The 71324-nt window shown below is 47.8% G+C and overlaps 1 protein-coding gene across 3 annotated transcripts; it reads right to left on the reverse strand.

Annotated features, from left to right (window-relative positions):
- Window positions 1-4550: 4550 nt before the first annotated feature.
- FXYD4 (FXYD domain containing ion transport regulator 4) lies at window positions 4551-14739 on the reverse strand. 3 transcript variants are annotated; one of them, XM_014841483.3, is made up of 8 exons: window positions 8672-14739; window positions 6972-7028; window positions 6334-6369; window positions 6203-6226; window positions 5404-5478; window positions 5276-5312; window positions 4936-4973; window positions 4551-4740 (listed from the first exon to the last, which is right to left on the reverse strand). In XM_014841483.3, exons 2-8 carry the CDS (start codon window positions 7006-7008, stop codon window positions 4721-4723), a joined length of 267 nt encoding a protein of 88 aa, XP_014696969.2. In that variant the 5' UTR covers window positions 7009-7028; window positions 8672-14739; the 3' UTR covers window positions 4551-4720. The 3 variants fall into 3 exon arrangements, with proteins under 3 accessions (XP_014696969.2, XP_070347972.1, XP_070347966.1); XM_070491871.1 differs by having other exon boundaries at window positions 6972-7089; XM_070491865.1 differs by having other exon boundaries at window positions 6972-7175.
- Between the last annotated feature and the right edge of the window lie 56585 nt (window positions 14740-71324).

The raw sequence follows: 71324 nt of genomic DNA on the forward strand, positions 1-71324 counted from the left end.
GGTTCAGTTTTCTTCTGAAAATCTCCATATATCATCTCATTCCTTGAACATATTAATCACAGTTATTTTAAAGTCTTGGTCTGATCATTCCAATATCTGCATCTTCTCTGTGTTTATGTTGTCTTTCTGGTCTAAGTTTGTCTTTTATGCCTGGATATTTTTGATAGAGTACCAGATATTGTGTACATACATCGTAGCATGGGGTAACTACAAGACCCATGTGCTGTTATCATCTGTGAGGGGATTGGTCGGAAGGAATGCAACCAGATTTCTAAAAACTACCCTGAGAACACGAGAGGCTTAAAATGGCCAATATATACTCAGTGGAAATCATAAAATGGCAATTTGAGAACAGCCAAATCTGTGAGCGAAACTCAGAAAATTCTGCAGGCGCCAGTTTGAATTTACATTCTGGTGGGGTGGGAGACCATAACAAATAAATCACTATAAATAGTATGTGAGTTAGGGCTGAGTACAAGGAGAAGCAGCAGCCAATAGTGATGAGAAGAACAAGTGTTGGTGGTGCAGTCGTAGAGTGGCCCCAGAGGCCACCTGAAAAGGCCTAGAGAAAGGGAACTGGGGAATTTGGACAATGTCGTGCAGAGGGAGGGATGTGAGTGCCCTGAGGTGAAGGCTGCAGCCTGCACTGTGTTCAGATAACAGCTAGGAGGCGGCAGGGTGAGTGCGGGAGAGCAAAGGGGTGAAGTTAGAGAGTTGACAGTTGTGGGACCTGGGGTCAGGCATAGGGCCTACAGGCTATGTTAAGGGGATCTTCTGTAAGATAAATAGGGCCTCTTTGGTGCATTTTGAGCAGAGTTGATCTGATCTTGCCTTAAGAATATTCCTCTGATGGGTAGGTTGAGACTTGAGTAATAAATCCGTTTAAAGAGCCAGGCACAGGACCTAACCAGTGATCAACCAGGAGAGCCCCAGTCATGCTCCCTGGTGTTAGCGGTTAGCCCTCACTTCTTACCCTGGGTTTTATAGTATTTTACACAAAAACTGAGGGTAAGATGCTGCTATCTTCTGGGAAACAAATATTACAGTATTTTCAAGCCACTAGTCTTAGAATAAACCTTATAACTGTTTCTTAAGTTAATAGGCCCTTATTTTAAAAGCACTCTGAATACTACTCAGCAATACAAAGTAATGAACTATTGATTCATGTAACAATCTGGCTGGATCTCCAGAGAACTAGAAAATACTATATATATGTCATATATATATAAATATGTATAATAGAATTATAGAATATTATGTGAAACTTTTAACCTTGATTATTTCTGGGTGCTGGATTAGAAATTGGTTTACCAATTTAAGTGAGATATTTCTGTAATGTTCAAGTTTTCTGTAATAAGATGAAAGATGTTTACAATGAGAAAAAAAATAAGATTGTTTAAATTAAAAAGGCAGGAGGGATATATAGTCCCCAAGCAAGCACAGTCACTGAGTTATCTCTCAGATAGTGATAAATACCAGAAAGGGAGTGTAGCCCAGTCCTTCAGAAACAGGCTCAGGAGTGAGACGGCCTGTAAGAACCCCTAGATCCTCGGTCTGCTCTTGGCACAAAGGGGACAATACAAGTCCCCATTTCAATAGATTGCTGAGAAAATGGAGTTCACGTGTGAAGTGTTTATAACAGTGCCTGGTCACACACTAAGTGTTCAGTGAAGTGGAAATTACCCTTTGCTTCCTCTGGTTCTTTCCTGGGCAGCCCCTCATCTGAGAGAAGATGACAAGAGGAAGGAATTGTGACTGAAGCCATCCCCACTCCAGGGTAGATAGGCCCAGTGAAGGGGTCTCTGAGGCACAGTGAGTAATTCCACACAAGGAAGCCTGGGCAGACTGCTCTCATCCTACCTCTACCATTCCCGCTCCCTGCGTTCTTTCCTGGGAGGGAAAGAGGAGAGCTTATTTCCCTTGGGAATCAGTACCCCGACCCCAGGACCCAGCTGCCAACCTCACAGGCTAACACAGACTCCATCCCTCATGGTCGTCCACACCCGCCACCCCCCTTCACAGTCCTTGACTTCTGCCGCCCATGATTAACCCAGGCCTTCCAGACGTCTCCATGGGCCCTCTGCCCCAGCCTTGGACAGGCAGAATCAGCCTAAACCACCAGGCACGAGCCAGTGATTGGACGGAGTCAGCCTCATTGACGCTGGGCAATGGGGCAGACGCACACGTTGTGGGTGTGTGGTGGTCGTGGGGCCCCTCACTCCAGAGTGGTTGTTTATAGGACTTGAGGGAACTGTGGAATTTGCTCAGGCTAAATTTGAATGAAGCTGTGTTTGACATGCTGAAAGCAGAGCAGGGCTCTATATACCTGGTCTCCACCGCGAAGTGGGGCCGGGGACTAAAACGTTAAGATGGATGTGGAATGTTGTGTCCAGAAACCTCCCTTCCCGAGCTGGGCGCCCAAGATGGAAGCGAGGCTGAATCTCGGGTCAAAGTGACTTAGGTCCCCAGGCAAGGATCGGGTTTCCTTCTTAGTGATAGGATTTCAAACAGCTTGTGACGGGAGAGACCCGTTTCTCACTAAGAAAGCAGTTGTCAGTCACTCAGAAGGGGGCGTTCCGACAAGATCGCTTCCGTGTCGCACACCCCAGCCCCACGAATGGCCAGAGGCTTTGCTTTCTTAGACGGAGCTTATTTTTACATTCTCAAATGCAATCTACTCACGCCGGCATCTTCCCTTGTCCAAGGAGGAGAGGGACTTGCACCCCACTCCTCGCGGCGGAAAAGCGAGCTCAGAAGGCGCCTCTGGGCGGCTCTGACGCGGGGGCGCGTCCCCTAGGCTCCCCCTGCGCCCGGCGCCCTGCGCGCTCCCGCCTTCCTCCCTCCCGCCTCCCGCGCGGCTCCCGGGTTACCCGACTGGTTCCCAACGCGGAAGTGGGCAGTGTTTCTCCCTGTAGTGGCCGCTCCTGCCTCCTCTTTGGTCTCATAGCCTACGTTCTAGGCACTCTGACTTTCCGTTGGCCCTCAAAAAGCATCAAGGCCAGTGTCCCCGCGAGTTGTTTGCCCGAGCTGTTCCCTATGCCAGGAAAGATGTTTGCGTGGCTGGCGCCTCTCATCGTTCACTTTAGAGGATTCAGCTCAAATGCCACGTCCTGAGCTGACCACATTACCCACTGCTGCCCAGGCACCCTAGCCGCTGCAGCACACGTTTTATTTTCTTCACAGCATGCATCCGGCTCGGAATGCTGGGCCGCAAAGGCCTTACAGGATTGGTCCTGGTGGGTGATGAGCTGGGCTCAGTGAGCCGCCCCCGTGGCTCCCTGCCACACTCGTCCCCCACCTTAGACAGTGGCTGCACTTTCAGCCAGGTGTCCTGGAGTCCCACTCTTGGAGTTCCTGCTGCAGCCTGTGGCCAGCCTTGGAGCCCTCCACTCCCCGGCTTATGTGTCCTGCTTCAAGGGCCCTAAGAAGATCAACGAACCTCATTTTTAGACCTCAGGGCCTAGGATGAGCTACGGAGGACCGAGAGGCAGGGTCCTCAGCTTCCTGACCCCAGCCCAGTCAGGGGACTGGAAGTCTGGGGGACCCGACATCTAGGACACATCATACTTCCTCAGGATCTGGCACCACCCTGAGAAGTGGTTTGTAGCAATGCACCATTAGAGAGCGGGCTTGAAGTAACGCCATGACAGGTGGCTGCCCCATCAACCCAGACCCAGACTCAGATTGTGAGCCACTGCCTGGCAGGAACAGGGCAGACCTCTGCTGTGCCAGCCTGCTCCCATCCAGGGTCTCTGCGCAGAGCAGTGGCTGGGCTGAGTGTGCCTCAGCTCCTTCCCTGGGCTGTGGAGGTTGGCAAGAGGGGTGTGGCTGCAGGATGGACAGGCTGCCACGGTGGGACAGGCACTTCCCTAGCCCCACCCCAGGCACGCTGGGACCTTTCAAGTGAGGTGTTCCAGGAGTGGACTTTGGACATACTGAGGGTCTAGATTTGCATGGATGGTTTTTGGTTATAAAATGCAATATGCAGGGCTTCTTGGGATGTAGCTCACAGGGGCTCTCATGGGGAAATTACCTAGGGTTGGGGCAGGGTCCATGGGTTAGTCTGGGGGTTATATAGGGTTTATGGGGGGGGGGGTGTCAGTGAAGGAATTGCTGCAGTTCCTGGGTTGGGTTGAGCGACAGAGAGCGCTCACTGAGTGAGGTAGGGTCTTAGTGGAGGGTGAGCCATTGGGGACCATTCTAGGTTACAAGATATCACGAGTACCTAGGTCATTGGGACTTCAGGGTCTCTAGGCAAGCTATAGAAATTGTAAGGTCCTTTGATAGAATATTTTCGTGTCTCACACAGTGCATGGATGAGGCAGGGGTCAGGAGACCAATTATCAGGAAGTTCTCAAAGTGGGGGGTATGCTAGGAGTGGACCTCAGGACAGACACCAGACACGTGGCTACAGGAAGCATTAGCAATCTAGGAAGATCATCCCTCCTCCCAGCTGAGGGCCTGGGCTTTCCTGAGCAAGATGTCAGTGTCCCAGCACAGCCTGGTCATCCTCAAGCAGATCCACAGAGGGTCACAGCACCACAGGCAGGAAGAGTGAGACCGGTTTAATTTACAAATAAGCGTTGGACAGCCTCCTGATCAGAAGGGAGCCTAAAGGCTCACCTTTGGAGAGAAAGGCCATCATGGAGGGTCAGGCCCCCAAGTGGGGAGCCAGCAGCGTGGGAACTGGCGCCAGAGTGCTACAAAGTTGCTCCTGTGCTCAGCAGGTACTGGCAGAGCCTGCAGAGACAGTGGGGTCAGGTCCTCACAGACACGGTCATTACATAGATACCCCCCCCTCAGCATCAGTTGACCCCATGGCTGGGCTGGCTCAGGACAGTCCCACCTTACAAACGGCATCACATTTCTTAAATCTCAGATTATATGGCCACCCTGCCCAAGTGTCTGAAAGCCTCCCAAAGAAGCCCATCTCACCTGGAGTGATGAGTGGAGTGGCTTTCTCAGGTAAGGGGCTGAGAAAGGAACACATGAGATTAATATCCTTCAACCTCTGCCCTCCTCCACCAAGACTCCTAGTGCCCCCTCCCCGGGGGGCGTAACTCCTTGCTATTCTTCCATTGTCACTTTAAACAATACCAAGGGTCAGAGCTTTCCCTGATTTGGAGCCTTTCAGGGTTGATTATCTGTGAATAACAAACCTCACTGTAGGCCCAGGGAGCAGCCAGGAGGCTGTCCTCTTTCCCTCTGTTGTAGTACTTTATCCCAAAATACTTCTGCTCAGCTGGAGGTGCACACAACAGGGGCCCTGACTCACCTTTGCTTCTGATTGTGCTTGCATTTACACTTGCCACCTGTGAGAGGAAGAGCTGGCCTGTGCAAAGAGCCCAAGGAGCCTGGACCATCCCTCTTCCCACCCCACGCCCTGCCAATCCCACCACTCACTCAGGGCGAAGGCAAATCCAGCGACGCACAGGATCCCAGCAAAGATCATCCCAACCAGCTGCAGGCCTGCCCAGTCTAGGGGAGCACAGAGAGGGAGCTGGCGCCAGCCTGGCTCCACCTCACTCGTTCAGAAGATATTTACAAGCACCGGCTTGTGCAGATGAACTTACATTCCAGGCAATGAGAAAGACAAGCCAGTAAATAAACACATCATATAATATCTGGTGGGAACAAGCCCCAGGAAGAAAAAACAAGCAGAAGAGCACAGAGAAAGAAGAGGGTGTGAAGGATCATCAAGGAAGCCCTTTCTGAAAAGTGGCATTTGAGCTGAGGCCTGGGGAAGATGAGGGGTATGTGGGGACATTGGAGGACAGTGCCAGGAGGAGGAAGAGGAAACCTTCGTAGGGGGCTGTGGGGCAGCAGGGAGCTGGTGTTGGGGAAGGGAAATAAGAGTCAGTGGAAGGAAGGAGATTAGGTGTGAGGTATCTGGGGGCCCAACAGCCCAGCACCTCTACCCGCTTCCCCAGAAGTCTTCCTAACTATCCTGTGGGCGCCTTCTCTCCCTGCTGGAATGAAGTTCTCCCAAAGACCATGTTGCATGCTGGCCTTTCGTTCTTTCCATCAACCAAGCTGACTCCTTAATCCCCAGTCCCAGCCCCATCCTGCCCCTTCTTCCCCACCCCTTCAAGCCCTACTTTGTTTACACGGGGGCTCCACATCACCCCTCACCAACCTCTAGTAAAGAGGTCCAAGATAGGCAAGGGTAGGGGTTGGGGGCGTGAGGGATATCAGCTCTTACCATAGTAGAAGGGATTGTTTTTATCTGCAGGAAAGAAAACAAAAAAGAATAAGGGCCAGAACCAAGAGGCAGGATGTGAGGTCTTGGAGGGAAAATGTGGGGCAGTAGGGGCAGGGTTTTTGAGGCCTCACCAGCAAACAGGTCACTGGCTTTCAAGACGGGCAGGCCTGGGTGGAAAAAGCAGAGGGATTGGGTGTTAATTCATGACACTGGTCTCAAAATGAGTCAGCAGGCAAGACCCCATCCCAGAGGGGCAAGGATGACTAGCCTTGTCATGAATGAGGGGGGCACCCTGGGGTCACTGGTTCCCTTCCTCATACCATCCCCAGGCCCAAAGAACCCTGAGATTTTGTCTCCCACCCCAAGGCCTGTGGTCCCCCACTCACAGCCCTTTCTGCTATTTCTCAGGCTTCCTGCTACTCTGTCTTGCACTGGAAATGGGATGGCATATTGGTATCTTTGTACCCTCTCCTGAGAAGCTTCCTACACAGACCCTGGCTAATGCTCTGCTTCCTGAAGAAATAGGGAATGCTTTTCTCTTCATGCCAACAGATGGTTACAGTTTTCCAAAGTTCAATTACTCAGGATAATTTTTGCAACATCCGCTTCCTACCTGTACTATTATTTCCTCAATCTTTCTTTTTAAATTCACAGTTTAAATGAAAACACATTTATTCAACATTAGGACTCCTTGGGGAGATGCTGCCCTGGTCTTCACTGCCTTGGTGGGCAGGTGAATGGCAGCAGGGTCACCTCTGGGATGACTCACCTGCCAGCGTCAAAAGGCCCCAGATCACTCTCTCCATGTCACAGCTTCAGGGCAGGGCTGCAGGGGAGGAGGTGCAGGCTGGGGTCAGGCAGCCCGACCTGCCCCAGGCTCACAGAGCCTAGTGGCGAGAGCAAGCCACCAATCCCAAGAGTGCACTTGCCTATGGGGCGGTCTTGGGAAAGTTACTAATTTTTGTTTCCGCATCTAGAGATGATAATAGAAATGCCTTGTGGAGTTATACCAGTTACGTGCGTAGAACAGTGGTTGCACATAGTTAAGTGAGGCTTGGTCAGACTCACCTGACCAGGTGAGCAGGGCTGCTGTTCTAACTCAGGCTTTGGTGCCTGCGTTCCTAACCCCTACACAAAGGGCCACGGTTGTCAGCCCCCAGGCTATCACTCCCAAAGGTCTGGGCCTGGGGCACTATCAGGCCGAATTCCAAGACAGGCTCCACAAAGTGTGCACCCAGGGCTGAGCAGCGCTGAGCATCAGAAGGCAGGGAGTGAGGGCGCTGCCTGCCACAGAAGGAGAGAGCCTCCCACCCCAGCCCCAGCCGAGGACCCTGCTCCAGGCAGCCCCAAATTCCACTCTCAGAGTACAGATTGCTATTGGCAGGAAACTGCCTGGTGGGACATTGTTCCCTTCTCCTTAAGATGGGAACTATCCATGTTCCAGTTTACTGGTCCCTGGGGTGGCTGTGTGGTTGAGCTTTCTGCATATTGTTAGCTGCAGGCAGGCATGGGGACTGTCAGTGTTTCATATTGATCCCATTGTTAATATCTACTAGACCCAACTGCCCCAAACTCTAATCCCTTCTCAAGCACTTAACAGCTGTGTGACTCAGTGGGTTATTTAACCTCTCTGTGCTTCAGCATCCTATAAAATGAGGATAATTATAATAATAGCAACCTCATAAAGTTATGATTGAATTAAATGATTTACTATATGTCAAACCTAAGAATAGTGCCTAACATATATTAAGCATTAAAATGTGTTATGGGGGCCGGCCGGTGGCACAGCGGTTAAGTGCGCACATTCACTTCTAGGCGGCCTGGGGTTTGCTGGTTCAGATCCCGGGTGCAGACATGGCACCACTTGGCAAAAGCCATGCTGTAGTAGGCGTCTCATGTATAAAGTAGAGGAAGATGGGCATGGATGTTAGCTCAGGGCCAGGCTTCCTCAGCAAAAAGAGGAGGATTGGCAGTAGTTAGCTCAGGGCTAATCTTCCTCAAAAAAAAAAAGTGTTACAATAAATAAATACATAAATACATGGGTCTCATTGCCATAGAAAGGAGGGACTATAAACGTGCTGCTTCTGAAGGTGGGGGTTTGTCGTCTTTGAGCAGCCTCTGAAGTTGGCCCTCCGCTGGACTGGTCTGTCTCTCTCTCCTCCTCCACCACCCTGGAACTCCTGGATCATGAGGGTCACAACTCCATTTTACATATTCTTTAGCCAAAGGCTGGCTTCTGTTTCCTCCAGCCCCCAACCCACCATCCATATGACAGTGGTTACAGGGCAGGCAGCCTCCAATCCTCAAAATCCCCAAACATGCACCCTGTTACTGAGAATACCCAGGCACCCACCTCCCCTTCTTCAGACTGGCACTCTGGGCCACCCCTCCGCCCCCATCCCCCCACCTAGGAGCCCCGAAGTCCTAGCAGACACTTGCTCACCTGAGAGCCAGTTCTCCTGAGCTTACCTGAGAGCCGGGTGCAGAGTGCAGGTCAGAGGAGGCTGCTGGGGCTGTGGTCAGCTTAGGTGGGTTCCGGCTTTTTAAACCCAGCAGCCCCGCCCAGAACAATACCATCAGGCTGGAGGGAACTGGTCAGACTCCTTGAGACTCCTGCAGCTCCCTCTCTCTCCCTGGTGTGCTCTTAAGGAGACAGCTCGCCCTGCCACACCCAGTGCAGAGTAGTGCTCCTGGTGACCTCAGGCCAGCTCAGAGGCTTAGGTGGTGGCAAGGAGAGGGATGGGCCAGGCCTCAGACCCTTCTCTCGAGGAGAAGGTGGACTTCCAGCTTCTTCAGCTCACCTAGATCCTAACAGAGGGGCCCTGAAGGGTGCTCAAGGGGGACGGGGTGTTTCTGGGTTCTTGTGCCAACAGTGGGGGTTCTAGCATTTCCGTGGCCGGGGTAGGGGGATCCTGGCGACAGGTGAGTCGAAGAGGAGTCAGGGACTGGCCTTGAGGCTCCATTTGCTCATTGGTCCCAGTGCTTTTCCTCGGACTGGGTGTTCATCGAAGGGGAGGGCTGGGGTCATTGGGCATCCCTCAGGATCACCCACTTAGCCGAGGGAGACTGACAGCAGGAATCACAAAGCACCCAGGCCCAGCCCTGGTCTTCCCCCTACTTCACACAGGTAGGGGGTGTGTCAGGAGGATGAGGAGCAGGTGGCCTCCCTCTGTGGCCCCCCCTGCCTATCTCATGCAGTGCTGGCCAAATTCTCTTCTTGCCCCTTCCCCTCCACATACCTTAGGCCTCTGCCCTTGGCCCCGGATGACCCCATCATCTCCATTCTGCTATCCCCTCTCCCCAGTCCCTCTCTTCACTGCTTCTCCCACTGGAAGGCAACCAGCTGAAGGCAGGGATGATGCCTCCCTTATTCCCAATGCTCAGCCGTGGACACTAATAAATAGATTTTGATTGAATTAGTGTTGGAGGAGGTAATCAAGAGGACACGACTGCTGATTGAACTTCAAGCTGTACCCAGGCAATTGGAGGCTGGCTCCTTGCCCCCTCCCCTGTCCTTAGAATGTACTTTCTGCCTACCATTCTCACAGTGGGAACTATTCCAAGGACATAGCCTTGAGAGAGTAAGGTGTTGTTGAGAACATCTGGACTGTGTACAGAGACCAAACCTAGTTAAGGCCTCTATATAAACTTTTAACATTCTGGCAGGCAAATGCGGAAAACTACTCGTCTTGTGGCTGCCCAAGATATGCCTCATAAATAAGTTCCTTTGCTTATTAAATCTGCCACCTACCAATCTGGAGTGCTCTGCCTCTCTCTTCAGTCTCTCCTTGCCCTCTGTGTACAAGGGTCAGTTTGCAAACTAACCATTGTTGAGTCAGTGAGGACAAGAAGCCATCAGAGTCTCCCAGACAGACCAAGGAGTCAGGCGGCAGACCAAGACCGTGAAAGGCAGGGTGGGGAGATTCAGGTGAGTAGGAAGGGGAAGGGCATTCCTAGTGCCAACATGTTGCATCTCTGCATGAAAACCTTCTCCGGTGCTCCCTGCTTTCAAGATGCAGTTTCTGCACAGAGTTTAAGACCAGGGGCTCTGGGGCCAGAAGGAGCTGGATTTCAAGTCCAGCTCTGCTACTGGCTGATCTTAAATAGCTTTTTCATCATCCTGAGCTTCAGTTCCCTGTCCTGTAAAAGGGAATAAGGACAGGATTTACCCTTGAGGTTTGGAATGGAGGTGCTACTGGGCCACAGGGCTGCTTCATGGTCAGCCCTCAATATGTATTTGTGGAATGAATGCCTCCCAGACCCAATTTGAGGAAAGTTTGTTAACCTCAAGATTCAGGAGAAACGTTACTAGCACATACTTTGGAGTCAAATCCAGGCTCTATTAGTTACTTGCTATGTGCACTTGAGCAATGGGACTTACCCTCTTCCTGCCTGTTTGCTCATCCATAAATGGGAACCATGACCGAGTCTAACTTTGAATGTTTGTGGTGATGATGACATCTGATTATGCTACTCAGTTCACTTGTGTTGTAGCTGGGAATGGCCCTGATATACACACAGTGAGATCTGCAGCATTCGAGAAAGGGGGTTACCATTAGAGAGACCCCCCCCATGGGGTAACTGCATTCCGGAGAGGAGAAAGGTCTTGCTCAAGGTCACACTGTGCCTGGATAGCAGAGTGGGGACTCAGCCCAAGTTTTCAGACTCCTCACCTGAGTTCTTCTGCCCTGTCAGGCTATAGTGGGGAATAAGCAGCAAGTAAGCAGGCACTTGTAGCAAGGGGACCCTTTAGGTCCCAAGTGCCATCTTTGCTTTGGAAAGTCTCCAGGAAGTATGAAAAGGACCTCAGATCCACCTCTCTAGAAGGCGCTAGTGCTTTTGCCCCGCCTTGCAGCTTCTGCCCTCTTCAGAGATCCACCAGTCCCATCCCTATCAGCCTTAGGTAATATCACCTTTAACAGGTATAAAGAACGTCATCTGAGCCAGGTGGTATTGATATTGGTCCAAGGTAGGGGATAGGTTGAGCCTGGGGCAGAACCAGGGACAGGGAGCCCAGCTTCCTGTGTGTAACTTCTGCAAGCACAACGGTAAGTCACCACCTCATCTCCTCTTTTTGCCGAAGTTGGCTGTATGTGTATGGGCACCATGCTTGAGTACTGTGTCTGTCCTCTCTGAGAGGCCCCAAAGGCTGGCCACACACTCAGTGGCTAGCAGCAATGCCTTCTACACTGGAAGTGATGCAGTGTCAGTTCCCAGGTTAATGAATTTATCTTCTTAGGTATTAAACTGAATACTTATAAATGGTCATGGGTGTAGAAAACTTTAGGACCTTTGTATATTAAGAAGTGTTTAATAAACTGTCCTTTTATTCCTTATGAGTTTTTAGGAGGAACAATTGCTCTCTCAAGGTGTGATTCCTGAGGAGCTGGACTGGCAGTGAAGGCCGTTTGCAGGAAGTCACTTTCAAGGAGGGCTGGCCACTTACCCTGCTTCTTGGACATAATTTCTCAACAGAACCCCTAAAGCCACCTATTTGGGTCTGATTTCTTACCTACCAAATGAGAGAGCTGGGTAAGAGGCACTGAGACCTACAGGGAAATCAAACCCCAGGTGATGAAAGCCTGGGAGGAGTGGGTGACAACAGAGCCAGGCTGTTGGGTGGGTGCAGATGAGAGCCTGGAGGTATCAAAAGAAGAGAGAGAGAAAACTGCAAGATCCAGCTCTGAACTCTTTCTTCCCTTTCTGGACTCAGTACTGCAAAGGGTACAAAGGACCTTGCGTGGAAGGAGGGAAGTCTGTTGCCAAGAGTGGCTGCCTGAAAACCAGCACCCACACCCAAGACTCCCTCTTCTGCTCACATCAGTCACTGCCACAGCTCCTTGCACTCTCAAACTGTGCTTTCCCCTTTCTCCAAGCATTACCTATCGCTCTGTGATGAACATGGATGCATCCTCAAAACCATTAATTTCCCTGAGGAAAGGTGATAATACAGGAGTTATCTAAGACTGACTGGGGGTAAACTAAGAGGGAGGTGGCTAGTATCTTGCCCGGCCTATAGCGGGAGCATACATGGTTTTTTCCTATCTTGTAAGATGGGCTGAATGTCACAGACATCAGTAGAAGGCTGAGATTGCCTATTTTGAGGGCTCTAGTAGAGGAAGGGAAATACTTCATTTGTGAGAGAACCAGAGGAAGAGCAGAGAGAACATGTCTTTTGAGGCCTCTCCCAGGTTTCTAGGGTGTCTTATCCGACGAGAAACACTGAACCCCCACCTGAACCCACTTCCTGCGCTGCCCCCTCAGGAGTCCCCTGCTGTCGTCCTCTCTCTTCATATTCCTCAAGTCCCCCTACGTGTGCTCAGGGTCTTGAGGCCATAGATCTGGGGCTCACTCCCCTTGAGGACCGGGGAAGGACGGCAGCCTGACCCTGCTCGCCTGCCTGTCTGTGAGAGCAGGAGGTGAGCTTGTGCACGACAGGAGCAAGGACGACCATCTGAAGGTTGGTAGCAGTCTGAGGACGAAGGGCTCACTTTCCCGGAACTCGGCCTCGGCTGACTTCCGCGCGTTGCGCGTTGGAGAGATGCAGGGAGAAGCCTTTCGCGCTGCGGGATCTAAGAGCCTTCTGGACCAGGGGATACGGAAACGAGGTGGGGGACTCAAGAAGGGGAAGTGAGACTCTGGAGCAGCCACTCCCCTCGGGAGTCTGGAGTGAAGGCCTGCTCCCTTTTCCCAATTCCATCTGCCTCTAGGAAGCCCCTTACAAGAGGCCATTCATGACCTATCCTCCACACCTGATGCAAGGGGCCAAGAAACAACCAATCGGAGCAGGACTGTGGTGGCTTCCAGCCAATCAGTGCCAAGAGACAGCCGTAGAGGCGGGACCGTGGGTGAACCGCCGTCGAAGCGAGGCCTAGGCAGTGTGGGCAGGGCTTTCCCGTCGCGAAGCAGTCCCGCCCCTCTTCGCGCGGATTGGCTGTGCCGGTTCACCCGAGTGCCGGTCAAGCAGCCGCTCCTCGCGCTCCTCTGCGGCTTCCTGTAACAATCGGGTCTCCGGTTAACTCGTTGCCGGAGTCTTTGTCCATCCGTTCGTCCGATCGCGCCGCCGTGATGATCACGGTCTTCTGGAGGTCGTGGTCCTCAGTAACTGGGACCTGAGAGGCTGTCAGGGATAGCTGAGGTGAAGGGACAGCACAGCGGTGAGCTCAGAGCAGGCCAAAGCGGAGGGGGCGAGCGAGCCGGCGGAGGGGCGGCCCCAGAACGGGCAGGTGGAGGCGGGCCGCGTAGGGTGAGGCCAGAAAGCCGGCAGGGGACCTCGGACCCTGGGAGGGCTTCCAGCAGGGGAGAGACATTGTTAGAGGTGCATCTGAGAACGCCCTTTGAAGGGTGAGACCCTGTGCAAGAGGAGAGAAGCCAAAAGGGTTTACAGAACTGAGATGCCGGGTGACGTCCCTTCTCACCCACCCTTCTTCAGTCCGCTCTATTACAGCCCAGTAATGCTTTCCGCCCACCCCACAGCTCCCTTAGCACCCTTGACCCGCTACTGCTCACCTCCCTCATCATCCAGACTTTTCAGCCCTCAACTTGACCCTATCCTTGAAGTCTCTCTTGGGCACATCTCCCTTAATTTCCTACAGGCACTTCACAGTAAACAACTTCTAAGATAAACCTTCCCGTTGTCTCACCCCATCCCCTCACCTGTCTCTGTTGCAGAGTTCCCCATCTTAGGCCACTCCTTTATCCACCTGGTCACACAGGCCCCCGCTAAGCACATCATATCGAGGTTATCTGTTGATGTGTGTCTCACCCTCAGGCTATGACCCCCTCAAGGGCACTAGCACTCCTCTCTCTGGGTGACAGCAGCTTCATCCACAGTGGCAGCAGCCTTAGTGCTGGACATCTGGAGGCCTGTCTTCCAGCATACTCCACGTGTTCACTCATGTCATCCTCATAACAACCTCTCGAGGGAGGACTCTGATCGCCTGATTTCAGGAAAATGAGGGGAAAAGAGATTAAGGGGCACCTGGCCACACAGCTGGAAGGGGCTGCCTGGCCCCAGAGCCGACTCTTCACCACCTGTGCATGTGATTTATTTTTAATGTGATTTTAAAACAGATTTATTGAGATATGATTCATGTACCATACAATTCTCCCATTTAAAGTGTACAATTCAATAGTTTTTAGTATGTTCACAGTTTGTACACATTATAAAAATATGTATTTCTCTTTGGTGTGCATGCTTGTGTGTGTAATTTTTGTGTAAATGATGATATTTATTTTGTGTCAATAGAAGTGTATATTTTATTTTCACTAGGGTGCCAATTGTTGAAATGTACTATGTGTACCATGCTTTTTTAATTTAATAAGTTAAATCTGATTTTACAACTTTCAAAGTATTTTCATTTTAATATAATTACTTGATATTTATTTACTAATTCAACACATATTTTGAATCTCACTACGATTCCAGCACTTTTCCAGGAACTAGGGGTTCTGAACCCGGCAATGCAAAGCTCCTGCCTTGAATGCTTAACATCATGACGGGGACAATGAGTAGGAACAAGAAATAAATGATGTAATATTTCAAGTATTGACTGACTGACACATGAAGTGGCCTAGATGTAGAGAGTCATGGGGTAGTGAGATAGCTTTCTTAGATTGGGGGGGTCAGAGTTGGTCCATGACAGAAACATAAGTTTAAAACATTTGTATGCCACAGTCATAAATTCCCCCCTGCCATTTCTTCCCCAGTTAAACTGAGCTGATGAAGTCAAATACATACCCAGATTTTAGATTAGAGCATAATTTATAAAAAGGATTTCTTATCTAGAACCAGTGGCTCTCATTCCACGAAATGTCTCTCCATCAAACTTGTTTATCTACATCTTTATACATGTTAGCTATAATAAGATAAAGTGTCTGATAAGGAGAATTACTTATTTGGCAGTAATAGAAAAAAAGAATGTTTTTCCTGGCACTGATGTTAAAGTTGAAAGACTGAAAATAGTGGCTCAGGAGACCAAAGGCACTATGATTGGAAAGGGTCTACTTTTAAACCACTCTTAGTTCTGCGTTGGTTAGCATAGAATGTGACTACGGATGTCAGTAGTTTCTAGAAACTTGTCTGTTAAAGACTGCATTGAACTTGTGGCCACCTGAAATCTGGATTCAAATGCATCAAAGCTGGACAAAGTCTTTGTTGTCTCCAGCAGTAGCTAATTGAAAAACTCTGCAACATTTTGCAGTCATTTGTTATGCAGTTTTACCAGGAAACAAAGGGAGCTAGTGTTATGTTCTATTCCATTCAGACTACAAAACAGAATAACAAGTACTTCCAAGCAGTGCTTACCAAACTAAAAAGAACTATTGAAGTTTAGTAAACAATGGGGGAAAATCATATTAAGAATATTGAGTAGCAGTTTTAACTTTTTTCCTGTAAAATTAAAATATCTTGTAGTTTGATGAAGTCTAGAAAGCTATACTTTGCCTTCAAGTTCTTAATACACTAGTAAAATATTAATCTATTAACTTATCGTGATCAACCTTGGGATTTTCCACAGCAAGGGTCTGAAGCCATCCCCTCCACCACAAAGCACTTGGAGAGCCAGTTTTGCCGCTAGAGATGGGTGGAGTTTGTTGTATTTCACTTTTTCATCATGGTGACTAAGACCTTCTAGGCTCCTAAGGTTGGGCCGACTGGGGTGCTCGGGTCTCATTTCCATTTCTAATTGGTACACCGGCCTTCGAAAACAACCCGCAGTGCTCCTGAAAGCTGAAGTTGTGCAAACATGGCGCCCAGCAGCGATGCCCCATGTGTGTCCCTCAGAGCAGACGCCTCTGCCCCAGAAGACCGGCACGGGCACAACCCGGAAGTGGGAGCTGAAGCCGGCCCATGCCGGAAGTTCTAAAAAAAGAACAGGAAATTATGAACATACCAAGTTTGTTTGAAAGTTCATATTTATTTAGAATGACAAAGCAAAACAATTGAAAAAGTAAATTTTAAAATTAATTGCCTATCAAAATATTAATGTTACTGGTAACAACTGCATAATCATAGCCACTGCTTCATATGATAGTGATTTAGAATATTTTAAATTAGAATATGTAAAAGTAGAGTAATTTCTATGAGAAAGGACAGAAGATAATCTTCTAGCGTGACTGACTCAGTCTTTTAAAAACATTTTACTCATAGTTTAGAAAACTTGCTTTCAGCTTCACAATTTACTATTGCTAAACTCTTGTAAAAGTTTTGCGTGTTGCCAAGTTTGGGCAAACCTCTATCGATTGTTTTTCATATAGCAGCAGCAAGATTTCAGGGTGTTTCGCCTTTTCCTGTGCAGTGCCCAGTCTGAAATATTCTTTGAATTGACGACATTCATTAACCACACTGCTGCCACCAAACCTCCAGAGGCCTTGAAAGGGGCCTCAGGAGCGTGTGGGAGAGGGGGCGGGCGTGATGGGGGCCTCGAGCGTGGGGAGGCGGTATGTGTGGAGCCCGGATAGAGACTGTGTGTATGTGGGGGGGGGGGGTCTGGCTGTGTGTGGGGGGGGAGTCCAGTGGTGGGGAGGGGACCTGGGTGTGGGGGAACAGATGTAGGAGAGGTTCCGAAGCGTGTGGAGTTACCAGACCTTGGGAGGATCAGAGGTGGGGCTAGGCCCTGGGGGAAGGTGCTTGGGCTAGTGTTGGGGAGGGGCCTGGGAACGGGGTCGGAACACTGAGGCATAGGCTCTGGCCTGGGCGTGGGAGGGGCGTCAGGCGATTGGGAGGGGCTCAGGGTTGTAGGGGGAAGGGGAGGCCTGTGGAGAGAGCCCAGATCTGGGGCAGGCAGATGTTGGGGAGGCTCCCTTGAGCGTGGCGAGTAACTAGAATTGGGGGGCCGGAACTTTGAGGCGTTTTGGTCGTAGGAGGTAGCAAGAGCGGGGCGGGGCGGGGCGGGTCTGGACGGGGGGGGGGCGGGATCTGAGCGCCTGAGAGGGATCTGGCCGTGGAGGCACGTCTGACGCTGGGGGGAGGCCCAGGCTTGGGTGAGGCTGGGGCTTGGTACCCCAAGCTTAAGCTTCATTAGCTTTAGTAGTGCAGAAATGTTCCCACCAGGAACCATTTATCTGAGTTCAACACTGTATATGTAGTAAAACTATAAATGAAAATACTGGAATAGATAATTTAAAAAGTAAGTGCACACTTCAGACTAGGGTTAACTCTGAAAGGTGGAGCGTATGCAGGAAGGCTTCACCTGTCTCAATAACAATGGGTCTGTCAAACTGGCCCTGTGCCACCTGCTCACTTTATTGTGCTTTATGTTGTGCAAGAAAATAACCAGAGCACCGTTAGCATAATTAAGACTCTTCTCGAAAGCCTGGCAGGAGGAGGTTCTGAAGGAGCAAAGGATTGCTAATTTGAGGAAGGCCTTGCAGGTGTTTTATGGGAGTGGTACAGCTGGTTTCTGAAATGAGAATAGAGGGGTTATTCTGAGGGTGGGCAGCCTAGACTTTATGAGGACTGGGGGGAGTGTTCTGAGGATCAGCAGCCATAGGCTGGGCAGGCCATATTTATGGCGAGGGCTGAAGAGAAAGAGGTAGGGGCTAAGTGGTGCAGAGAGGTGAGGAGGCACACCTGAGGGGGCAGGACATTTGAAAGCGACAGTGCCTGTGTCTCACACCTCAAGTCCTTCAGGGTCTCTTACAACATTTAATTAGATACTCACAACCTATGAGTTTAGAGTCGTTGTCCCATTTACAGATGAGAAACTGAAGTTTGGAGAGATTATTTGAATTCCCCAGGGCCAATCTGACTCCAAAGTCCCTGGTCTTAACTGTTTTCAGTAGCACACTTCATAACATTAACTCATTGAACCCCCACAACGCCACTATGAAGTTGACCCTATCAATATTCTATTTTATATTCGGGGGAGTGGAGGCATGGAGAGCCGGATGGTAAGTGGTGAGACCAGAATTTTAATCCAGGAGGTCAGGTGCCATAATCTAGGCCTCTCGGCCATAGACAGTGGCAGTGTGTGTTGAAGGTACCTGAATGTGGCCTGAAGGTGAGATAGGGTGGGGGAGGCTAAGAGGAGAATGCTGGAGAATGGCGCATTGAACACAGAGGTCACGTTTCCTACCTTCCCAAGTCCATCTACTGTTAACTCACCCCCGCCTCCAGGAGCCTGCTAAGTGCTAGCAAGGAGGCAGTAATGGTTCTGCTAATGAAGCAGAGAGCTGAGCAGACTGCACAAGGAGGATGAGGCCCCGGGGCTGTCCATGATAGGTTAGAACAGGTTGTTCATGAGCCAGGCAGAGGTCTTCAGTGAAACCCAGGAAAGATGACTGGGCCCTCCAAATTTACAGCTCATTATCAGCCTTGGTGGAACAGAGACAGTTGGGAAGAAACCCAGTCAGTTTTGTTTTCTCCCAGACAAGTCCTGTAGAAGTTTTCATGTACATGAAAATATACATTGTGTAAATGAAGGAGAACAGGCGCATGCACTCACCAGGAGAAACAGAAGGGTTAAAGAGAATGGCAGCCAGGTTTGGGAAGCTGTAAAGCTGGACATACTGCAGCAGAGGCAGCCCCCTGGCCTGTCCTGGGGAAAGCCCTGAAATAAGCTGATTTGTGCCAATGAATCCCAGAAAGGACTAGGAGTTAGAGCGCCCAGGACCTTCGGAAGGTGGGTGTTCATGAGGGGATGGAGGACTGCCCGGAAGTCCACGGGAACAGCAGGGGTTAGGGCTCTTCCTGTTGGAGGATCCTCCCAACCAGCCCTTAGCCTTCTGTGTGTCTCAGCGTCTCTGAATCCCTCCGTGTCGCTTTCTGGGTTTCTCTCTCTCTCTGTCTCTGAGTTGTTTGCATCTTTATTTCTGTATCTTTGCTATATCCAGATGTCTCTCAGTGTCTCCCTGCATTTGCTTATCTCTCTGAAATTTCCGTGTATCTCCCTCCAGGCCCAGCAACTCCCTCTTTGGGCCATGGTCCCACCAGGCACAAAACCAGTGGTTAGCTCATCATTTTACCCACCCAGGGCCCTTTCCCGGGCCTGGCCTCTGAGTCAGGCAAATAAGGGTGCAGGATCCCAAGGCAGTTTTCATTTGTGGGAGACAGAGTGGAGCCTACCCAAGGTATCCACAAGGTGGCAGTCAAGGACTACTTCAGCACATTCCTTCCCCACCTGCCGCTCTGCCGGCTGAGACACTCCCAGGGTAGCGGGAAGAGATTTTGAGTGTCAGCAAATTTGTTCAAACTTGAAGTTTTCTTTAAAAATCAGGACTAGCCCATTACTTCTCATTACGTTTAAAAGGTTTGTAGAGTTAGTAGTGTGCCAGCTGTTTCTTGTTGGGCCTCGGTTTCCTCCACTCTTACTTGGGGATAATAGAATAATCTACGTCTGGGAGGTAGTTTGCAGTGAGATCACCTGGCGCATAATTGTGCTCAATGCCTTTTGAATACCATTACCATCCATCACATCCTCCTATTTCTCACCCATTCTCACCACTGGCTGGTACTACCCCCGTGGGCCAGTGTTGCCACTGGCGCCACCGGCACACGACTGGACAGGGCCATCCTTGGCTTGACCTGGCTGGAGCTTTTGGTGGAAAAACTTGTCCTCATAGTGTTCGGGTGCCTTAACAACTATACTTAATTAGCCATCTGAATTGTATATACATATGTAATCACTGTATGCATCTTATCTATCAAGAAATGTGAAAAAAATTTTTATGTAGTGTCCATTTAAACATTTATCTAACCACTTGATGTCTGCAACTGCCTACCTTTACCAATTTACAGAGATAAATGTGTATATTTGCATATCTATACCATTTCTCCACTTAGAATTTTAGCACTATTCTATACCTTCTCTTCATTTTTTCAATATTTATGTAACCGCTATATCTAACTGTTCTACATATTTATGTGTAATTTTTATTAAACAATTCTATGTTTCTATCTCTAGGAAGATAGATGTCTAATACATTTCTTCCATAGATGGCACATCAGATTCCCTCTGTGCCTTATAGAATGTTTTGTACACCACTTGCTTCGTGTCACTGGCATGTGTGTACCTTGCCTCTGTTCTTCATGAGGACGTTTTCCACACAGGCTGCTGGTTTTGGTCATTATGAGCAGCAGTCTTCTGACAGGGACCTGGTGGCCACTATGAACCGGAGTTTGTGGTCAGAGGGTCCCAGCCTGGGGCAAGTGACTGTGAGCCTTGGCTTTCTCATCTGTAAAATGGGCCCAAGAGTTAGAATTATGATCATTATTTGACACCCCGGAGTTAGTATCTATAAATAGACATTTATCCCCCAACCCCCACAAATTCATCTGTTGAAACCTAATCCCCCATGTGATGATATTTGGAGGTGGGGCCTTTGGGAGGTGATTAGGTCATGAGGGTGGAGCCCTTGTGTTCGGGATTAGTGCCCTTATGAAAGAGACCCCAGAGAGTTCCCTCATGCCTTCTGCCATGTGAGGACACAGTGAAAAGATAGCCATCTATGAACCAGGAAGCGGGCTCTCACCAGACATCGAATGTTCCAGCACTTTGATCTTGGACTTCCAGCCTCCAGAACTGTGAGAAATAAATTTCTGTTGTTTATAAGCCACCCAGTCTATGATATTTTGTTATAGCAGCCTGAAAAGACTTAGATGGTGTTCATTTTGGTAGACCCTAGGCTAAAAATCTTTCTGTTAATGAGCTTGTGACTTTAGGAATGATGACTTTAAAACGCTTTTTGTTGAAGTATGATATACACATGGAAAAGTGAACCTAAGTGTCCGGCTGGAAGGATCTTTACAAAGTGAGCACGCCTGGGTATCCGGCACCCCATTCAAGAGCCAACATCACCGATGCCCCTCATGCCTCCTCCCACTCCACCCAAGTAACCACTCTCTGAACTTCTAGCCCATAGGTGCATTTTGCTAGCCTTTGAACTTCGTATAAGTGGAATCACAAAGGATGTAATGTTTTAGGCATTTGTGATCTTTCCCATGCAATCAAGGCCTTTTTGTTTTTATTGCTGTATAGTATGGCATTGGAGTACGTATTTCAATCTATTTGTCAGTTTTGCTGCTTATGAACATTTAGGGAGTTTCTGGATTTGAGCTATTAAGAATCATGCTGTCAGGTGAACGTCTGTCCCCCTTTCTCTTGGTCCCTAGGAAATGCCAGTCAGAGGGACCACAGAATTTGCATAGATTCTGCCAAACAGGTTCCAAGTGGTTGTTCCAATTCACATTCCCTCTTGAGAGTCCTGGCTGCTCCCCGCTGCCCCCAGGCCTGGCATTTTCCAACATTTTTGTGTTAACTATTTTTGGTAGCTGTGAGAGGAATTGCTTGTGCTTTTAGTCTGCATTTCCCTGATGACTGATGAAGTGGAGCTTCATTGTAGCAATTCTTCAGATACATTCTGAATGCAGGTCCTGCGGGTGCCTTCTCATTCCGTTAACGGTATCTTTTGATGAAGAGAAATTCTTAAGTTTAAGATATCCAGTTTATCAATTTTTTCTTTTATGGCCAGTGCTTTTTACTTGCCTTTTAAGAAATCTTTGCCTGTTTTAAGGTCATGAAGGTGTTCTCCTATGTTTTTCTTTTAAAGTTTTATTTTTTCACCTTCACATTTAGATGTGTTGTCCATCTGGAGTTGATTTTGTATGGTGTCAGGTAGGGGTCAAGATACATTTTTTTCCATATGGAAGTCCAGTTGGCCCAGTACTGTTCACTGAAAGGTGTATCTATGCATATTTTCCCCTTTAACAGATTTAGGATGTTCTCTTCTCTTTCTGTTACGCTAAATGTTTTATGTATCATAAATGGATATTTAAATCTTGTAAAATGCTTTTTTTCTGCATCTCTGTTATTGTAGTGAATTGCATTTATTGATTTTCAGATGAAACCACTTTTGCACACCTGTAACAAACCCCACTGTTTTTTTTGATGCAGTATCCTTTTTATATAGTGCTGATTCATCTCCCCCTTTCTTGGCTTGTTTTTGTCGTTATTTGCTTGTTTATTTGTTTTGTAACTTCACTAGTCTATTTTTGTGCAGTTATTTCCCCTGTCACATGGAGCCTCTGATGACACTCCTTAGTGGGCACAGTCTTGGACACGTGTACATTCACCCTAGGATGACCATGTTTTTAGCAGGGCTCTTTTTGACTGTTTCTTCCCCTGATCTCTCTGTTAAGTTGCCTGCCTCACTTGGTATTACACCCATTTGGTAGGCTCCACTAATCACTGGCCAATTGCTGTGTAATTTTTGACAGTCCCCCAGGGCATAAATTGTCCAGCAGTCTGACCCAATTACATTCAGTCAAGGGTAGTTTTTGAGCAGGTTGGCTCTTCTTAGCTGTCTGGTTTCCTGGTTCTCTCTGGTGAACTAATGGCTTATGGTTTAGTTTGTTGCTCTTAATTAAAAGGAGCTATAGTTTTCGAGGGTGCCCTTAAGTTTGACCTTCCCCACACTCTGTTTCAAATAAAGTTAATTCCTTTGGGAAGAGCTTCAGAGCTCTCTTTTCTTGTTGGCTGCCTCTCCCCCCGGGCAATACCTGTGACCCACTATTCAGGGAGCTGGCTGGGTGTGGTAGCCTCTGGTCTTCTCTGGTCACTTTCCCTGATATAGAACCTCTGCCCTACCAGAAAGCTGGGACAAGAGTGATCAGGAACCAAATATTCTTGGTCTGCTGCACCTGGGGTACAGCCTCTACCCTTAGGTCAAGGAAGGGGGCCCCGACCTATGGGCCATACTCACCAGGAATTTAGCCTCTTCAGGTTGGAGATGAGACATGCTGGTGGCCTACTGCTCCTGGTAAAATACAGTAACCCTTTGTATGAGAAAAACACTCCCATGTTTCTCTTTTATTCTCATACTACTACTGTACTGACAACACTTCTGACAGTAGATGTGTAGGTTTTCCACACGTCAAATAATTCTGAAGCCACTGAGTGTCCTACAATGCAGTGCAGTTCTGACCCTATCTACCTGGAGTTAGCTCCAGAGCTCACAGGCTAAGGGTTCTGTTTCACTAGACTGCCCCAGCTTCAGATGCCAATCGCAAGTCTCAGGTTGTCACCTGTCCTTCTAACCAACTGGCTATAAATTGGGGTTCCCATGACCCTCTCCTTGGGTTTTGTTAGAATTTGCTAGAATAACTCACAGAACTCAGGGAAACTCTTCCTTATGTTTACCAGTTTCTTATAAAGAGTATAATAAAGGACAGGAATCAACAGCCAGATACATAGGGTGAGGTCTGGGAAGGTCCTGAGTGCAGGAGCTTCTGTCCCTGTGGACTTGGGGTGTGTTGTCACCCTCCTGTAGACATGCTCACCAACCCAGAAGCTCTCTGAATCCTGTACTTTTGGGATTTTTATGGAGGCTTCATCGTGTAGGTATGATCTATCATTACCTCAATCTCTAGCCCCTCTCCTTTCCCTGGAGGATGGGGGTGTGGGGTTCAAAGTTCTAAGCTTCTAATATGGCTTGGTCCTTCTGATGACCAGCCCCTATCTTGAAGCCATTGAGGAGCCCACCAAGAGTTGCCTCATTAAAACAAAAGACACTCCTATCACCCAGGAAATTCCAAGGGATTTAGGAGCTCTGTGTCGGGAATGAGGCTCCAAGACCAAATATTAGAACAAAAGATGCTCCTAGTGCTCTTATCGCCTAGGAAATCACAAGAATTTTAGAAGCTTTGTGCATGGAACTAGGGGTAGAGACCAATATATATAATTTCTATTATTCCACACCCTTCAATGGGGGCTGAGGGGAGAGAGAGCCTTGTTGGCTCTGCCTGTCCAGAGTAGAGGTTCTGTCAAGCCGAGCAGAGGAGAGGGGAGAAGGGAAGGAGCAGGATGTGGTGCAAATCCCCCAGACTCTTGCTGTTCTTACTGAGTTTTAGTAGATTTTCTTGAATAAATAATTCTTCATTTGTTGATTGCCCTTAGAACAATTTCCAGAGACTTTAAATGGTGTAGTTTTTAAAAACAGTTTCCACCAGCTTTGCCTGTTTCCCTGGGGAGTGGGTCAGTGGAGCTCCTCAGCCCGCCATCCTGGATGTGGAACTCTGTGAATGGCATTTCTTATCAAATGCTATGGTCTCCACACACAGACCCTCAGGGAAAGGCCTTCCAGCATGGCTCTGCCCACAGCCCCTATGCCCCATGCCCACTGGTGGGGAGGGGCTGCCATCACATATCACATGTCTTTTTTTAGCACTTATGTATGTGTGTCTCCATTTTGTTCCACAGTTCTTACCAAGGTCCCTGTCCTCCCCTGCTCTCCTCAAGCAGAGCTAGAGTCTTGGATGACGCAGCCCATGGTGGCAGCAGCTGGGCAGGCCAGCATGTCATACGCGCGGCTCACTGGAGCTCCAAGGATTCCTCATGTACTCTGCTAACACCCTGCCTTCCGCATCTTACTTGTACTTCTCACTTTTCACTGCCTTGTACCTTTCTTTGGGAAGGCTCCTTCTCTCATGAGGAGGGAGACGCAGGCAGGTTAGAAAGGCCACGAATCACCTGGGAGCCAAAAGGCAGCACCTCAGAGAAGGAGGTCCACAGGGACAAACCCCAGGCAACCTGACAGCCAGACTGGCCTCCTGGGCCCAGCAGCCGAAGGAAGCTTTCTGCTCTGCGTGGTGCTGAGTTAGACTGTCTTTCTACACTGATGCAGAAGAAGCTTCTCCTAGCCCTTGCTCTCCTCCAGGGCAGCCAGTGGAGACGTTGCCACATGCCAGAGATCAGACCATTAAAAGGAGCAGACGCACACCTGCCAGCTTAAGTAAATGTCACGGGGCCCCACAAATTCCAGTGGGACACGGTCAGCATGGAGCAGTTCTCCACTGTGACCTCCCTGGGCTGCTTGGCCTCTCACTCCAACTCTCTCCAGGCTGATGACCATCTCTGTGCAGCTCTGTGGTCTTGCTTCTCCATGACATCAGTCTTCCAAGTGATTCTGGTGACACAGAGTCCCCTCTGGTCCTGGTTCCCCCAGCTCAGCACTCACAGGGGCTATCTCTGTCTTAGTTCTTTACCTTCTGAGAGAGTCATTGAGAGGCCCGGTCTCGTGAGATGTCCAATCAGCTATGGCCACAAGAGACTCACAAGCAAGGCTGTCCAGCCCCAGCTCTCCATCAGGGCTGTGGTGGGAGTGTGTCTCTCACACTCACATGGCCATGTGGGCACTGAGGGAATGACTCCCATCCCCATGGCAGCTACTTCTCCTTCTAAGGACCAATGCTAGCTGTGCCCAAGAAGAGGGGCTGTGTTTTGAACCATACTTTGTAAGACACACACACAGACTCACAGAATCCACTTCCACATGTGAGGAAGGTGGCACAGTGCCCCCTGGGGACCCAGGCAGAAAACCCTACTTTTCCCTCCCCCAGCTCCAGCCCCCTCTGGAAGGCCCCCCTCCTTATGCTGCATTCTCAGGGAACTCCCTGTTCAGAGCCCACCTCCCAGCACTGCCCTGGGCTCTTCTCTTGCTCATTCATTCAACAGTGAACCGGCATCGTTAAGTTTATTAAGCACTGACTGTGTGCCTGACCCTCAATTGGTCCTGGGAGTGCGTAAGGAAACTTCTCTGAGGTTGTTTTCCCAGCTATAAAATGGAGATGTGCTCCAGGTTGCTTGAGGATCGCTGCATTGAATGATAATAAAATACTAGTCTTTGCAACAACTTGTGGTCGCAGGGCCCTCTGTAGTGGGCACTTTGGTAGGCGTCCCATGTCATCCATCAAGTCCACATGGCAGTGCTGTTGTCAGAAGTTCCAGTTCCCCTTGTACCGACAGGACTAGCAGACTCAAAGATGGGCAATTGTTACACATTTCTTTTTTTTTTTTTTTGAGGTCATAATAGTTTACAACATTGTGAAATTTCACTCGTACATTGTTATTTGTCAGTTACCCCATAAATATGCCCCTTCACCCCTGGTGCCCATGTCCTACCCTCCTTCCCCCTGGTAACCACTAAACAGTTTTCTTCATCTGTGTGTTTGTTAATCTTCCACATATGAGTGAAATCATGCAGTATTTGTCCTTCTCTGTCTGGCTTATTTCGCTTAACATAATACCCTCAAGTTCCATCCATGTTGTTGTGAATGGAATGGTTTTATCTTTTATGGCTGAGTAGTATTCCATTGTATATATATACCATATCTTCTTTATCCAATCATCAGTCAATGGGCACTTGGCTTGCTTCCACTTCTTGGCTATAGTGTATAACTATCACACATTTTGAAGCCCCTTCCTCTTGTCCTCTTTTTGGCCTTGTCCCAGAGCAGACAACTGGGAGAGGTGAGTGGCCAAGCCTGGCTTCAGAGCTAGTCTGCCTTGCTGTCCGAGATGAGGCTTCGAGGAGGAGCAAGGAGGGGGAGGCTGGGGGAGTACAAGGACCACAAGGATTTTGGTTGTGCTCATTTCCTTCCCCCTTGTCCTTCAGAAATTCCATTTCTTCTCCAGAGCCGAAGGTCAATTTCCCTTTCCCAGGAAGCCTCTGGCTTCTGTTATTTCATCTGGTCCACCTGCTCCCCTTGCCCTTTGTTCACACCCTTCTCTAAACTTTGTCACTCCACCTTCTGCTGCAGGCAGTTGCTTCCTCTATGTGCCTCACCCAAACCTGTGAGCTCTGGGGGAGGAGCAGGGCCTCATGTGGACCACTGCAATCCCAGATCACAGGTCTGAGCAGCCGGCATGTACAAATGTCTGCTCAGGCCTGACTGTGGGTGCGGCCAAGGATGAAAGGCCTGTGCACAGTAGGCACTTGGCTTGGACTCCTCCGTCAGCAAGTCCTGGGGAGACTCTCCAGAGAGAACACCAGCGGTACTCACTGTGCTATGACCACACCCATCTGCGATGGGATGGGTTGTAATCCAGTCACCAGGGACAACTTTGGCCAGGAATAAAGATTCTGAGGCTGCTTTTCTGTATCTGAGCTGATGACCCAGAAATGGGGCACAGTGTTTTTCCCAGGGGCTTGGTGGGCAAACCTCGTCTGCAGTGGCTCAGAGCCTTGGGCTGGGAGGCTGCTGCTGGCCAGAGCTTCTATTAGGGCTGAGGAGGCAAGGAAGAACCAATAACCTGTCTGTTGTTTGCTGTCAGAAGAGTCCATGGAATCAATGTTGTTACAAATGGCACAGCCCTCACCAAGATGCCCCTCTGGGGAGATCTGAGAATATACCAACATCTGTGAAATCTAGGACTGTCACATCATTTTCTATATATTTGAAAAAAATTGTAATTAAAAAAATGAATCACAGAGACAGAGTGCACAGGCGAGCAGGAGCCTGGGAGCCCCTCAGAGCACAACTGGATCTTTGTGCGGTTTATGGTGGGGAATCCCAAGATCAGACCAAAAGGCTGACATACAGAAGGGCACAGAGACTTGACTTCAGGCCCCCACCGTCCACACTGGGACTTTGGACGCTGTTCACTCTACTTGGGGAGCTGGAGAGAGAAGGACCAACCCTGAGACCTGCACCATCCCTTCTCCTCCCGTTACTCTTTAAAAAACAATTCACATTAAGGTAGACCAACAGAACTGAGAGGAGAGTTAATGGGAACAGCTAAATAAGCATCTAAACTAGCCTGGTACAGTGCCTCTATGTCTCCACGTCACTGCTAGTGATGTGATATCTGGGGGCGAGGAGAGCATGAAGGGAGAGGGTGCTACCCAGGCCCCGCCCTTGGGGTGCTTGAAGTTGCCTGAGCTCTAACCAGCCTCTGCGTAGATGTCCGCATTCTGTGAATAAATCACGGACAGCACTTTAGAGGTGCACGTGTCTGCACCGATCAGGAGAAATGGAACCCCATTTGGCTGTGGATTCTGAGCCTCAGGGCTCCCACCTGCAAGGCTAGCTGCACTGGTGAGGAACCAGGCAGTTCCTTCCTCCACAGGGCCCAGCTGAGCCACGCCCTGCTCCCAGCCTGGTTGTGGCAACACCTCTGCTGAAGAGCACTTGGCCCCAAGGGGCAGCACCTCTTTTCGAAGCCCCTTCTGCCTGCCCTCATCTTGGCTTCTCCCAGAGCAGGCAAGGAGACAGGGCGTTGGTGAGGCAGTGTGAGAGCTGGGCATAAGGAAGAGTCAGGAAGGCCAGCTTCCAGAGGCCCCCAGAGCTGGGTGGACATGGATGTGGAGCCTGGGACCAGCAGGCCTCCCAGCCCAGTGCCCAGCCCCTCCAGCCACCACCAAGCAACCTGGGCAAGTGCTTGAATGGCTCAGAACCTCAGTTTCCCCCTTGGTCAGTAACGTTAACGACAGTATCTACACTGAGCTGTTGTGAGGTTTAACGAGATGAAGATTTAGCCGAGTGTGGGGCAGTACAAGCATGCAGACCTGTATTGGTTCTTGTTACGATAATATTACCATTACCAGCCGCTCTGATTTGGAATCTTAGTGACCCCTCTGTAGCACTGTCCTGAGGGTGAAGTGAGGTCACAAACAAGTGCCACCAATTGGACAGTGTTAACAGGTCCTGGGCTTGCCAAAACTCAGGACTGAGTGACACAGCATGCTTCCTAAACCTGGTCTGTGTGTCAGAATCACTGGAGGGGTTAAATGACACAAAGTATTACATTGTCCTAGCATTCTAAATCAGTTACTGTTTACCCAGAAATAAACTGAAACAACATGTACTAGTTTTCTCTTGCCGTGTGACGAATTACCGCAGACAAAACCTGTGTGTTACCTCACAGTCCCCGGAGTCAGGAGTCCAGGGGTGCTGGGCACGGTTCTCTGTGCAGGGTTTCAGGGGCCCAGTCAAGGTGTGGGCCAGCTGGGGTCTCACCTGGAGGCTGTGGGCAAGAGTCTGCTTCCAAGCCCAGCCCAGCTGGGGCAGAATCCAGTGCCTTGTGGTTGTAGGACTTGCAGTGGGGGAAGGGAGGGCTTGGAGGGGTGATGGCAGGACCAGTGGGGCACCAGAGCTGGCCTCTCTCCCACGGCCTAACCTCCTCTGTCCCACTCACATGCATTGGACTAATCTGGTCACTGGTCTCCATAGTGATGGTGTCAAAATTGACTATAGTGGAGCCATTTTAAAATGGAGTTGGGGCTGCCTTTCCAGAGAAACTGCTTTGCTGTCTTGAACCTTGGACTGGGCACAACCTTTGGACTGGGCCAAAATAGCAATTGTTTTACAAGCAATTGTTTGAGAAGTCAGCAGGGGAACAGACGTCCCAATCACAAAGGCTGAGGACTGTGGACTTGCTGACAATGGAATCAATAGTCAATCAATGTCTAGCCAAGACCAGCTCTCTGTCTCCAACTCCAATTAAAATTCTTTGTAATACAACCTCCCCTTCTTTGTCTTTATTTTTTTACTATGTTTTTACAAGATTGGCACCTGAGCTAACATCTGTTGCCAATCTTCCTTTTTTCTTCTTCTTCTTCTCCCCAAAGCCCCCCACTACATAGTTGTATGTTCTAGTTGTGGGTCCTTCTGGTTGTGGCATGTGAGACGCCACTTCAGTGTGGCCTGACGAGCAGTGCCGTGTCCACACCCAGGATCCAAACCTGCCAAACCTTGGGCCGCCGAAGGAGAGCGCGAACTTAACCACTCGGTCGTGGGGCCGGTCCCCCTCTTTTACCTTTAAAAGGCTCTAACTTTTACTGCCTAGGGGGACACATTTTGAGTTTCTACCTGATTCTGTGTCTCCCAAATTGCAGTTCTAATTGGCCCAAATAAATATCTGCTGTTTAAATTGTAGTGCTTTTCCTCGGTCAACAATGGGAAACAAGCCCAGCCTTGTCTGGCTGCCCTCTCCAGCCCTTCAAGTGTAACCCACGGAAATGGAACCCAGAGGTGAGGAGCAGGCCCCAGAGAGGGCCCAAGGGCAGGACAGGGAAAGTCAAGATCTGGGGCCCAGGGCAGCAGGCACGGGGAGGACAAGATGGGGCCACGAGCTTAGATGGGATGAAGGGACACAGGGAGGGAGTCCCGAGGGTCCCTGGGCCCCAGAGCAGAGCTCGGCCAGGCACCTGGTCCTTCGTTGTTCTCACCCGCGTCTATCTCAGGGGCTTCCTCACACTCTGTGGGAGAAGCACCTAGTCCCTCAGGACTCCACTGCTGCGCGTGCAGAGCCCAGGCAGAGGGACACTCACACCACCCCATCTCTGTTTAAATCCGTGACCGTGAGCTTGGAATGGACCCTCGGCTCTGCCTCCCGTGCCTCTGCTGCATGTTTCTGGCCGATTCCCTCTCCCAAGGCAGCCTCCTTGCCCTGACTCTCAGTGAAAACTTGGCCTCCTGTTAGTTGAGTGGTTAGAAGCCATCAAGAGAGGACACCCCACACACTCTCGGTGACGCCCCTCTCCCCTCTGTCCGGCCAGCCCTTCCTCTCCCCCAGGCGATCCCATCTCCTCTCCTCACTCTAGGACACACTCCTGTACCTCCTCTGTCTCCTCCACTGAAACATTCCCCTCAGTGTGAAAACACGCTGCTTTTTCTCCCATCTTAAAAATTCCTCTCTTGACCTCACTTCCACTTACAACTACCCGCTCCTTGCTCTGATCTCCTTAACAGCAAGATCATGCACACAGTGTCTCTATTCATTGTCTCATTTCTCTCCCCTCACACTAACGAGGCTTTCCCTCCTTCTGCTCCAATTAATCGCGCCTCCACCTTGCTAAATCCTCTGCTCTTGCTTGACCTATCAGACATTTCACGGATAGGCACTTCTTTCTCTTTGAAATATCTGTTTCATGGCCTCCAGCACCTCTGTCCCATGGTTCTCCTACCGCACCGGCTGGTCCTTCTTGGTCTCGTTCCCTGGTTTCTGGTCACCATCCCAACCTTCTCACTTTGAAGTGGCCTGGGGATCAGTCCTTGGAACTCTTCTCTAAAGCATCCACTGCCTTTGGTGATCTCACCCTTTCTCACTGAAGGCTCCTGATTCCCAATGGCCCCTGGTCCGGGGCCTCTCTTCTCAACTCCAGACTCTTAGCCAATTGTTTACCCAACGTCTCTACTTGATGCCTAATAGGTGCCTTAAACTTAACATGCAACTGCTGATCTTCTTCAAACCTGCTCCCTTTTTTCTAAGTGGAAACTCCATTCATCTAACCCGTAGGAGATATATATCTATATCTGTACATCTATATCTATCTGTCTAAATATAGGTATTTTTATGTATTTTGTAAAAGAAATTGGCTTGTGCAGTTATGGAGGCTGACAAGCCCCAAGATCTGCAGTCAGCAAGCTGGAGACCCAGGAGAGCTGAGGGTGTAGTTTCAGTCTAAAGGCCAGCAGGCTCGAGACCCAGGACGAGCAGATATTTCAGTTGGAGTCCAAAGGCAGGAAAAGACTGATGTCACAGCTCAAAGTGGTCAGGCAGGAGGAAATTCCCTCCTACTCGTGAGAGAGCAAGCCTTTTTATTCTATTCAGTCTTTCAACTGATTGGATGGGGCCCACCCATATTAGGGAGGGGATTCTGCTTTACTCAGTCTATGGTTCAAATGTGAATTTCATCAAGAAACACCCTCACTGACACACGCAGAATAATGTTTGACCAAGTGTCTAGGCACCCCATGGCCCAGTTAAGTTGACATAAAATCAACCATCACGCTCAGACCAAACACATAATCTGCAAGCAAATCCTGTCAAGACTGAAAATACATCCAGAATTAGACCACTTCACACCACATCCCCTGCTACAACATTGGTTACAAACAGTGAGCATTTTCTGGATTCTGCAGTAGCCTCCCCAACGGGACTCCCCAAGTTTATACTTGCTCCCCTTCATTCAGTTGTCGGCTTAGCAGCTAAACAATTTTTCATATCGTGTTGCTCCTCATCTGCAAGCCTTCAGGTGGCTCCCATTTCCCTCTGAATACAATCCAGAGTCCTTGCAGTGTCTCTCAAGGCCCTACGTGATGTTGCATGGTTACTCCTGCACTCACCTCCTCTTCCTCTCAGCCACATTCACTCTGTTCCAGCTGTACTTCCTGTTCCAGGCACAGCACCAGGCAGCAAGAGCACCAGCACTTTCCCGCCTTTAGCATGTTTCCACTTGTTCTCTCCCTTGACAGCTCATTTCCATCACACCTTTTTCTCGAATACCACCTTCTTATGAGACCTTTCCTGACTATCCTATTTTAAAATGTGTCTCCCAACATTCCTTTATCTCTCTTCATGCCTACTTTTACCCGTAGCATTTTCACCATCCCGCACAGTGTGCGTTTTATCACGATATGTGTTATTACAACGTATGCCTCAGGGCCCAGGTCCCCATGCGCCTCCCTCCTCCTGGGTACCTTAACGCAGAGGTGGCCGCCCCTCTCCTGAAGGCCAGCACTCCTCTACTGGCTCCTGCAGCAGCACTGAAAACACTCAAGTTGTTCCCATTTTGGAAAAAAGGCCTCCCTCGGGTTCCAGTCTGACAGGGTCCTCTTCCCCTCGGCTTTCTTGGTGACTCTCCTCAATACACATCGGGCCCTTTACAGCTCCTTTCTCTGCTCCACTGGCCTCTTGGGTGTGGGCTCTCTCCCGGCTCCTATAACAGGCTCTGTTAGACACTGCAGGAACCTCAAGTTGCCATTTGGATTGAACAATGTCCTTCTGGGAGAACCTATTCCCACCACACCACCCCCTTTCTGTCCTCCCACAGCTGAATGGTCAGAAGTCAGTCCCCAGCCCCAGCACTCCTGGGGCCATTTTGTCAAAACTTCACCTTGTCACTCTTCGTTCCTGACCTCTGAAACCTCACGATGGGCTGTGTGGCTGAGTGGTTAGGGATATGGGTTCTGGTTCAGATCCCGACCCAGCCACTTCTTGGCTGTGTTGTTATGGGCCTGTCACTTCCTCTGGGAGAAGCAGATTCCTTTCCTGACAGTTGGAGGTGATGACAGCACCTCCCACAGGACAGCCCTGAGCATGAGCTGAGGTGTGAAGTGCCTGGCAGCCAGCATTCAACACATGGAACACATGGCATTTTACTGGGAGGACTTTGTCTCCTTCCTCACATGTTCCCTGCTGGGCCTCAGATGGCCCACTTTGGGGTTAGTCCCAGCCTCTCTGACTGTCCCTTTCCTCAGAAAACACCCAATACACAGAGCTAGTTTTGTGCTTTTGTACTGGTCAAGAAGTGGAGGCACCGAGAGAGCTGTGCCGTGCCAAGAACCACACATCTGACAGCAGTGGATCCAACATTGAAAACTGGCCCCTTGGTTCAAGGGGCCCCTCTTTTCTCTGCTCTGCTCCAGACTCTGCCCCAGGTGCAGGGCCCTCTCTTCAGCCCTCACTCCGGCATCTTGTAGGGCCTTGACCTCTGTGTAGACATAGCCCCGGCTCCTCCCCAGTCTTTCCATCCTGGTTCCCTCTACGTGGCCTTGCCTCCAGCTCCCTGGCTTGTTCTCCAGACTCACACATTCCTGTCTACCTTGTGCATTCCTGTCTTCCCCTCCTGACACTCCTAGAGGTCATGAAAGCTGTCCTCTGGGCTCCTCCCACAGGCCCAGTCCCACCCATCCCCAGGAACTGCAGGCTTGACCCCCCTCCCAACCTCCCTCTTGCTGCTGCCCTTCTGGTATTTCTGGCTGAACTGGATGCCTAACTCGCCCCCACCTTCCAGCCAGCTCTGCTGAGGGCTGCCTCCAGCTGGCTCTCAGATCCCTCTCTTTCCGACCCTCATTCCCTGCGGCCTGACCTTCATCCCAGACCTTATCCCTTTACATGTTGACAGTTGCGAAAACTTCCTTGGCCACTTCTCCCCTCCATTGCACCACGTTAGATGGAATTTTCTCATTTTACCCATTTTTCAAAAACAGAAACAAGACACTATGGTGTAAGTAGGTGTTCACAGCCTTCCCCTGTCTTCTGAGGAAGTTTTGGTGCTTTTGCTGCTCCTTACGGAAGGGACATGAGTCTAGGATGACCCACATCAGGATAGACCTGAGGGTACTTGAGGGGAAATGGAAGAATCCTGTTGGAGGGAAAGGGAGGAGGAGAAGAAGAGAAGACTGGAAGCTAAGCGGGGCAGAGGCAGAGGAGGGAGACAGGATCTGCTGCGAGGCACTGGTTCTGGACAGGAACCGCGCAAGGAGGACTTTGAGGAAGTTCTGCTTTGTTAGATGGGATCCTACACTTCACAGCCCCCTCAAGAAAACCCTAGCAAAGCTCTTGGTGACTGCTCAAAGCATTTGGAATTGCGTCTGTGTTACTTTTGGCTGTGTCACCATACTGAGATGACCCAGGGAGTGGGGAGTGGTTTTATTTGGATGTTATATAAACAGTGAGCTGTTGTGGTTTTATTCTTAGTGTTGGCCTTAGCAATGGAAGTACAGTGATGGAGAGGAACTTGGTGGGGAAGAATTTTCTAGAGTTGAGGTCATCCCCCCCTTCCTGGTACAGAGACTGAGACATCTTTACAAATGGAGATTCCCCTTACAAGTGTAAATGTCTCTTACAAAGGATAACTTCTACTTCTACTTGATTTTCAGAGCTTTTCCCATGTCTGAAGTTGTTTTTTTTTTAAAGTAACCAGCCCAAAATAATCCTTATGCCAGAGAGACACATTTTGGGGTGGCCAATTCTGATCCCACACAGTAACATCTTCCCTAACTACGGTGCAATGTAAAACCAGGACATTGACAGTGCTTATTCAGATTTCTCCAGTTTTACACGTACTCATGTATGTGTGTGTGTGTGTGAGTGTGAATAGTTCTGTGCAATTTTATCGCAGATGTAGTAGATTCATGTAACTAGTGTTACCAAACCAGGTTTGTTTTTGCTCGTCACCCAAAAAGCCAAACACCGAGAAGACAAGATTGCAGCAGAGAGAGGGTTTACTCACAAGGCAGCCACGTGAGGAAGCTAGAGCATGAGCCTCACATTTGCTTCCCTGAAAATAGAGACTCAGGGATATTTATGGGATAGAGTGCAAGGTGGTCTGAAATATGGAGAGAGGTGATTGGAGGTGAGGAGAGGTGAAGGAATTGATGATCTGCGCAAGTGTAATCAGACTTCATGCCTCTTCACAGGACCCATGTTCACAAAATGGTGATATTAGCATGATCTGTGGGGGGAGTTTTTAGCCTCTTGACATCAAAAGGTCGCCTATTGGACATCTGCATGTGCCCAGTTGATGAGTTGGTGGTCTCAACCAGCTTGAAGTGGACAAGGAGTTCTAATTCCTTAGAAATAGCTCCCACACCCATTACCATGGTGACCCAGCCTCCAGGAAGATGTTATCTATAGGAGCCTAGTGGGAGTCAGATACCATATTGCCTAAACAGCACAGTTAACAATGGGTGGGTTAAACAGCTAAAAGCTATAGTAAGTAATTGCAAAAAAGGAAAAAAACTTTAGTTCCTAGCTACTTAATCATCAATGGCTAACTCTTTGCTGGTTTCACTAGCACCACAATCGAGACACAGAACAACTATGTCACATTGTCTGCCTCAGGCTGCCCTTTACTTACCTCCATCCCCCTCACCTCCTCTTTTCTACCCCTAACCAGCAATCTAACCCCTACCAGCAATCACTCATCTGATTTCCCTCTCTATAATTTTGTTATTACAAAAGTGTTATATAAATGGAACCATAGAGTACGTGACCTTTTGAGACTGGCTTTTTCTCACGCAGCATAAATCACTTGAGATCCATCCAAGTTGTTGAACATATCGCAACTTTCATTGAAACTTCCATTCATTGCTGACTATTTCTTGTTATGGAGGGACCACCCTTTGTTTAACCACTTACCCACTGAAAGACATTTGAGTTTTCCCAGTTTTTGGCTATTGTGAATAATGCTGCTATGAAAATTTGTGATCAGGTTTTCGTGTGAACGTAAGTTTTCATCTCTCTGTGACAGATGTCCAAGAGTGTGATTGCTGGGTTATATGGTAAATTATATTTAGTTTTATAGTTTTATAGGAAACTACAAAATTATTTTCCAGAGTGGATATATCATTTTACATTCCCACCAGCAGTGTATGCATGATCTAGTTTCTCTGCATCCTTACCATCATTTGGTGTTCTCATTATTTTTTATTTTAGTCATTCCGATGGATGTGTAGTGATATCTGATTCTGGTTTTAATTTGCAGTTCCCTAATGGATAATGATGTTGAACATCCTTTCATGAGCTTATTTGCCAATGTATATTGATGAATGTATGTTCATGTCTTTTGCTCATTTACTAATTGGATTTTTAAAAAATTGGATCGTTTGTCTTCTCACTGAGTTATAAGGGTTCTTTAGGTATTCCAGATTCAAGTCCTTTGCTGGATATATATTTTGCAAATGTTTTCTCCAAGTGTATAGCTTCCCTTTTCATTTTCGTAGGAGCATCTTTTGAAGAACAAAAGTTTTCATTTTGATGAAGTCCAATATACTGATTTTTGCTCTTTTATGGATTATGCCCTTTGTGTTTTATTTTGGCAATCTTTGCCAAACCAAAGGTCACTAAGATTTTTTCCTGTTTTCTTCTAGGAGCTTGTGCTAATTGCACATCAATCCCCTTCAGTATTTGATTGCTGAAAGGACCCACAGGACTTCCACAGTTTATCTTATACTCGATCGCAGGCATCACAGCCCCAGCAGAAGGAAACATGCACTGGCGGGTCTGGAGACCCCAGGCACAGGCTTCTTTGTCCTTTCACTGCTGGGTCGCAAAGGACGCACTTTGATTTCAGGTCTCTAATCACTTGCGCACTGTGTATGTGAAGCCCCTCAGTACTGGAAGCCCACAGTATGCTCGTGGTGGGATCTATGTGAGCTGGTGACACAGGCACATTCCAGCTATGTGACCGGCCTTAACTTTTAACATCCTCCAGACTCCATTAAGACTAGGTACCAATAATAAATTCTATGATTACTGAACAGTGTTGACAGGCTGGTGGTCCTGATCTGAAACAACTCACATCCCATGGTATAGAACATCATTATCTTTAGTTAACACAGTCCACAACATTGGCCAAGGGTCAATACTTTGAGACAAACACGAAGTTAAACTAGATCAGCTGAAATTAACCCATGCTATATAAGTTTTGTAGTTTTAGATTTTACATTTAGGTTTATGATCCATTTTGAGTTAATTTTGTATACACAAATGGTTTACATACATTGACCTTATATCTATCTCCCAATCTGCTAAACTGCTCAGAGAAGATTTTAGGGATCCAGTGGTTTGTGATGTGCTTAGACATTCCCTCCAAAGTAAAAGACACATGATTGCATCTCATACTTCCCGCCAATCAGAACAAAGCACAATGCTTAGTAGGCTCCTTGGGTCTGAGGTTGGCATAGTCCATATGTGGGAGTGCTGCTCTGGCTCACTTACTGAGTTGTTGGTGTTGACTGGGGCCCTGAACAGAAGAGGGCTATGTAGCAAGTTCAGGCTATGGTGCTGGCAGTCCTGCCACTGTGCCATAGAGTCCAGCAGACCTTGTTATATTTGACATATGTGTAGTAGGAAAAGATACCATTATGGCAAGCTCCTGTGGGAGAACCACAATGTAGACACTTAGTGTTCTGGATCAAGGCCATGCCATCTGTAGTTGAGAATTATATATACACCATCCAAAAAACAAACAAAACCAAACAGCTACCAGTGTGGGATTGGACCCTGATTGAGACAGAGTGGCCACCGAGAGACATCAAGTGACTCTGCAGCCGGAACTGCCCATAAGCTGGTGTCTGTCAGACCCACCAAGTCATAAGGTCAGTGGGCCCAACAGCAGTCCATAGTAAGATGGCAGTAGCTCATCCCAGATTGGGCATGAGCAAGGAGAGAGAGCACAAGTAAGCTGCACAAGCTGGTGGCCAAGGCCCCAAGTCATCCACTAATGTTGCATTAGGGCCTCTCTCCCAGCTCCCAACTGGGGCTGCATGAGGGGTCCCTTATAAACAGCTGACAGAGGAGAGAGGAAAGAGGCCAAGCTTGGATCATGGATGGGTTGGCTTGGCAGGTTGATGTGAGCCAAAAGTGCTGCTATACTACAGCCCCATGTGAGATGGCTGTGAAAAACAGTGGTGAGGGGAGATCTAGTGGGCAGAAATTCCATGACTCCACAGATGGTAGTTTTGGCAGAAGCATTGTAGGCAGGAGAGTCCATATCCAGAGAAAGTGTCTAGTCCCATAAGAACAAAGTGTTGTGCCTTCCATGATGGAAGCTGTCCAACATAACCAACTTGAGAAATGGTGCCATTCTGGAGACTCAGTAATTGTCTCTGCTGCTGCCATGTTGAGCACTCATCAGTGGCTGTACCAGGTTGGCCTTGGTGAATGATCCATGTTGCTGAACCCATGCATGACCTCCATCCCTGCCACATGGCCACTTTGTTCATGAGCCCACTGGGTGATGACAGGAGTGGCTAAGGAAAGGACCTGAATGATAACCACAGAATGGGTCAGCATAAGCACTTGATTATTAAAATTCTCCTCTGCTGAGGTCACCCTTTGGTGCGCATTCACATGGCAAAGAAATTGTGTGTTTTGTCCAAAGAGGTCGCTCTACATACCTCTTCCCCCTACTTTACTGTCACCAATTTTCCAATTGTGTTCATTTCAAATCCCCGATCATCTAACCAAACAGTGGCCACAGCCCGTGAATCAGCAGAGACTCGTACCTCTGACCATTTCTCCTTCCAGGAAAAATGAACAACTACGTTCAGTGTCTTTCTTCAAGATCCATCTGTCTTTTGCACAGGCCAAATAGGTAAACTGAATGGAGATGTAGTAGAAAGGTGGTAGTGCCACCTTCACGTCCTTGATGGTGGCACTAATCTCTGCAATCCCTCCAGGAGTGCAGTATTGCTTTTGGTTTACTGTTTTCCTAGGTAAAGTCACTTTTAGTGGCTTCTATGTACCCTTTCCTACCATAATAGCGCTCAATCCACTGGTCAGGGAACCAACGTGAGGATTCTGCCAGTGGCTGGGCATATCTATTCCAATTCTGGAATAGGGCAAATAACCACAGGGTGGCATCAGGGATCCTCTGCACCCACCGTGAGATGGACCTGAGCTAAAACTCCATTGATCACCTGTGCTCAATGTTCCTAATATGAATAGTAGGTCTCCAGGAATCAGTTCAGAGCCAGTATCCAGAAATCTCTGAAAAGCATGATTGTTTCTCTTTCCGCAACACACAGTGGTGACCCTGGCAAGTGGCTGTTGGTCTCTTTGGGGAAGGCTGAGAGAAAGATTAACAAAATAAATTTTTGGCAGTCTAGTGGGGTCTTTTCTCAAGGGGACCCAGCCTCCCTTCATTCAAGGGGTTCTGGATCTGTAAAAATGGCTCAAGTCTTGGAATTGATTGAAGGCTATGACTGTTTTTTGTGTTTTTTTTTTTTTTTTTTTGTGAGGAAGATTGGCCCTGAGCTAATATCTGTTGCCAATATTCCTCTTTCTGCTTGAGGAAGATTGTCACTGAGCTAACATCTGTGCCAATCTTCCTCTATTTTGTATGTGGGACACCACCACAGCATGGCTTCATGAGCGGTGTGTAGGATCTGGGATCTGGGATCTGAACCCACAAACCCTGGGCTGCCAAAGTGGATCGTGAGAACTTAATCACTATGGCACTGGGCTGACCCCCTATGACTCTGATTTTATGATTCGAGTTAGAGTTCTGTTCATTTGACTTATAACTCTTCCACTAATAAAGATAAAGTAAAAATTTAGTAGACTGCTCATCTGTTTCTTTTGTAGGGAGAGCATGATCAACTAGCCAACATCATAGGTCTCTGTGGGTCAGACTATTCTGATTACTGCACTGACTCCACTGTCCATTATCCATTACCCATGTAACCATGCCCACTCTACCTTTTGGTGATTGAGCGCCATCACTTTGCCCTTGCTACCTCAGGATCCAATTATCCTCATTACATTTGGGGATTTCAATTCAGTGGCAGTAGTTCCCACTGTAATTTCTGACCTATAGAGAAGAAGGACCACAGAGCTCTTCAAGGCTGCTGGGGGCCCCCTAGCAAATTTATTTCTCACAGTCATGGTGAGAGGTGTGCCTCTGGACTCTCCCAGGGTGCATGAGCAGGTCTCACATGATAAATACACTCTAACATTCCAGTCTCCCAGAGCCTTTGGATCTCTTCCTCTATACTATACAAAGGCAGTTCTGGCATTTCACCTTCATTTAGTGTAGAATTCTTTCAGGTTCAGCTTTCAGATAGCTAGCCAAAAAAAATGGTTACAGCCCTTCTAAGCCCTCGAGCTACAACAATCTGTAATCGCTGCTTAGTGGGCCCACATCATTAAATCTGGCCTGATCCAACTTTACGTTCCTTCTGCCATTATCCCACACCCTTAATATCCATTCCCACACAGATTCTCCAGATTTCTGTCTATATAAATTGGAAAAATCATGCAGTTCTGTTGGAGTAGAGTGTGCCTCATGGGTCATACTGTGTACCTCACCCTTTGGAGCCTGTTGGGACTTGACTCTAGTTATATGTCTAGAAGCACAGAGGGGGACAGGTAGATCCTGAGGGGAATCAGCAGTGTCTTGCAAAGCAACGACCTCAGGGGAAGCCAGTGCAGTTTCTTTAGGCAAAGGAGGGCTGACCTCCTCAGGCAGGCATGGAGGGGCTGCTTCTGCTGGAAAAGAAGATGGCAGATTTTTCAATGGGATCTGCCCGTATGTCCCCGTGTCAATTTTTAGAATCCCATTCCTTCCCAACCAGTGCTTTCACTTTAACAGAAGACACCCTGCAAGTTTGGGAATTCCATTTGTCTTTTAATTCGGCCACTTGTAGGATGAGACTCTGGGTTTAGTTTTCAGAAATCTCAGCCCTGTGGATGCAGGAGCTAAGGGTCTCTTTCAGGGAGACATAGAAGCTTCCAGGTCATTCAGGTGAAGCTTGAGCTGAGATTTTGAAGCACTTGAGCTCATCCACTTTTCCTCCCACTTTTTCCAGCACAGCTGGGAGCAGCTAGTAGCAAACACTTGGCCACTTACCTTCTATAGGTATTTGGGGTATCCAACAGCAAAAATATGAGAAACTCTTTTGCTACATCATGCCAGTGTCTTCTTTACCTCTGGAAACAGAGACATTAGTGCCTGTAAATCTAATCAGATTAAAGAATAAAGTCTAGAAAACCCAGAACCAGTGCAAAGACTCTGTTCCTCTGGAAATACTTCTTGTATCAAAACCTGTATCAGGATTTAGCCAGAGAAGCAAAGAACTGGCTAATGGGATTGTGAAATCTGTAGCGCAGGCACTCAGGAAGGAAGATGACAGGTTAGGTTGAATAGTCAAGTTGACACATCAAAAGCCATCACAATGGCATGTGGTTCCTGGCTTCTTGTATGTGTAGTAACAATCACAATACGCTTCAGAGCAGGACACCAGCTTTGAGACGGTAGCTACCTGAGGAATAGGAAGGATGAGGTGGGAGGGAATTAGTTGTTTCTATAAGATTTTATAGATAGAGCTACATATTGAGAGGGAGATGTAATCTACATATGGAAAAAATTAACTTTACATCTGGTTGGATGTTAAATTCTTTTCTGTAATCCTTTATCTTTGAAACATTTTTTCTTTAGAAATAAAACAATTTTAAAGTAATTAGACACACATAATGAGCCTTCCAGACCTCAGAGCACAGTTTGGTGGAAGATAGTGTCCTGCCCATCACAGGGTGAGCAGAGAGGAGGCACCAGATCCACACTGGTTAGAAAAGGTGTGCAAGAGGTTTGTTGGGGAGCAATGCCTGTGAAAGATAAGGCAGGAGGAAGCAGGCCTGGGCAGAGAGAGACTCAGGCCATGATGTAGGCCCGAGAAAGGCTCTGCCAACCAGCAGGAGCTCAGAGCACAAACTGCTGTTACAGGAGCGCAGTGCTCGGTAGAGATGGCCAGGTGAACCCTCTGCACGCTCGGTCACTGGGGGTCTGCTCGGGAAGAGTGGGCTTTGGCTCCAACACCATGAGTTAACAGAGTAACAGTAAATTGTAACCCTCAGGGTCTTTCGATAACTCCGATTTCACTGGCAGATACTGAGAATTTTGTGGCCTGCTCAGGGAGCCTGAGTGGTTCCTGCCTACAGTAACCACACCTTGCCCTCCAGTGCAAGCCTGTGGATGTTTATTGTAAATAACAGAGGGGACCAGCTTTCATGCTGACTCCCTCTGTGAAGAAACGGATGGTGTGGTTCCTATCTGTGCATTTGTCTGTTAGTCAAGAGCAACTTTAGGGCATGCTGACACCTGGGAAATTCCCGTCTCCCCAGGAACACCTGAGGCCTGGGGGCCACCCTCAGCTTCAGCCTACAGGAGCCCTGGCATCAAAGAGAAAACTTAAAATCCGAAGCATTCCTTGCCATGGCTGGGTGGTACAATTTACTTCTCTTCTTATAGCCCTCATCCTTGTCCTTCATCTCCCAGAGAGAGGCAATGGGACAAAAAGGAATTTGTGAGCCAGCCTGAAAACTGGGTGAGCATAAAGAGCTGCCGTCTGGGAGCTCATGGGGTTGCTCAGGATGGCTTCACGTGTAGAGATTTGAGCCTGAGAGACTGCATTCGACTCCTTTCGCTGCACACTGGCCGTGGCATCTGGGCACATTTCTTTAACCTTTCTGTGCTTCCCAGGTAACGTGATAACCACAGAACCTACATCACCAGCAGCCTGTCGTGGCAATGCAGTGAGTCACTCCATGTAGGGCTCACAACAGTGACAGGCATAGTGAAGGCTCAGTAAGCGTGGGCTGGCACTATAACCTACTAGCTGTTGAAATGCTAAATAAAGTAACTTCCTCATGCCTTGGTGAGCCCTGCCACCCTACAGCACTGTCCTATTGGCCAAATGAAAGCTATGTGCTGTCTTCTCCCCACCTCCAGAGAAAGAACTCCCCAAAAGAAAACGGCTCCCAAAATTTTCTCAGAACTCCTCCTGACAACCAGACCCCCAGCATCTCTGTAAACGTGTCAAGAAGAGCGCTGGGCTCTGCCCGGCTCTGAGCCTGGAGAGCACCTCGCCATCCTGCCTGAGCCCCTTAGGCCTTCACTCCAGACACCCTGGGGCGCGTCAGAGGCTCTGGTTCAGCTCGGGGGCCATGACCCCGCTTCCTTCACTGTCGTCGGTCGTCCTAGGTTGTCTTTTGGGCTCCGTTTCTTGGGTTTTACTGAAAAAGCTTCTTTGGAGAGTACGGGAGCTCAGGAGTAGCCAGTGGGAGGCTGTTTTTAGACCACCTAGGCATTAGCGGCATTGCTTGGGGACAGTGTGTTTGAAGCATCTGTCTCCGTAGCCTCTTCGCTCCTTGTGGTGCTCTCACAAAGTGGCAAGAAGGGACATAACGTCGTCCTCCATCTTTTCTCCATCTTCCCCAGGTCCCAGCGATGGCGCTTTTACCCGAACCTCTGCCCCGCCCCCTTCGCGGCAGCTGCCGGGCTGGGCTTCCCGGAGGCCTCTCAGACCCGCCCCTCTACCGGCCCCGCCCCCCCGCGCCCGGCCGGCCAATCGGCGGCTCCGCTCCAGGCGCGTCACAATAGCGCCCTCGCGGCCCCGCCCCCCGTGGAGACTGCACGCAGCCAGGGCCGCGCGGAGAGAGCAGGGCTTTCCCGAGAGGAGGCGTCCTCTCTCGGGGAGCCCCGGTCCCGGTACCCAAGGAGCGGGGGAGAGGCTGAGGGGCTGCGACCTCGGGAAAATAAGTCCCTAAATCCCCCCGCAGCCTCCTTGTCCGGTAGTGAAGATTTTGGCCCCGCTCCGCGTCGTCACCGCTCGTGTCACCTTTCCCGATTCTTTCAGCTTCCCGTGCCCTGGCCTCTCGGACCCTTGCCTCCCTGTCCTCTAAGACAAAGTTGTTTCTTCCCCAGTAGTCATTCCTCTCTTCTTCCTCAAAGTAATAACGTTCTTCGGGCGTCTTGAGCGAGGTGCGCAGGGCCGAGCCTCCCGAGGGCCTTGCCTTTGGTCAGAGATTGGAGTGGAGGCGGCCGTCTGGGCCAGTTCTGACCCCATAGCCTGGAGCCTGGGGACTGTGTGGTGAGAGGGTGTTGTCCCCAGAAGTGACATGTCGAGCTGTGGCGCCATCCATGACCATGAGGGGAAGGAAGAGCCTCCTGGAGAAGTGGGCTTGCTTACAGTGGTTGAGAAACTGGCCTACCCCAGCCCGGCACTGACACCGCACGAGCCCACTCAGCCGTGTCACCCTCACCCACATCCCCGCGCTTTCCAGTTACCTCTCCTTCCCTTTTCCCACTTGGCTTGAGGCGACATTCTTTGGTCCTTTCTCAATGGGCCCCTCCCCGATTCTCACCTTCTCCACCTGGGATGGTGGCAGCACCAGAGGATTTGCCCTCGGACCTTTCCTCTTTTTCTCTTCATCCCCCTAAGTGAAGTTATCAAGGCCATGGTTTTAATTCTGAGTACTGACTCTCCAAACCACTGCCTCCAGCCTGTTCTTCTCGACACGTGGCTCAAGTACAAACTACCTTATATAGATGCACATTTGGATCTATCGCAAACTGAGCATGTTCAAAATAGAATTACTGGTGATCACACCTCAAAACACATCATCATCCATCAGCGTTCCCCATTTCAGTAAAGGAGCGGCCTTACCTGGAGCCCCAGGCCTTGACCCCCGTTTCTCTCCCATCTCCTATCTGGACCATGTCTAAATGCCATTGCTCCCCATCACCCCACTGCTCCTGCTCCACTCTTAAGAAAGAACCTTCTTCTTGTTTCTCTGGATTCTAGTCAACTCTTCCCACATTTTAAATCAGAACATGTCACTTTAACCTGAGCCCCTGACCCCCTCCTACCTCCTCTGCTTCCTTGCTCTAGCGCTCTGGCCCCTGTGCAGTTCTCCTGATGTAACAAGCTCATTCTTGCCTCAGGACTTTTACCTTCCACTGTATCTAAACCTGCCCACTAGTCCAAGGCACTCCCAAGTAGGCAATACTCCACAGAAACAAATACTACTACTAAGTGTGTGAAATAGTTTTCAGCTTCACAATGTGGTTGAATCACTGGTCTGGAAGCTTCACTTTTCTCTAGTAGAGGATACAGTCAGCATGGCGTCATGGTGGGTGGTATGGACTTCCTACTCCTTGACATTGGACTTGGCAGATGACTTGCTTTGGCCAATGAAACTCTCATGCCTGTGCTGTGAGCAGAGGCTTGTTCTCCTGTGTTTCTGCTGTAACCAGTAGAAGAATGTGTCCAGGCTATCCATTGTCCCAGGAGAACGAGAGACTCAGGGAACAGACCTGAGCCCACCCTGAGGCCAGAGCTGAGCCAGGCCTACTGGCTGAGGCCCACCTACTCCACAGGTGCATGAATGTAAAACAAAATCTTATATGCCACAGAGACTTTGTGGCTGTTTGCTAAACAACGTTATTCTGGCAACAGCCAACTGGTATACTTTTACAGGAACTTTTATATTTCACAGTGAAATGATATAGCATCTATGAAACTAGCAATGCTATATAGAGACAGAGACTATGAAATATGTATTTGGCAAGGGCTGAGTAACAGGAGTGCTAATTTACTGTCAGTAAGAATGTAAATTGCTGGCAACCTGTTTGGAAGTTTTGCTTGGCTACATGTGTCAAAATTCTTACTCTAACCAAATAATTCTATTACTAAAAATTTATTCTAAGAAACAATTAAGGCCACGCCCAGAGAATTATGGACACGAGTACTCACTAAAATGTTATTTCAAAGGGTGGTAAAATGTAAATGTTAGCAGGGGACGTTGTTGCTTTATAATTCCCAAATGATAGACACTAGTGCACTTCTGACGAAAGCCACCAGCTATGTGGAATGCTTAGCAATGTGCCAGGCAATGGCTCTTGGAGGGAAGACTGGGACCCATGCGTCCAGCACCCACCTTCAGTCCCATTGCCCTGAGTTCACCCTCAGGTCTAACAACACGGAGTGAAGCTCAGCCATGGCTGTTTGCTCGCCTACCCTGCTCCTGGGGGAGCAGAAATTCTGCCCCGAAGAACTGGAGGCGAAAACGGAGACAAGAACATCAGGTCCTTCAGCAGGGAAGGGGCTCCACGGGAGCACAGAGCCACAGTGGGAAGGGAACACCATTGTTCTAGGGAAGCTGCAGAAACAGTCCATAATGATTTCATGAGCCTGCTCCCGTGTCATCAGTGAGTGGCCCTTGACAAAGCCCTTACCTGCGATCTAAGTTGTCGTCCAGGATGGAGCTGAGATGAACAGTGGTTACCAAAGCTCAGAGGAACAATCTTCCTCGAGGTCTCCAGGTGAAAATGAGATATAATACCATGGACACTCACGATGCTGTGCTGTTCTAAGTTCTTTGAGCTTATTAACTCATTTAAGATTCGTAGCAAGCCAGTGACGAGGAGACTTTCATCATTATTCTACAGAAAAGGAGAATTGCAGAGAGGCCACAGCCAGCTTGTGGCAGAGCTGGGGCATGAACTCAGGAGTCATTACTCAGGTTCCATACACTCAGCCACTGTCACCTGGATCTCAGCTGGCTCCTGGGTCCACCTCACTGGTTTTCAGCTTAGCTCTCAAATGCCTCCTCTGCCTCACTGCCTTGCTCTGGGAAAAGGAGAGGCTCAAGGCTGAGAATAAGTGAATTGTCCTGGCTGGTCACAACGGGGACTGCTTCAAAATGTCAGGATTCTTCTTGGTGCCCAGACCCTCTTTTTAGGCAGGGCTGAAGCAGAGAATGACCCTGGAGAAGTGGGAGCTGCAGATAGCTCCCCAGGCATGAGCTCAGTCATCCATCATCTCACCGTGGGGATGGGGGCCGGGAGCTGGAGGCTGGGGATTGCAGGCACACTGGGCTATCACTGAGTCTTTGTTTTCTTTTCCACCACAGCACAGGCACACCACTGTCTATTCACGGGGTTTGTAAGTCAGTGTGAGGGCCCATTGCCTGAAGATGTGTGACTTTGTTTTTCCTGCACGCTGAGAGCAATGCAGTGCCAACACACAATGCAACAACATGCCAATCTCGGTGGATACCTAAAACACAGGTCAGTGCTCCAGCCACAGAGTCCTGGTGATTTACTTGCTTCTGTTCTGAACTAAGAGTGCTAGAAACCCTCACTCAGTTCCCTGGGACAGTCTTACAGGTAGTTAGCTGATGCTGTAAATCCTGTACCCATGAGTCTGTTTGTGTAGCATTCTTTGCTGAGTATCCAACCAGGCCTTTCCACTTTGGCTTTGAGATTGTCCTTTGTTGGACATGCAGTGTCCTGCTTTTAGCTTAAAATGGATCTTCAGGCAAGCACAGCAGGAATGCAGAAACCAGCTGAAGACAAGACTGAATGTCTTGATTAAATTATTACAGTAACCAGCACTATCAGAATGAAGAGAATTAACCCTTTGTGGGGTTTGATAGAGCAATATTTCACAAGGCTGTCCTCAGGGGGCATGAGCACATGGACACAGCCAGGACTTCCGAGTCACCCTGTAAAACTTATGAATTCTGGAATGCTTTTATTAATATAACATTTTATTAACGCTTTGTATATTTTGCATATACAAAATTAGCCTGCGAATGGTTGAACTGCGCTTTTAGATTTTAGAGCTGTTTCTACCCTGTGGGCTGGATAAATAGGTCAGCAGGTCAGCTCTTTAACGTTGTGCTAATAAAAATTGTGGAACTAATTAACTGTAAAGGATAGCACCGTGCCTCTTATTTCTAAGGTCTTCTTTGTGTATGATTGCCACATGAGGGTGACAAAGTGAGGGAGCAAGCCTCTGAGGCTTTGTCTATCCAGGAAGTGTCAAGGTGGGGTGGGTTTAAAACTATGCTGACAGTCCTGGTTTTTTTCTAAGTTTAGTGTCTGACCACAAGGAAGACAATATCAAAAAGGCTTGTCTGAAGAGACTGGCCCCTTGGCTGAGCCTGAATCCTAAGTACCTGAGAGGAAGACCCAGGCACAGGACCATGGATAGAGAATGTTCAAGAACATGCAAAGCCAGCCCTTTCAGGATACAACACAAATGTAGTAAAACTACAAAGAAAAGCAAGGAAATCATTAAAATTGAAGACAAAAGTGAACCCTAGGGTGGGTGAGGGGATATGTTCAAATCTGGGGCCAGGGTTTGCACCCTTGAAATGCAGACTCGGGCTCAGGAGCACAGACGACGTCTGTGGTAAAGATGTGTTCTACTTCATACGCGGAGTCCTTCCTTATTAATACGCTGACACTCATTAGTGCTCTTTATGCCTTGCCTTTATAACCTCTCATACACAAAGTATCACATTGTTTTAAGGTGAGAAACATGATTACATACAAAAACTTGAATCACAAGTTGCAAAATCTATGCAAGCCGAGGACACAGCCCTCTATTCTCCCTGACTCAAATGTCCTGTGCAAATCTGTTTCAGGAAAAACTTGCCTTGAAGATGAGTTATGGAAAAGGAACCAGGAAAGGATCACTTTGAAGACACTACACAAAAGAGAAGTAAACACAAATGGACAAGTAAAAAGACTGTTGCCACGGGGCACATGAAAAGCATGACCAGACTTCTTGTATCAAATGACGCAGCTGATGAAGGAGTCACCTCTGCGAACGAGAGACACATGTGGCGATGCAAGAGCTGAGGGGAAGATGGCAGGACCTCAGAGGAGATGAAACGCGACCTGGCAGAGCTCAGGGATGGAAAAGCCCAACTCAGAAATGATTTCCTCTGGGAGCAGACAGTGAGAAAAGGAGAAGGGAGTTGCTGTTTTCTGTGATGCAACCTTAGGGAAATATTTGACTCTTCAAACTACGTTACATATAACTATGATCTGAACATTTACAAAGAACCTCTTTCCTCATGTCCACCCAGGTCTGAGCCCTCTGGACGGAGTCCCTTGCAGGAGTGCTAAGGAGTGTGCTCACAAGCCTCCAGCGTCTGGGAGACCCATTCTAGGATTGTTCTTGGTGGAGAAGGCCTTCTTTAGGACAAGCTATACTCTGCCCCCCATGATCCCCCTGGCTGCTCCTAGATATCTGCTTTCTGGGGCTCCATGAGACTCTGGGCTCGCTCTCATGGGCCTCTCACCCTTCTTTCCTAGTTTAAGCTCTTTAAACCCCAATTCCCTGATCTCCCAGGTGCTACGCCTTGATCCCTAGGTTCATAGTCCCTGGCCTCAGGGGCCCTCTTCCTCCAGTCACAAGTACCCTAGCCACCACTTCCCCAGGACCCTGGCCCTCCATTTCTTTGTGTTCTGGCTCATTGCATCTGGACATCTGAGCACCAAATTAGGGATGGGGTACCTGGGGGCCTGGAAGTGATGCAGAGACAACAGTTTAGGATTGTATATCATCACCATGGAAACACCGGTCATGTGCTCTGGGCACAGATTCAGGGGGGTGGGACCAAAGATAGACCAGGAGGGGCTCCAGTCTCCACCTGACACAGTGTTTCTGAGCGGCTGCCCTCCTGCTAGGCCTCTTCACTCCCCTAATCTTCCCAGAGCATTGGGTCTCTGGGAAGCATCAGGTTCCGGGGCTCAGTGAGGAATTGGGGAGCTCCAGGATTGAAGGGCTGCCCCACTTCCAGCTCAATGAATGAGGGAGATGGAACAAGTGTCAAATAAGGAGCCCATCACAGGACACCCACAACTGACAAGGGCAGAATAAACACCAGCTGAAGGAGGTCATCAGAGGACCCTCAGAATGAAAGACAGAAGTGAGCCAAATGAGGAGGTTCATTACTCATTGGAGAAGACCAGAGAGTGAAGAAGCGAGTCTTGGGATGGAAGTGCATGAAGAGGGCTGGATGTACCGGAAGATGCACGTGGCCAAGAACTCAACGCCTCTGACTCTGGTGTAGAAGAGGCCCAAGTCTTCAAGCTGTGGTGAGGGCAGGGCTTTTAATGAAATAACATCTGTTAGGAAGGTCTGGGCGGCCTAATGGCTATCCTGCCCAAGGATTCATGGCCTGGGCCAGTTTCTTTTCTTTTCTTAAAGATTGGCACCTGAGCTAACAATTGTTGCCAAGCTTTTTTTTTTCTTTCTGCCTTTTCTCCCCAAATCCCCCCAGTACCTAGGTGTATATTTTAGTTGTGGCTCCTTCTAGTTGTAGTACGTGGGACACCACCTCAACGTGGCCTGATGAGTGGTACCATGTCTGCACCCAGGATCCGAACCAGCGAAACCCTGGGCTGCCGTAGCAGAGCGCAAGAACTTAACCACTCGGCCACGGGGCTGGCCCTGGGCCAGTGTCTCGATGTGCTCTGAAAGCCAATGCTTATTACCATTTTATTCTTGGAGCTCCACTCTCCTTATGACATTGAGTGAATCAACGATGAACTGAGCCAAAGTTTAAAAATATCTGTGCAGAAATGCAACAAGTGCTTAGAATATTGCCAGATTGTGAATAGAAGCCCAAAGCAACAGAATTACCTTTTGAAAAACCCACAAGGCTGCATCCAAAAGCTAACTCTCAGAAAATATGTTCGTAAAATCTTTCCAGGAAAATCACATCTGAGTCTGGAGGGCTCTTTTGGCCCACCCTCTGGAATTGGGGAAGTCCTTCACAACCCATCAGTAGTGGCCAAAACTGGTTCTCTAGTTTCTGGATGTGCCTGAGAGTGGGCCTCTGCCTCGCCTAGGGATCACCCAACAGGCTTCAAAGAAGTCAAGCCAGATTCAGAAGGTGCAAGGCTGCACTGGCTGGGCTCCAGAGGGGTGTGCCAGCCTGCAGAGGCTCCTGGGCAGAGACAGCAGCAAGCACAGTGCTGGAGTGAGCAGCAGCAAAGGCCTTAGATATGCAGAAAGGAAGAGAGAAATGAGAGGCACAAGGAAGTGCAGAGATAGAAAGGAACAAGCAAAAACCATCAAGCAAAAACCATCTGAGCAAGTAAAAACCTATGAGAGGAGTCAAGAAAAAGAAAACAGTGGACCCATCTGGAACGCTGGCAGGCGACCTTGGTACCAGAGAGCCCTTGACCTCCTTGCCTCTGCTAGTGGCTGCAGGGCAAGCTCTGCTCGAAGATAAGACAGAAGTGCCAACTCTGGCATGTTTTCACAGAAACACGTCTCAAATTGAACTGTTTCAAAGACCAAACAGAGTAAAATCATTTCCAGGACCGGGTCTCAAGGCAATGCTTCCTCTCCTTTTCATGGAATGAATTTGGACTTGAAGAGCGGCCTCCCCCTGGCTTACAGTTCACTTAGGGATTGAGAACTTTAGTGTAAATGTAATTCTTTTCAAGAATGCTTTTTTTTTGAAATTTCTAGAATTTTTTGTGAAGTGCAATTTTATGAATGTCTGTCAAATATATCTTATGTTTAAGGTTCTTCTTATTTGTGTATCTGTGGCTTCCTGTGAAAGAAAATTTCCAAAATTAAGGTTAATAAAAAGTAAGAATGCTTTTGTTTTATGTTATTTTAAAGACGCTCACCTACAGAGTCTGCTGTGTGCTCTGGGGTGGGCACCATTTGTCCTGTCAAAAGGGCCTGGGATTTGAAGAATCTGGAATTCATGACAGAGTTCCTGCTGGGTGGCCCTTGACAAAAGAGCTTTACTCCTCATCCCATTTGGCCCTCAGGATGGTGCTGTGAAGGAGATAGGGTTCCCAAGGGTTAATGAAGTTATCGTACCACCTCCACAGCAAAGATGGTATCAGGAGAGCCACTGCTGGAGAGCGCCCGCTGCTTGGGTGTGTTCTCAGCGCTTGGTACCTTAGCTTAGTTACGATGCAGTCTACACAGAAACTGAAATATAATAATGTACAGCTGAAATATGACTTCAATAAAATAATTTTAAAAAATAAATTAAATTTATGTCCCTCCCCGCAAAAAAGCTTAAACCAATTTTTAAAGTGAAAGGAAGCCCTGAGACATGAGGTCACTTGTCCAAGATCACACGGCTAGTCTGTGGCTCAGTGGGTCCTGTCCTCTGGCTCCGGGACTTCTGCCACCTGCATTTGCCTGTGCTCCATCACCTTGACCACGCTCTCTTCTGCCTTAGTGTCCCAAGTGATGGATGAGGAGCTCCAGGGGAGACTCTTGTCCATCAGAGCAGAGTAGAGGACATGTGGAGTGAGGCCAAGTGTTTGTTCACGGAGGGAGGTCGTCCGCTCAGGCGCTGCTCTGTCAGCAATGGGATAAATCACCCAGCCTGCTCTGCAGAGGGCGGGCCCTCACAGTCACTCCACTTCCAGATGCTGCAGTGCCCTGAAACTTGGGGTTGTTACTGTATCTTAAACTCTTTCTTTGGTCTTTCCAGGCTCTCTCTGCTTTCACTGTGTTCTTTGCAGAGCACCTGGCTTAAGGTGGACAGGGGAAGCGAACTCAGGGCCTGTGGGACTGCAAGGGAATCCCAACACCTTGCATCCCAGGGCCACTTCTGACTTCCTGGGCCCAGAGCTGCGTGCTCCCTCCACAGTCTCCCTCCAGCCTGCTCCTGAAGGCACCACTCCTGCCTTCAGATCCTCATCATGCCCTTGGCAGGCCCTGGCCAAGGCAGATATTTCTGTCCTTCTTCCAGGACACATTTGTGTTGGCACAATGGCAGAGATGAGCCTGCCCTGTGCACTGTTGGTCTAACCCCAACTGACCATAATGCTGCCCAGTGTTTGGTCCAGCTCCTGGTCTAAAAAGACAGGCCCAGAGTTTCTAAGACCAACCCCAAGTTGAGCGCTTGTCCTTATTGCCGGGTATCTGGGCTGTCTGGTTGACTCTTTGGCAGTGAACTGATTCCTCTGCAAGCCCCCAGCAGTCTCCCCAGTGGACGACTTGGCCAGCAGCTCACTGGCTATGCCTCTCTTGGGGTCTCAGGGCTCCCTAATAATCCTCAGAAGCAGGTATACCAGAAACAGTCTTCACTTGAGGCCCAAGGGTGCCTGACATCACATGCAATATTGTGTGTGGAGATGATGTATTTGGAATCGTGTGTAGGTAACAATGTGCATTTTCTGAGGAGACGGCCAATAGCATTTGTTTAGTTCTCCAAGGGCCCATGACCCATGAGAGGTTAAGAACCACCTATCTAAGGAAACCCATCCAGCTCTGAAAGGCCTAAGGTTGACTCTCTCTGGATCCCTTTTCATTCCTATTCCCAGAAGCCAAAGGGAAAGGGAGGGGACTTGCAGGGAACCTCCAGGCCTGGGCTGGGGGGTGACGGTGTGGGAGGCAGGTGAGGCTCCTGTGACCTTCTGCATCCTATTCAGGGTCCTGCACAAATGGCTTAATGGCCCCCCATCATAGCTTCAAGGGTTGTTGAAGGGTACTGCTGGGGGTGAGTTGGGGGTTCCCAGAGAGTGTCCAAGTCTGTCTTCACTGCGGGCCTGGAACAGCCCAAGACAGGGTGGTCTGAGGCTGACACCTGGGTGTAATTTGCCTGTGAAGTGGCTGAAGCATACAACCATGCTGAATGTTGGGCTTGTGCACGTTTTACTTTGGAACTCGCCCAGGTTCCTTTGGTTCCAATCTCTTGTAATGAGTCAGTTGGTTTCCTGGGCAACTGGACTCAAACATTAGGTGGCTTTTTAGATAGCAAACATCACAGCAGACCAGGCATGGAAAACTCCTTATGTTGTACCTTAACAATCCTGGGGAGTTTGATGGAAGCTAAAATCTTTGTACTTGGCCTTCCATGTCCCAGAACCTGGATGGAAGTGGGCCACAGAGCAGGTGGTGCCTATTTGGAGCCTGTCTTGCTTCCACAAGTCTTATAGGACACTTTTCTCTTGCTTTAGACTTCTCTAATGTTAGATCTGTATGCTACAAATGTCATTGCCTGACACCTAATTTTTCTTGACAAGTGTTGCCAAAATGTTACAATGCTATTTCACTATCCTATAGGGTATTTTGGTGAAAAAATAGACTATTGAGTGGTTCCCAATGACGGTATTGGATTTTTGGCACAAAAACTTACTTGTCCTACCCACAAACTGGATGGGAATGCATTGCTTGCTTCCAGGATTGTCCCTCACATTGCCCAGTATCCATTTTGGCCCATCAGTTTCTCCTCTAGGAAAAAAGAGATTAGACAACTTAATTCAGGTGGGAAAAAGCCTGGGCCTTGACTTAGAAACCCTAACCACTCAAGGGGAATTTGGGATTGCTTTCTTCTTTCTTCATGCCTCTTCACGTCACGCTTTACAAGAGGCCCAGAAGACGGGGGAGTCCCATGTGCCCTGACTCAGGGACTAGCAGGCGAGTTAGACTAAGCCACTGAGGCTACAGACCCCTCCCTCCTCAGGAGGTTAGTGAAATGGGGCCAGAGATGGGTGAGATGGGTGAGGCACTCGCCTTCGGCACGAACTTAAGGGGGGAGGGCCAAAAAACTCTGCAATCAAGATAATATTTTAATGTAATCTTTTAAAAAATCAAAATTAATACCAAAAATTCCATGATGAGTCAAATGCGAACATTTTAAATACAGAAGAATCAGTAACAGTGCCATGAGGAGCCATATTGGAATTTGAGGCTAAAGGGAAAATCAGTGTGCTGATCCTGTTTTTATTTGAAATGTGGATATTTTGCTCATCATGCATTTTTTTCTTTGCATTGGCTTGCTGCATTTGCCTCACCCTAGTCCTGGTCCCATATAAAATTGGAGGGTCAATGGTTCAAAACAGAGTGGCCTTAGCTATACCAGTGGTCTCTCAAGGGGACTATGTGGTGTTTTGGAGGAAAAGGTAGTACTTACATTCCTGCACATCTGTCTGGGATTTTTAATATTACTAAAAAGATCCAGGAGAAAAAGAAGAAAAAGAAGAATGAGGGGAAGGAGAAGGAGGAGGAGGAGGAAAGCTGCTGCTCCCAAATGATCCAACAGATGATTGTCCAGCAAAGGGAGCAGGGGAACCACAAGGAGGCTGAAACGACTGCCTCCGGGTGACGCTAAGGCAGCGTGGAGATGTACAGGGATGGCTCCGGGTGCGGTGGCTGTCCTTCAGACCATGAGGGGCACCTCATTCACAGCTCAGTGTCTATACCAACAGTACACTGTGGGGCTGCCTTCATCAGCACAACCTTACCCTCCGAGGAGACTATTGTAAACAATATCGTTGTTCATTCCAGCAACTCCTGGAAAGACCCATCAACTCTTCAATGGAAAGCAGGAAACAGTTTATGACATTAAGACTCTCTGAACCCTCGCTTTGCTGTGACCACCAGTCCTACACGATTGTATAAGGACATTTACCCAACTCTAAGTCCTTGAATTGAAAGACCCACCCTAAACCAGACTTCTGGTCTCAGACTATCTCGACCTCGCCTTTTCCCACCAACATGCCCCACCACACTCTACTGAGGTAGCCCTCTTCCTTCTCAGTTTCATCTTATCAAAAGAAAGAAAGTGAGAGAAGGAAGGGAAGCAGGGAGGGAGGGAAGGAAAAAAAGAAAAAGTGAGAAAGGGAGAGGATAGATGATAGATACATAGATAGATAGATAGATAGACAGACAGATAGATAGATAGAAATGAGAAGAAAGAATAAAAAGAGAGGGAATAACACCAACATTATTTGCAGGCAATGTGATCATCTATTGAGAATACCCACCGTATGAAACAACTATTTCCGTATTTTGTCCTGAGCATCTTGAGGCTCCTTCTCAATCTGGGTGTTTTCTCTCCATGGACATATCCGGCTTGGCTTTGGGGAAGGAGGTAAGAAATGCCCAGACCATGGTAGTTCCCACAGGAGGAAAGTGTTGGTTTCTATATCCAGCATCCTAAGGGCAGCACGAGAAGCAGAAAGACATAGGACTACCCCAGCTCCAAAAGGTATCTTTTCTATTTTTATGGTTTAATACCCTTCATATCAGAACAAACACAGTTTATGTGTGTCACTCACTCTCTCCACTCACACATGTACACATGCACATCTGCCTTGACCAAAGATGTGCCAAGTGGGATCAGAGAAGTATTCACTAGTGACGTTTCATGCTGTGGGCCAACGTTAGGAAGGCTGGTAATTGTATAACGGTGTGCCCACCCTGGAGCAGGAGGAATCAAGTGTATGTATCTCACAAGGAAACAAAGCCAAAACCCAACAAAAGCCGAAGGGAACTCTGATTTACCTTTTCTGCGGTCCATTCCAGGATTTGTTTTGCTGTGATTGGAAATTCAAGGACCAACGCAGGATCCTGGTGATTGTTTCCAGGAACTGAGCCTAGAGAAAGTGAAGGCATTCATAGTTAAAGGAAACCTTGGTTAAATGTTTACATCTTTAGGAATATATTTCCTTTTATCACCACTTCTTGCCTTTCCAGGATGAATTGGAAATAAATTGATGGGACGCCACAAGTTAAACACAGCCCTGTGCTTAACACAGGATATTTCAGTTCTCACAAACTCAGATGGTGCAAATGGCCATGTGCTCACACAGCCAGCCCCTCCAGTACTCAAGGATGGGAAACCGGGACGGGGTCAGGACAGCCACGTGGGCTGTGTCGGTGGGGTGGAGAGTTAGTATTTCATCCCGTCTACATGGTGAGCAAGTAGACACGTGGAAGACTCCTCTGTTTTCAGGAAACATACATAAGAAAGAAGTCATTAACAAGCGAATTTATGATATAAGCTCAATTATTTGAATAAATAAAAATAAAATGTTAATTTCTCAGGCCAAACACAAATTGCGATGTACAATTGATAAAGAATTATTACATAAGTGGCAAGTTTCATCTGAAAAGGAAAAAAAGATTAGAGTAGAACTTGGGAATGTCAATATATTTTCTAACTCATAAAAGATTAGTTTTCAATTGAAAAATAATAGGAAGAATAAGACTTAGCTAGAAAGTAGAGTTTCTGTGTCAAATCTGTCCAACGTAGCTCTCTATTCAAATCACCCGGAGGGATTTTAAACATACAGATGCCCACGTCCTCATCTGGAAATGCCAGTGCAGGGAGCTGGAGAATTGATACTTTTAAGGTCTCAGCGTCTTTCCATTTAAAGATAGTGACTTTAAGGAGCCAGCCTGGTGGCGTAGCAGTTAAGTTCGTGTGCTCCACTTTGGTGGCCCAGGGTTCACTTGTTCAGATCCTGGGCGTGGACCTACATACCACTTATCAAGCCATGCTGTGGCAGGCGTCCCACATATAAAATAGAGGAAGATGGGCACAGATGTTAGCTCAGGGCCAATCTTCCTCAGCAAAAAGAGGAGGATTGGCAACAGATGTTAGCTCAGGGCTAATCTTCCTCAAAAAAAAAAAAAAAAGGATAGTGACATTAAGTTGGCATTCAAAAAAAAAAGGATAGTGACATTAAGTTGGCATTTCTTTTTCATTGCAAAATCGGATAAGAACTACAAATATGATCTTCAAATAAACTAAGGGGAGCTGAAATACTGAACCACCAAGTAGGAGAGGAGCCATAAACAGGGACGGGGAGGAAGGGCTCAGAATGGGCTGCAGAAGAAGTGGACATCCTGCACTGCACAGTGAAAACACCTTTCTTGCAAGATCACAGTGGGATGCAACCACCTTCTCTGCGTGGAGAGGAAGGAGTAGATATGAATAAGGAACCACACGCTCAAGCCATGTAGACAGAAAGTAGTCTGTTTGGTGCAGAAAAGGGTGAGATTTTCCCTGTGTCCATCACCGTCTGTTTGCTGTTGGTGAGAATTGACAAAAATATGAAACATATGAAAGACATAGAGCAGTGGGCCATCTGTGAGGGTTGGAATGTTGACAATGTGGCCACTCCGGAAACCAGCCCTGGCAGGGCTGGCTTCAGGCACATTCTGAGTTCCAGCAGCTCCTCTCCAAGGAGCCCACCCCAATAGGACTCTTGGACACGGACCCGGAGACTAGACAGCTTTGTTTTTCTAGATAGTCTAGATAGATAACATCATAGAGCCTGGGGACAACACAGAGATCCTTGACAGAAGAATGGAGAAATAGAGTGTGCACAGTCATTAAAGTGGAACGCTGTCTAGCAAGGAGAATGACCAACAAATCTCGCCACTTCCTCTAACTTGGAGCAAGCTCTCACATGTGATGTTGACTAAGAAAAGCAAATCACAGAGGAAGATATAGAGCATAAACACGCTTCTTTGAAACTATTGAATATAATGAATAGGGATAAAAAAAGATGTTGAAAATCTATGAAGAATAACAGGTGATTAGAAAGCACACATTTAGGCTTGCGATTGCCCTACAGTGGGGGCACTTTGAGGGCCCCAAAGATAGTCATAATGCCCAATTTTGTAACCCGAGTACCAGATATACTGGTCTTTGTTCTGTTCTTTTCTTTATTTTAGAATACACTTTTTTTCTTTTTAAAGATTGTCACCTGAGCTAACATCTGTTGCCAATCATCTTTTTTTTTCTTTTTCTTCTTCCCAAAGCCCCCCCAGTACATAGCTGTATATTCTAGTTGTGAGTGCCTCTGGTTGTGCTACGTGGCATGCCACCTCAGCATGGCCTTATGAGCAGTGCCATGCCCTGCATCCAGGATCCAAACGGGCAAAACCCCTGACCACTGAAGCGGAGTGCGCGAATGCAATCACTTGGCCACGGGGCCAGCCCCCTTAGATATACTTTCTATATTTCATATATTCTCTCATGGGTCAGGTATTTCATTTTTTAAAGTGGAAAAAAATAACCACACATTTAAACCTTGACTAGCTCTGGGCCCTCCTCCACATGAACCTTCTGCGAAGAGCTGGTTCAGAAAACACCTCAAATGCGTTGAGCTATCTAAAAGGACCCAGAAGAAGATCTATACAAAGATATTACAAAGGAAAGGGAAAGAAGAAGAAAGACAATTAACCAAGAATGCTCAGAAAAACCTTGCTACAAGGCCAGCAAAAGTGAAGACCAACACTTTGCACTGACATTTAATGAAGTGATTGCCTCTAAAAACAAGACACAAGTGTGGAGATCCAAGAGCTCAGAGATTTGATGGCCTCGACAAAAGTGAGCGTGGAAACTGCAACCTCGCCCTGCCCCCTGCCTGCAGATCAGGGAGGAACAAGAATGTTCTGTGGGACTAAATCTGACTTGGGAGATTTTCTTGGGGATCTCCCCAGTCTCCCATATATCATCATAGTGGAACCATTTAAGCCATTTCAAATGCTATCTATTTCATTTTTAATTCACTCAGCCCCTGTCTTTGAGAACTTCCTGTGTGCCAGGTGCTGTGCCAGGTGAGTCCTGCTCTAGAGGCCTTGGCCTGCAGGTGGAGAGGACGATTAAATGGTCTGATGGGAGGGGGCATCCAAGGCCCCTCCAAGCAGAGGGTCTAACCTGGTCCAGGTGTCTGGGAAACTTGCCAAAGGAAGTAGCTTCCTAAGTGGAACCTAAAGGATGAGTAAGAGTCAGCCAGAGAAGATGTAGGGGGGAGGGTGAGAAGAATGTTCCAGATGGGGGAACAGAATATGCAAAGGCCTAAAGGAAGCAGAAGGCGTGGAATCCTAGAGGAGAGGCTTAAGCAATGGGCCAGGCCCAAATAGGGATGTCTTGCAGGCTAAGTTAGGGAATGTGATGCTTTCTTACAGGAATTGGAAAACACTGACAGTTTTAAGCAAGGGAGTTAGGTGATCAGGCTGATATTTTAGAAAATTCACTCTTTTCCATTATATCAAATAATTCTTTGCCCCATTGAGACCTTTAATCTCTTTGCCCTCCTAACTTCAATTATCCATCATCCTCCTCACTTCCCTCCCTACAAAGGTCAGATTCCGAGAGTCATCACCATAAACACTTATTTGCATCAACTCTCTCCTCCTTTGCTCCACTCTCTCAGCACTAGACTCACCTGGCTACTTCCCACCACACTGGCCAGTGATCTGTCCATTCGGCACCTGTGGGCCAGCCAACTGAGCTCACGTTAACAGCATGACCACAGAGCTCAGATCTCAGACGGGCACACACAGGACCCGACCATTCTACTCCACTTCCCACAACACTTGCTTTCCCATCTGTCTTATTTCCTGTGGCTGCTGTAACAATGATTGCAAACTTAGTGGCTTAAAACAACGCAAATTTATTATCTTACAGTTCTGGAGGTGAGAAGTTCAAAATGGATTTCACTGAGTGTATCAGTTTGCTGGGGCTACAGTAACAAAATACCACAGGCTAGGTGGCTTAAATAACAGAAATTTATTTTTATTTTATTTCAGAAAATCTCATCAAATTTTATTTTCTTCAAATTAACATAGCCATCTTACCAGGAATTTATTTTCTCACAATTCTGGAGGCTAGAAGTCCAAGATCAAGGTATCGCAAGTTTGATTTCCTCTGAGGCCTCTGCTCTTGCCTTGTAGACGGCCGTCTTCTCCAGTGTGCCCTCACCTGGTGTTTCCTCTGCGCACACACACCCCTAGTGTGTCTCTGTCTGCGCTTCCTGTTCTTATAAGGACATCAGACTGATTAGATTAGAGTCTACCTTAACAGCTTCCTTTTACCGTTATTACCTCTTTAAAGGTCCTATCTCCAAATACAGTCACATTTTGAGGTACTTGGGGGGTGGGGGGTTAGGGTTTCAACATGTGAATTTGGAGGAGACACAATTCAGCCCATGCTACTGGAGTAAGATCAAGATGTTGGCTGGATTGTGTTCCTTCTGGAGGAGAATCCGTTCCCTCACCTTTTCCAGCTTCTTGAGTCTGCCCATTCTGTAGCTTGTAGCCTGGCATCACGCCAGCCTCTGCTTCTCTCTTCTGACTCTCTTGTCTCCCTCTTTCTCTATGAGGACCCTTGTGATTACATGAAGCCCACTCAGATAATCCAGGATACTCTCCCCATCTCAAGATCCTTAATCACACCTGCAAAGTCCCTTTTTATATACATATATATATATATATATACACATATATATACATATCATGTATTCATATCATGTAATCAATATACTCTCTGCTGCCCTCACATTCCCAGCATTGCTTCCCCACTCCGTCACACTTCACTGGAAAAATAGACTCCATCACACCAGAACTCCTTGTCATCCCACTATCAAAATTTCCCCCTCCCTGCATCTGGACTCATGCCGTCAGCTGGCCTCTTCTCATTCTAGATGCCTGCCCCTGCTCCCATCCGCAGTCAAGATGTTCAACTTTCTTCTGGCTCCCGTTGGTATGTGGTTCTCTGTGGTTTCTTGTATTTCTGCACATCTTGTGAGTCACTGACTTTTGTTCTGATGATCTTTTCAAGGATATTTGTACAACAAACAGCCTTGGAAGATGGAGGTGATATGAACCCCCTGAAGCAAAGGGTAGGCATGCATCTTTTGCCAGCATCCATGACTCAGCAGGCTAACTTGTGAGCTTGTAAACAGCGTAAAATCTCAGACTCTTCACAGTTCTCAACAGGTCCCATTTCCTCCAGCTTTCTCAAGGTCTTCACACCTCACTGACTTCTATCATCCATTGTTCCATTTCTAATGGCTCATTCTCATCAGGATTTAGTTATATTCTAGCATATCACTTAAAAACAAAACAAACAAAAAAAGACTCTTGTTTGACACCTGCTCACCTTCCAACTAAAAGCCCATTTCTCTGTTTTCTTTCCAGCAAAAATTCATAAAATTATTGTCTTATAGCAATGCTGTCCAATAGAATTTTCTGGAATGGTGAAAATGTTCTGTCTCTGCATTGTCTAATTGGCTAGCCACTAGTCTCATGTGGTTGTTGAGCATTTGAAATGTAGCTAGTGCAACTAAGGAGTGAATTTTTAATTTAATTTAATTTAAATAGTCACATGTGATTGGTGGCTTCCATATTAGATAGCACAGGTCTATACTGACTCTCCATTTCACATCCTATTCTCTTCTCAACCCACTCTACTTGTCTTCTCTCCCACATCTCCACCAAGAACTTCTTTTCTCAAGGCCACCAATGATTATGTGTTGTCAAATCTGATGCTCATTGTTCCATCCTTTTCTATCTGACTTCTCAGTCGTGTTTGACCCAATTGACCAGTCCATTCTGAAGCATTCTCTGCCTGGCTTCCATGACTCGTCTGTTTTCATCCTGCCTTACCACCCTCCCACTCAATCTCCTTGGTTGGCTGCCTCCTTTGCTTGACCTGTAAGTGTCTGAATGCTCCAAAGATCCATCCTGTGCCCTCTGCCCCTCTGTCTACACCTCTCTGCAGTGATCTCAGCCAGTTACCTAGCATTAGACACTATCTGTCTGCTGATGAGTCTCAAATTTGTGTCTCCAGCTCTGTCTGCTCCACTGAGCTCTGTTCACTCATATCCACTTGCCTACTTTACATATTCATATGGGTGTTCAATAAACATCTCAAACTTAATACATCCAAAATAGAACATTTTATTTCCTTACAACCTGTTCTTTCAGCTTTTCTATCCCAAGAAATACATCCTTTCCACCCATTTGCTCAACATAAAAACCTGGGAGCCTTTGCCCAACCCCACTGTCAATACTGTTGGCCCTACCTCCAAAATACATCCACATCCATGTCTTCTGTCTATACTGCTAGTACCTGACCATAAGTCCCCATCCTTGCTCCTGAGTTATGGCAATGGCCTCACCACTGCTCCCTCACTTGCCCCACACTACATACGATGTCTGCACAGCAGGTGGAAGGAACTTTCAAAAGTGCAAACATTTTTGAAAATGTTTTAAAAAATCCTCCAGTGGTTTCCTCTTGCACTTAAAATATGGGATCAGTGAGTCTCTCTGTCAGTCCACCTGGGAACTTCCCACCTCTAGGTTTCATGTTACATAAGGCTCTGCACTATCCTTATTGTTTAAACCACTTTCATTTGGATTTACTGTTACCTGAAGCCCAAAACATCCTAACTGATCCAATGTTCATTAGAGCATTTCACATTAGTACTTAAAAGGTGGAAATGAATGAAATAAACAAAATTAGAGAACTGATTATTAAAGTACTATTGTGCAATGGAGTAGAATGTAGGAAAGAAAATATGATGTAGACATCTGTTTATTGACATTAAATGATGCTTATGGTGTAATGTTAAGTTTAAAAGGCAAATTTCAATAGCATTATATATGAATTTATATATGAATACACATATTATAGTGAACATATTTGTATATAATTTAGTTTCAAGTGGATATAAACACACACATATAAATGCATATAACATTTTACAACGGTTATTACTGGGTAGTAGGATTATGACTTTTTTTCTCTATGATTTTTGATATTTTTACAAATTTTATTTGACATGAAATAATTTTATAATCAGAAAACAACAAAAGATGTTTTACATGAAAAATAGTAGTATTTTAAGGGTGCAACTGGTTAAGCGGATTGTCTCACGGTTGTTTATTTATTCCCAGCGTTATTAAGATATGATTGACAGCCTTCTGGTTATTTAGCTGCTTCTCTTGCTCACTAATGTTTTGGGCTCAGTGAACACATTTTGTCAAGGTGCTGTCGGGTAACCTGTGGTGTCCTGTGGTAGAACTGCACCTAGAAATGCTCTCAGTGCATTGGGAAGAAAGGGGTCCTCAGAGGACAACCAGGCTGAAGGGAGAAGCATGGAGGGGGTGACACTTGATCCCCCTTCTCAGTCACTTCCACAGCCCCTCCCTCCCACTCATGACAGGACGTCTGTGCAGCTGCCCGGACTCAGCCACCCCAGAGGGGCCCTGGGCATGGGGCCCCTGGACAGCTTCCCTCTGCCACGGTGGTACCAGATGCAGCCACGAGAGGGCGAGCAGAATTCAGAATTGTTTTGAATTGCTCTCTTGACAACAGAACAAACGTAACCTGGCTTCTGTTTTACAATACCAACCTGTTTAGCTGAGTTCTTATACTATTGTGCTACAGGTAAATCTGCATTTGCTAGAGTTAGGTATTGAAAAAAAATTTCCCTCTGCTCTTGAGGGACATAATGAAGGGGTATTTCATCCTGATGTTACTTTGCAGTGCGTGTTTGTGGGGAGGGCATGTGCCTCCTCACCCGCCAGACCCTGAGCCTCCCCGATGCTCCTGATGCTGTGAGTGCGAGACCTGTACACTGAAACCACCACGCTTCCGAGGGAACCCAGTGAAGACTGAACAAATGGAGAGCGAGGCCGTGTTCATAGACTGGACAACGCAGTATTATCAAGGTGGCAATTCTCTCCAAAGCCTCTATAGATTCGATGCAATCCTTTACAAAATCCCAGCAGGTTTTTTTTTTTTTTTTTTGCAGAAATTGGCAAGCTTATCCCTGAGGGCAAAAATAGCCAAAAGAATTTTGAAAAAGAATGAAATTGGAGGACTTACATTTGTCGACTTCAAAACTTAGAATAAAGCTTTGGCAAAAAACAAACAAAAAACAGTGTAGTACTGGCATACGGGCCAACATATACATCAATGGGACAGACTTGAGAATGTAGAAATAAACCCTTACATTTATGGTTATTTGATTCTCAACAAAAATGTCAAAGCAATTCAGTGGAGGGAAAGGAGAGTCATTTCAACAAGTGGTGCCAGGACAGAGTAGAATGGTGTCTGTCTGCGGAGGAATGGGCCAGGGCTGGGAATGGGGTGATGGAAACGTTCTAAACCTGGAATGTGGTGATGATTGCTCAGCTCTATAAATTAACTATAAATCATTGAATTTACACCTAAAATGGGTGAATTTTATGGGGGAGGGAGAGGTAGGCACCTGAGTCCAGAAGCAGGCACAGGTGTGCTGAGGTGGGAGGGTCCGTGGTGGGGCAGGCTGGGTCTGCACCTGCTTTGCCACCTCCTCACTGAGCCTTTCAAAGCCTTGCCTCTTCATTTCGTAAACTGGGATGATGAGGCTTGCAGGCAGGCTGGGAGGATGGAAGGCACACGTGCAAGGCCCCTCACGGGGGTCAGACAGCCTTCAGGGCCAGGGGCAGCAGTCCCTGTCTGGGAGCCTCCCAGTCTGCCCTCAGACTGCGCAGGGCCCAGGAGAATCTGAGGCAGCACTGTCCCGTAGCAGCACTGTGCGGTCCCCACGCACACTTTTTCAGTGGCTGCATTTAAAAAGCAAAAAGAAGCAGGTGCAAGTCATTTTAACAGTATTTTTTTTTTTTTTTTTAAAGATTTTATTTTTCTCCTTTTTCTCCCCAAAGCCCCCGGGTACATAGTTGTATATTTCGTTGTGGGTCCTTCTAGTTGTGGCATGTGGGACGCTGCCTCAGCGTGGTCTGATGAGCAGTGCCATGTCCGCGCCCAGGATTCGAACCAACGAAACACTGGGCCGCCTGCAGCGGAGCGCGTGAACTTAACCACTCGGCCACGGGGCCAGCCCCAACAGTATTTTTTATTATGTCCCAAATACTATCACTCTGGCGTGTAATCAATATAATTATTAACAAGATATTTTACATCCTCTTTTCTTACAAAGTCTTCCAAATGTGATGCGTATTTTACACTCACACCATGTTTCAGTGTGGACGGCCACACTTCAAATGTCCATCAGCTGCCTGTGGCTCCTGGCACTGTAGTGGATGGTGCAGACCTGAGGAACCTAATGGACATAGGGCAAGTTTCCCCAACCCTGGCAGTGCCAGCCACCCCCACTGGTGTGCTGTACCCCATCCTGTCCCTCTGCAGGGGCATCAAAAGAGGCTGGGACAGGGGAATCTGACCCAGCTCTTCCAGGGACCCAGGGTCTGTGGGAGTCTCCTCACGAGGCGTGAGAAGCTGCCCTCACCGAGGTGGACTCAGGTGGTGGCCCCTCCCCGACCTTTCCTGGGCGTTGGGCTCATGGTCTTTTTATCAGCCTGTTAATCAGAGCTAAGAGAGTGAGGACCAACAGGCACTCTGCATGGGGGTCGTGAAGGAGGGTGTTAGTGGACACCATGTGCCACAGTGTTAGGAACAGCAATGGGACCCAGGTGACAAAGTCATACCTGTCACAGATTCACTCACATCTGTTAATTGTTGCTAGCAATTCCTTTCACACACTAAAGTGTCTTGATTTGGCATAAATTGTCACCATCTTGTACTGGCAGGCACATGTTGCCTGCATGCCAAGAACCAGGCTCTGTTCTAAACGCTAGAACCCAGATTCATCTTGTTACCCCTCCCTGCCTGTGCATGGAGTAGGCCACGTTATCACACCCCACAGATGAGAAGACAGGACCACATCCAAAGTGGGTAGTATGCTGAGTCAAAATGCCAATGAAGCAGCCTGCTCCAGAGCCTGCACCACACCCGAGAGCCATTGGGCAGGAAGGCCGCACAGGCGTGTGGAAGGCCCTGCAGTCCCGTCCTGGGAGACAGGGCTGAGTTTCCACTCTGCGCAGGAGGACTGGTGCAGATTAACCTTCACCAAGTTCCTCCACCTAAAGAGCAAAGCAAAGCTGGGACTTGGGCAGTCACACCACGAGAACATGGCTGAGCTTCTGCCCACACCCAAGAGTCCTGAGAGGAGCAGAACATTCCCCAGCATTGTCCGCAAAAACGGTGCTTCTCTTGCTGTTTCTAAGTGCCTCAGTTGACAAAGGGTGTGATGAAAGACTGTTGGAGCAAGACTGAGGTTCAGAGAAGGGGCTGTGACCACTCCAGGTGGGAGAGCAGTCAGCATCATGTTGAGGCCCTGGAGAGCCCAGTTTCCAGAAAGAGGGGCTGAGAGCCGGAACTGCACCCCACCCCCAATGTATACACACATGCACACACAAACATACACATGTACAGCACACACTCACGCACACACCCTCACACACCTCTGAGCAGGTGTGATGGCTGCAGCTCCTGGGTGTTCTCTAAGGGCAGAAGGCCCAGAATGCCTGTTGGACACAGGCCCTGTCCCTGGAGGCTTCTGGTCCATTACCAGGTTGCTTGGGTCATTATTTCCAATATTCTTTCTGACCCTTTCTCTCTCTCTTCTTCTTCTAGGATTCCCATAGGCATATATTGGTCCATTTGATGATGTCCCCGAGGTTCTTTAGGTTCTGTTAACTTTTCTCCAATCTTTTTTCCTTCTCCTCCTCAGATTTGATAATTTCAATAGTCCTATCTTCAAGTTCACTGATTCTTTCTTCTACCTGCTCAGATCTGCTGTTAAACCCCTCTACTGAATTTTTCATTTCAGTTATTGTACTTTTCAGCTCCAGAATTTCTGTTTGGTTCCTTTTCATATTCTCAATCTCTTTATTGATATTAACATTTTTTTGTACATAATTTTCCTGATTTCCTTTTACATCTTTGTCTGCATTTCCCTTTAACTCTTTGAGCAAACTTAAGACACTTTTTAAAACGTCTTTGCCTAATAAGTCCAATGTCCGTATCTCTTAAGGGACAGTTTCTGTCCCTTAAGCTAATTTTGTTCCTTCGAATGGATCTTCTTTTCCTGTTTTTTTTTTGTATGCCTTGTGATTTTTTTCTTGAAAACCGCTCATTTGAATATTATCACATGGTCACTCTGGAAATAAAGTTCTCCCCTCCCCTAGGGTTTCATGCTTTTAGTAATTGCTCCTTTAGTGACTTTCCCAAAATATTATTGCAAAGACTGTATTCTTTATAGTGTGTTGTCACTGAAGTCTCTGTTCCTCAGCTTGTGTTCAGCTGGTGTTTTAACAGGGATTTCCTTGAGTGGCAAGAGCTAAAAACAACAAACAAACAGAAGAGAGACAGAGAAATACTTTGCAGATTTGCTCTGTCTGGGGCCCTCCTTCAACACTATCTGTTTCCAAAACTTTTTCATATCCCAAAGAGAAACTCTGTGTCCGTTAAGCAATAAATCCCCATTTTTCCCTCCCCCCAATCCTTGGTAATCTCTAATCTACTTTCTGTTTCTATGAATTTGCCTATTCTAGATATTTCATATAAGTGGAATCATACAATATTGTCCTTTTGTGTCTGGGTTATTTCACTTAGCATAGTGTTTTCAAGGTTCATCTATGTTGTAGTATGTATCAGAACTTCATTAGTTTGTATTGCTGAATAATAGTCCATTGTATGTATATAATGCATTTTATTTATCCATTCATCTGTTGATGAATACTTGGGTTGTCTCCACCTTTTGGCTATTGTGAATAATGCTGAAACAAACAAAAGAGTGTGCACAAGGGCTCTAATTTCTCTACATTCTCATCAATACTTATTTTCCATTTTTAAACATTATAGCCATTGTCATAGGTATGAAGTGGTATCTCATTGTGGTTTTGACTTGTATTTCTCTAGTGATTAATGATGTTGAACATCTTTTCATATGCTTATTGGCCATTTGTTATTTTCTTTAGAGAAATGTCTATTCAAGGTCTTTGCCCATTTTTAATTGGGTTGTTTGTCTTTTTGTTGCTGAGTTGTAGGAGTTATTTTCTTGCAAGTAAGATGAGGGGGATGCTGCTTTGTAGGTAAACAAAGAGTCTATCACATTATTAGTCTAGGGCTAAATGTGTTTAACATGAGCATACCAAGTATCTGTGAGCGCCCAGCTCAAATCCCAATGCTGAGCAAATATCGACATCCTTGCATAAGCACATGCAAAAGTAAAGGCGATGTAGTTGTTCCAAGAGATCACCACACTGGAGAACCAGAGCAAATTCTTTCGATAATATTTATTGAACACCTACTATATCCAGGCACTATTCTAGGTGCTGGGAAGACAGCCATGAACAAAACAAAGGAATTCCTGTCCTGGTGACACTTAGATTCTGGTATGTGCGTGTGGATATGATAAATGAAATAAAAAGGTAAATGTACACATACATTACAGAAAAAGGACTATGAAGAAAAATAAAAGAAGTGGTGGTGCTGGGGGTTGGGTCGATGTTAAATAGGGCAGTCAGAGAAGGCCTTACTGAGACATGACACCTGAGCAAGGTCCAAAAGCAAGTGTGGGACAAGCCCTGGTGACACTTGGGAAAAAGATGTTCCAGATGGACCAACATAAGAGCAGAGCTATAACTTTTGAGGAATATCAGGGAGGTCATGTGGATGGTTCAGAGGGAGCTATGGGCAGGGCAGAGTGAGGTGGAGCAGGAGAGCGATGGGGCCAGAGGGACATTGCATGGGTGTGGCATGCCCTCCTAGTGAGGCATAGTCCAGACAACCTTTAATAGAGTCACTCTAGTGGTGTTTGAAGTGTAGGTGGTAGGGCTGCAGAAGGCAGAGTAGGGACACCTTTTAGGAGGCTGCTTTAATAATTCTTTGAGAGATGATTGGAGCTTGGGCCAGGGTGGTGGCCATGGAAGGGATGTGAAGCTATATTTACACAGTAAAGCCAAAAGGATTTGCTGATGCACTGGGAGTCAGGTTTGAGAAAAACAGAGCTGTCAAAGTCAACTCCATAATTTTTGGTCAGAGGAACCTGTTTTTTTGTTTTTGGAGGAAGATTAGCCCTGAGCTAACTACTTCCAATCCTCCTCTTTTTGCTGAGGAAGACTGGCCCTGAGCTAACATCTTCCTCTGGCCCATCTTCCTCTACTTTATACACGGGACTCCTACCACAGCATGGCTTTTGCCCAGCGGTGCCATGTCTGCACCTGGGATCTGAACCTGTGAACCCCATGCTGCCGAGAAGCAGAACATGCGAACTTAACCGTTGCGCCACCGGGCCGACCCCTGGAGTGACTTTTAATTGAGCAACTGTGGCAGGAGCAGGTTTGAGGGGGAAGATCAGAAATTTGGATGTGAGAATGTAAAGTTTGAGATGTCTCTTAGACTTCAAGTAAGTGATCAACCAGGCCATTGGCCATAGGAGGCTGGAGTTCTGGCTCCAGACAGCAAGGCCCAGACTGGACATGTGAGTTTGAGACCTGTCACTACCCACATGCTGTTTGTAATGCCAGGGGAGAGACAAGAGCACAGAGTTGGAGGGAGCAGATGGAGAGAGATGGAGCCCAGGCAGTGAGCTGTGGGCACAACACATGGAGGCTGTGGGATGAGAGGGGACCAGAACATGAGGCTGAGGAGAAGGGGAAGTCCTTGGACAGGTGAAGGAGAGAGGGTTCAAGAAGGAGGGCATGAGCCCACGCAATGACAATGTCAGATTAAGTCATATGGAAACTAAGGACTAGTCCTTGGATTTGGCCATGCAGGGGTCACTCAGACCTTACAAGACTACTTTTGGTCAATGGAGCTAATTGGAACGGGTTCAAGAGTAACAGGATGAGAGTGAGTATAGATTGTGAATGTAGACAAACTTTTGAGAATATTTTGCTAAAAATGGGAGCAAAAAAGAGGCCCAAAAGAAACAGAGTCAAGAGTTTTTTTTTTTTAGATTGGCACCTGAGCTAACAACTCTTGCCAATTTTTATTTTTTTCCCCCTTCTTCTCCCCAAAGCCCCCCCAGTACATAGTTGTGTATTCTAGTTGCAGGCCCTTCTGGTTGTGCTGTGTGGGATCCCACATCAGCATGACTTGATGAGCAGCGCCATGTCCGCGCCCAGGAACTGAACCGGCGAAACCCGGGGCTGCCGAAGCGGAGTGCGAACTTAACCACTCGGCCAAGAGGCCGGCCCCAAGAGTATTTTTTTAAGGGTAGGATTAATAAAAAGTTGTTCAAGGTTGATATTAATGATCCAGACAAGGGGGAAAGTGATGCTGTAGGGGTGGGAAGGGATCCTTGCTAACGCACTGTCCCTGAGGCAGTGGGCTTATCCATTGTGTGAGGGGGTAGAGAACCATGGCATCACTGCAGACAGATGGGGAGGTGGCAGTACTAAATTCAGTGGCCCAGGGGTCCCATTGAGGCTGGGACTTTTCACAGAGCGGCACTACTGGGCAGAGTGCAGCAGGATCTGGAACATCTCCACCCTCCACTCCCACTTTACCTGCCTTCCAGGCCACCACTTCCATCAAGAGCACAAGAAACCACAGCAACATTTATATGGCTCACAGAGCTTCAATTTGGGCAGGCTCAGTGGAGATTTCCCATTTCTCTCCACTCTGCATCAACTGGGGTAGCTTGAAGGCCAGGGCAGGAATCACCCGATGGCTCTGTTCCTCCCTCTCCCCCTCACTTCCATCTCTGGCAGTTGACGCTAGGGAGATGCAAACAGCTGGCAGTCAGGACACTGGGCATCTTCAGGCATCTCTATCTCTGAATGGCCTGTCCACGTGGCCTCCCCAGCTTGGTAGCCCCAGGGGAGCCAGACTTCTTACCAGTCAGCTCAGACTTCCAAGGCTTGTGTTCCAAGAGAGGTGCAGGACAAAGCTGTGTTGCCTTGTAGGACTGATCTCAGAAGTCACACACTGTTGGTCAAGGCAAGTACTGAGGTCTGCCCATCTTCAAGGGGAGGGAATCCAGGCCCCAGCTCTCGATGGAGGCAAGTCTGTGTAACATTGTAAACAGAGCACATGTGGCCACCTTTGGAAAATACTGCTGCAAGATTTCCAAAATTAATGTGCAGCCTAAATCACAATCCATTAAAAAATATGTAGCCCACTCTGTTGATAAGTTCTTCTGGTACCTTTCCAAAGTGCCACTTTCT

The sequence above is a fragment of the Equus asinus genome, chromosome 2, assembly GCF_041296235.1.
Source record: "Equus asinus isolate D_3611 breed Donkey chromosome 2, EquAss-T2T_v2, whole genome shotgun sequence".
Lineage (NCBI taxonomy): Eukaryota > Metazoa > Chordata > Mammalia > Perissodactyla > Equidae > Equus > Equus asinus.

Coding starts and splice junctions, on each gene's coding strand:
- FXYD4 (XM_014841483.3), bottom strand. CDS start 7,008: ATGGAGAGAGTGATCTGGGGCCTTTTGACGCTGGCAG. Junction 6,370..6,971: donor GGGCCTTTTGACGCTGGCAG/GTGAGTCATCCC, acceptor TTTTCCACCCAG/GCCTGCCCGTCTTGAAAGCC. Junction 6,227..6,333: donor AGCCAGTGACCTGTTTGCTG/GTGAGGCCTCAA, acceptor TCTTTCCTGCAG/ATAAAAACAATCCCTTCTAC.